Genomic DNA, 71,828 nt, shown 5'->3' with positions numbered 1-71,828 from the left:
TTCCTGAGGCATTATTGTGAACTGTTATGACACAAAGAAGGTTATAAGACACTAGAAAGAAGGTTTAAAGAAATTGTGGACGTTTTGAACTGGAAATCTTCAAAAATCCCCCAGATACACATTAACCTCAATTGAGAGGAAAAAGCAAAAAACAAACCCACTGCCACCGAGTTGATTCCAACTCATAGTGACCCTATAGGACAGAGTGGAACTACCCCATAGTGTTTCCAAGGCTATAATCTTCACGGAAGCCGATTGCCACATCTTGCTTCCTTGGAGAGGCTGGTAGGTTCAAACCACTGACCTTTCGGTTAGCAGCCTAATACTTTAACCACTGCACCACCAAAACCATTACTGTCCAGTCCATTCCAACTCATAGTGAGCCTATAGGACAGAGGAGAACTGCCCCATAGGGTTTCCAAAGAGTGGCTGGTGGATTCGAACTGCTGACCTTTCGGTTTGTAATCTAGCTCTTAACTATTGTGCCCTAGGGCTCTTTAATTGAAAGAGATGTGTGTAAACCCTGAAAGACCTTTAGAATCCAAGAATTTGATTCAGAGAAAGGAAATATCTTTGCCTCTGACACAAAAACTTCACATTTACCAGCTAAGCAACATAACTGGTCACCTGAAGGACCCATTATTATTGGCATTTATTTCATCCACTTTAAACCTTTGATGTTTTTTATCTCTCTTAGGAATAATAACAAATATTATACACGTTAAATTTAAGATGACTATCAGACAACCGCAGAGCCCTGGTGGTGCAGTGGTTAGGGGCTTGTCTGCTAACCAAAAGATCAGCAGTTCGAATCCACCACTATTCCTTGGAAACCCTATGGGGCAGTTCTACTCTGTCCTATAGGGTCGCTATGAGTCGGAATTGACTCAATGCAGTGGGTTATCAATCAAGAGCCTGGTGGTGCAGTGGATAAGTCCTTGGCTGCTAACTGAAAAATCATTGGTTCAAACCCATGAGCTGCTCCACAGGAGAAAGATGTGGCAGTCTGCTTCCATAGAGCTTACAGCCTTGGAAATCCTATGGGGCAGTTCTACTCTGTCCTATAGGGTCACTGTGAGTCAGAGCGGACTCAACAGCAGTGGGTTTGGTTTTTTTTTTATGGAAGTAGATTGCTAAGCCTTTCTTCCACAGTACTGCTGGGTGAGTTTGAACTGCCAACCTTTAGATTTACAGCTGAGCACAAACGATTTGCACCATACATACACACGTGGATACATCTTATTTTTGAAGTCAAAGTAATTTCCTTTTGTGTCAAATTGAAATAGCAGGAGATACGATGTTTAATGACTATCTGTTATGTATTATAGAAGCTGACACTACTCAGAGTGGGAGGAAAAAATGAGACGGCTTGTTTATCAATAGGCATAAAAATAAAGAAGTGGGAAGGTTTGTCCTGTTTCCTCCTGTGACTGCTAAAAAGCAGGAGGATCATCTGAGGTCTTCCTGACAATTAAGGAGAATGGCATCCTGCCTTCATTTCTTCTACTAAATTTCATCCCTGGACTCAGACCTTTTCTGCTTTGGGAGAGCGAGAGCTGTTAAAGTGGACATGCTTCCTGGTGATGTTGCTCCCGGCTTGCCCAGAGGAACCTTGTAAAATTGCTGTGTGCAGTGGTTGCCAGAGCCTCCAGTGCTGTCAGGTGCCTGGTCGTGGGTGGAGGAGGTGGGAGGGCATAGCGAACACTGTTACCAATTTTAGTTGCATCTAAAGGAGCATTACATCTTCAACCTTGTAGCAGAAGCAATTTGAGAAAGTGAACTTAGGCAAAGGGCCCGCAAGTTGAGTGTTCTGCTATAGGTCTTTTTCTTTTCTCCATCTCCTCTTCTGCTCTCTTGCCTCCCCTTTCCACAAAGGACAATTATTTATTTCCCAAAGGAGCACATTACAGGCGTGCTCTAGCTTCAGAGATTTTTCAGGTTTTACTCTGCAAAGCCTCATAGCCTTCTCCAGGTGGAGCCCATGAAGAAAAAAACAGGGAAATCATTTAGTAGGCAGCTATAACAGAAAGACTGACAGACTGGCTGTGACATGAGAATGGAAAAGATTAGAAATATCGGAGGAAGACATTGCAGAGGGATTCACTGATGAGCTGATATAGTCACTGAGACTCTGAAGTATCGGTGGATATTATCTCCCAGTATCTGCAGAGACCATTATGGGAACAGCGATGATTGTTTCTTTGAAATAATAATTGGTGAAACCCCTGGTTTGGGTCTTGCACAGGCCCTCTTGACCTCACAGGGCTCAGGGCTTCTCTCCACTGGCATCTGGCTGCGCCCCTCTTCTGCCACCAACACCATCCAGAAGAAAAGAGGATTCCTTTAAAACCAGGCTGCTCAAAGGAGAATGAAGAAAACCAAAGACACAAGGAAAATATTAGTCCAAAGGACTAATGGGCCACATGAACCACAGCCTCCAACAGCCTAGGCCCAGGAGAACAAGACGGTGCTTGGCTATGACCACCAACCACTCTGACAGGGATCAAAATAGAAGATCCTGGACAGCTCAGCAGAAAAATGTAGAACAAAATTCAAATTCACAAAAAAGGATCAGACTTACTGGTCTGGCAGAGACTGGAGGAACCCCTGAGACTATGGCCCCCGGACACCCTGCTAACTCAGAACTGAAGCCAGTGCCGAAGTTCACCTTTCAGCCAAAGATTAGACAGGCCTATAAAACAAGCAATAACACAGATGAGGAACGTGCTTCCTAGATCAATCAAGTGTACGAGACCAAATGGGCAACACCTGCCCAAAAGCAAAGATGAGAAGGCAGGAAGGCACAGGAAAATTGGACGAACTGACGCGGGAAACCTGGGGTGAAAAGAGGGAGAATACTGACACATTGTCGGGATTTGCAACCAATGCCACGAAACAATTTGTATGTAAATTTTTGAATGAGAAATGAATTTGCTCTGTAAACTTTCATTTAAAGGACAAAAAACAAACAAACACAAAACCAGGCTACTCCCTGCAAAGGGTTCCTGAATCCTGGCCCTCCGTGTAACATAAACGCAAACATCTGTCCAGCGAACAGCAGCTTTTATGACAGCCCTGTAGCTTTACTGATAAGAAATGGATGACTATTCAGTCTGCTGCTGCACCTGCTGCTCTTTTCATTTCTTTCATGAAGGTGTAGATTAAGCTCTGCGGAGCTGAGTCGGTTCTCCCTTCATTACAACTTTGAAGCAGGGTTTCCAAGTGGTTCGTTCCGGTTCATTCGCTACTGAGAATGTGCATTTCCGCCCGAGATATACTGAATCAAAATCTACAGTTTAACAGGATCCCCAGGTGATTGTTACGTATAATACATCTTGAGAGCCACTGCTCTACTAGTGGGAACTCTAGTGTTATAGTAGTTAAGTGCTACGGCTGCTAACCATAAGGGTCATCAGTTCAAATCCACCAGGCGCTCCTTGGAAACCATATGGGGCAGCTCTACTCTGCGCTATAGGGTTGCTATGAGTTGGAATCAACTCGGCGGCAATGGGTTTGGTTTGGTTTTTTGGTTTGCTCTAGTAGTGGTTCTCAGAATTAGCCCCTAACCAGCCGCATTAGCATCGCCTGGGAACTGGTTAGAAATGCAAATTCTCTGCAGGGATTCTGTGACCATTAAGGTTGTGTGTCAACTTGGCTGGGCCATGATTCTCAGTGGTCTGGCAGTTATGGTGTAGTTTGGCAGTCGCAGGATGATGCAATCACTTCTGTGATGAGATTTGATATAATGTGATCACCTCCATGATAGATCTACTGAGACTAGCCAATCAGTTGAAAGAAAATTTCCTGGAGGTGTCGCCTGCATAAATATAGGTGAATTTTCTGGCAAGGCTTGTTGGCTTTTGCTGGCTCTGGATCCTGTAGCTGGCTCCTGTTCATCTGACTTCTGGTTCTTGGGACTTGAGCTAGCAATCTACCTGTGACCTTGCCTACCGACCAATCTTGGGATTTGTTGGTCTTTGCGCCCTGTGAGCTAGGGCATTTCTGTCTGACCTACTGATCTTGGGTTCGCCAACCTCTGTGGCTACGTGAGAAGCCTCCTGCCTGGCCTACGCACTGAGGACATTCCAGCCTCTATAACCGCGTGAGCCATTTCCTTTATATAAATCTCTCTATATAGATATTTATATGCTTTATTGGTTTTGCTTCTCTAGAGAATCCAGCCTAAGACAGGTTCAAACTGGTTCAAAGACCTGCTTTGAAGCCGCTGTGGCAGCTTTCAAAGCATCTTGTCAATCTTATCCTTGAGAGGACTGTCAGTTCTCTTCCCTGGATGGAAAAGCCAAAGCTGAACTTGGGAGTTCTCAGTGGTGTTTTCATTAGGGCTTCCCCCGGGAGGTCTCATCATTTCTGGTAGAGGAAAGAAACTTGGAGAAAGAGTTTAGATTTAAGTAATTACCTCTGGGCGCTCTTTCTCTCCTACCTCACTCCCTTCTAAAAACAGTGGGGTAATGTAATTTTTCATCACTAAAAAAATGGCAACAATAGTGGGAGGTGGAGACAGGGTTTCTGGAAATTTTGCAGCTGAAAAACCCAATGTCGTTGAGACAACCCTGTGAGTGTCAGAATAGAACAGTGCTCCATAGGGTTTTCAATGGCTGATTTTTTGGAAGTGGATCGCCAGGACGTTCTTCTGGGGTGCCTCTGGGCAGAATCAAACCTCCAACCACTTGGTTAGCAACCAAGCACTGTTAATCTTTTGCAACACCCAAGGACTCCTGCAACTGCACAGGAGAGCCCCCGCAAAAAACCCAGCCAAACAAAAAAGACCAAGCCCATCGCTAACTCCACACCCAGCTTTTTGACCCTCAGGCCCACTCTTTTTTTTTTTAATTGTGTTTTAGGTGAAAGTTCACAACACAAATTAGTTTCTCATTAAAAATTTTATGCACAAGTTGTTGTGTGGCATTGGTTGCAATCCCCGCAATGTGTCAGCACTCGCAGGCCCACTCTTGACTTCTCCCAGGCAGTTTTCTGAGCCAACATGGTTAAGTGCAGTAAATTCCCAACCTGCAGCGAGCAACAGCATCACCTGCAGGGCTTGTTAAAACCCAGATTGCTGGTGCCCGGCTACAGCCCATGGCTGCCCTGACAGGGAACACAGCAGAGAACCCCTGAGGGAGCAGGAGAACAGTGGGATGCAGACCCCAAATTCTCATAAAAAGACCAGACTTAATAGTCTGACTGAGACTAGAAGGACCCCAGAGGTCATGGTCCCCAGACCTTCTGTTAGTCCAAGACAGGAACCATTCCCAAAGCCAACTCTTCAGACAAGGATTGGACTGGACAATGGAATAGAAAATGATACTGGTGAAGAGTGAGCTTCTTGGATCAAGTAGACACATGAGACTATGTTGGCAGCTCCTGTCTGGAGGGGAGATGAGAGGGCAGAGGGGGTCAGAAGCTGGCCGAATGGACACGAATACAGAGAGTAGAGGGAAGGAGTATGCTGTCTCATTCGGGGGAGAGCAGTTAGGAGTATATGGCAAGGTGTACATAAATTATTGTATGAGAGACTGATGTGATTTGTAAACTTTCACTTAAAAGCACAATAAAAATTAAAAAAAAAAAAAAAGCAGATTGCTGGGCCCCACCCCAGAGGTGCTGATTTTAGTGGGCCGGTGAAGGAACCTAAGAATGTGCATTTCTAGTAAGTTCCCAGGTTCTGCCAGTCCTCAACCACACTTTAAGAACCACTATTTTAAGCTTAATGGAAAGGACAAGAGCTTTGAAGAAAGGCAGATTTGGGTTTGAGTGCTATACCTGCAGTTACTTTCTAGCTGTGTGACTTTGGGGCATGTGACTGAACCTCTCTGAACTGGTTTCTTCATTCTTAAGATGTGGTGAATAATATTTACCTCACAAAATTCATTGATTCTACAAATATTTTTTGTGTGACTATTGTCGTACTAGGCTCTAAGTTAATCAATGGAGATATGAAAATGGATAAGCTTTTGCTGTCAAGGATCCATAGATGGTTGTGAAGATTTATGAGATAAAATTTGCAAAATTGGAGGACCAAGAGAGGTGCCGAAAAACATTAGTTTCCTTTCCCCCACAGGAATTAACATGATACTGCTTTTACATTTTTGTTGTTGTTGTTGTCCAAAAGGCCATTCTCAAATTTCACAGCCAGAGAACCAAGAGTTATGATTCTCTTCTCACTAGTTAGAAAATTTGAGGCATGGGCACTATGAGATGAGGTATAACAACAACAAAAACCAAACTATTGTCGAGTCGACTGCAACTCATGACTACCCTGTGTGTGCAGGGTACAACTGCTCCAGAGGGTTTTCAAGGGTGTGACCTTTTGGAAGCAGATTATCAGGCTTGCCTTCTGAGGTGCCTCTGAGTGGGTTCAAACCACCAACCTTTTGGCTAGTAGTCAAGTGATTAACCATTTGCATGACCCAGGGACTCCTATGTGGTATGTTGTCATTAGTTGCCGTTGAGTTGATTCTGACTCCATGTGTGCAGAGTAGTACTGCTCCACAGAGTCTTCAAGGCTGTGACGTTTCAGAAGCAGATCCCAAGGCCTGCCTTCTGAGATACCTCTGGGTGGATTTGAACCAACCAACCTTTCAGCTAGTCGTTTAGCACTTAACAATTTTTGCCTCCCAGGGATTCCTACTATGAGGTATAACATCACATTGCTAACGTGATGCATTGAGGAAAGGTGAAGGGGGGCTTTTACTTTTTATCCCATCCATCTCTTTATTGTTTGAATTTTTTTATAAACATGTTTGTAATTTAAACATTTGAAGTATAGGTATAATTACTGATAAATTCCCTGAAAAGAATGAACTCCTCTGCCTCTAAACCAAAAAAAAAAAAAAAAAAACCCACTGCCATCAAGTCGATTCTGACTCATAGCGACCCTATAGGACAGAGTAGAACTGCCCCGTAGAGTTTCCAAGGAGCACCTGGCAGATTCAAACTGTCAACCTTTTGGTTAAGAGCCATAGCACTTAACCACTACGCCACCAGGGTTTCCATCTACCTCTAGATATTTTTAATCTCTTAGCTAACCAACAGCTCTAACCATCTGTCAGGTCTATCAGAGAAGTCCACACCAGGTTGGAGTTTGGACTAGAAGAACTCACTCCAATTCTAAAACAATATGAGATTCTCCAAAATGTCTGTGGCGTGTCTGTTGCAGGCAAAGCACAGACAGAGGGTGTCACACAGAGATATGAGTCAGAGAATTGGCCATCTAACTGGGACCAAGAGAACTGAGAAATAACTAACAAAGCAAGGCAGTGTATGATCATTGCGCAATGAGTGCTGTGGAGGAGGGCACGCTCACCTTCCACTCAAAGGATTGGGACTATTTTGTGAAGGGCTGGGAAAGTGCACATCAGCTGGAACAGGTAGGATGTGAGGGGTGAAGAGGATTAGGTCGGTATTATGGATTGTATCGTGTCCACAAAAAATGCTTGTCATTTTGACTAGGCCATGATTCCCAGTACTGTATGGTTGTCCACCATTTTGTGATCTGATATGATTATCCTATGTGTTGTGAATCTTAACCTCTATGATGTTAATGAGACAGGATTAGAGGCAGTTATGTTAACAAGGCAAAACTCAATCTACAGGATTAGGTTGTATTTTGAGACAATCTCTTTTGAGATATAAAAGAGAGAATTGAGCAGAGAGGACAGAGACCTCATATCACCAAGAAAAAGGCACCAGGAGTGGAGCACGTCCTTTGGACTGGGGGTCCCTGCACTGAGAGGCTCCTAGACCAAAGTTTTTGATGGCAAAAACTTTCCCCCAGAACCAACATAGAGAGAAAGCCTTCTGGAGCCAGAAACCTGAATTCAGACTTGTAGCCTCCCAGACTGTGAGAGAACAGATTTCTTTTTGTTAAAGCCATCCACTTGTGGTATTTCTGTTGTAGCAGCACTAGATAACTAAGACAGTGGGCATTCTGTGGAGTGAGGAGAGAGAGGGTACAAATGGTCTTTTCTGACATTTTTCCTTAATTGTAAATCCACACCACTCCGGCAGGGGTAATTGAAAAAAATAGGGCAGACAAAAGAAAGATTTTCATTCTTCTCTTTTTCACAAGGGTACAGAGTTTTCTGATTTCTTAGCTATTTCTAGAACAAAGGCCAAACTAGTTGTGGCCCAGAAAGTCTAGATTCCAGCTTTATGGCACAGTGACTGGACTCTGCTGGCTCAGAAACTTTGTCACTTGCTGGGAGTCTTTTCGGAAAGCACCTGCCCGAGTACATATCCACCTAACTCTGTCTTCAGACCTTGACCCCAGGCTGCAGCAGAGATGGTTGATCAGGTTAACAGAGGAGGCCTGGCCTTCTGGGAATGATTCCTGCTCACCCAATGTTCTGGAGTTAGATAGTGGTGATGGATGCACAACCTTGTGAATATACTAAAAACCACTGAATTGTACACTTTAAAAGAGTGAATTTTACAGTATGTGAGTTACATTTCAATTTTTTAAATAAGTGAAGTTCCACATGCTATCGGTATGAACTTAATCTTATGGGTATTTGGGATCTAATATCTTTGAGAGAGGAGGTAAGCTAAATAAAGCAATGTTTTAAGAATTGATTGTGGGTTGAAGACTCTGAAACCTAAACTTTGATTTAGTGCTCTCATTTCTGAACACTTTTTTGGGGGGAATAGAATTCTAGGGCTGACCTTTTCTCTCAGTGCTTTGAAGATATTTTCCATTGTCTTCTGGTTGCTATTGTATTGTGGAAAAGCTTACTGTCAGTCTAATTTAGTATTTTTATAGGTAATTTGTTTTCTCTCTGGCTTCTTTGTTTCCAACTTCTGGAAACAAACACCTAAAAATGTGTGTGTGTGTGTGTGTGTGTGTGTGTGTGTGAGATCATTGAAATTTACACCTCAGTGGTTACATTAACTTGCAGATTTGACGGAGATGAAGAAGGGATTAATGAAACAGAAAAAATCTGAAGAAATTTCTTGGAATGCAACACAGAGAGACAGAGATAGAAAATATGAAGGAGAAGTTAAGAGACCCAGGAAAATAGAATGAGATGGGTTAATTTACATCTAATATTTCCAGAGAGAGGGAATAGCAAAAGCTGGAAAAAGGCAATATTCAAAGAGAAAATGTCTAAGAAATTTTCAGAATTGAGGACAAACATGAATCATTAGATTCAAAAATTAAGAATCTCAGGCAGCCAGGAAGAATAGGGGAAAAAAAATCCACGCTTAGATACATTGCTGTGTGGAAGCTGTGTGGCCCTCTATGACCTAGCCTTGGAAGTCACAGTGTCACTTCCACCATATCCATTGGTATAAGTAGTCACATTTCTGCCCAGATTCAATATGGGGGGCAGATATAGACTTCCCACCTGAAAGGAAAGAATGTGAAAGAATTTGCAGCCACATTAAGTGAGGCATTAATTATTAACACAAATACAAAAAGCCCTGTAATCCTTGGCTGTTCTTGAGGAAAGGTGGTCAACAAAGTGAACTCAAATATGTATGAACTACTTTTTTTGGATTAACATCAAAATTAAAACAAAATTTAAAGAGTATCCTGTAAGAACTTGAGGGTTCTTGAGAACACATATAGGAACTCTCAGGGGTCCAGGGACCCAATTTTAGAAACAGGGTTCTAGAGGATCATGGTGTGGCAGCCATTTATACATACTTGCTCCAGTGGAGTTATAGAAGCCCTGTCTGTTGACATGGTTCTACAGGCTAGAAGTCCATCCGCATATTCAATCCTCCATCATAAACAGTTAACATATCCAGCCATAATCATTTAACACATGTCCTTGAGGAGTTTTACATAGGCCAGGACCTAGTTGTCTTGGTTCTGATACGTATGATTAAAAGGTCAGGTTAAAAAAAAAAATTAATGGAACATTTTGATCTCATTAAAAATCAAAAGAAGCACTTCTTCGAAATATAATCTCATCAAGCCTTGCCTTATGGGCAGATGTGTGTACCTATCACCTATCAGAAACGGATTGAAAGGACATTTTGTTTCCTGGCAACAAAGCCATTTTAATCCTAAGGATATTTACAACCAATAATGAAAAAACCCTCTGTACCTGATGGGCTGGCCACAGTTATTGAGTGTCATAAATATCAATGACCAGCCTTCCTCTTGGAGAGATTAGCACTGGAGGAGAAAAAGTGGAAAAAAGGACAGGTGTTGTTCCATATATATGAGAATACTGGGATCAAAGAAGAGGGTGAGTCAGGACAGGCAGTAAACATCAAGGGGGAAATTGAGGATGATCTAACACTGTAGTTGTTGCTACAAGGCCGGAAATGTTACCCATTGAAACCCATTGCCATCGGGTCAATTCTGACTCCTAGCCACCCTATAAGACAGCATAGAACTGCCCCACAGAGTTTCCAAGGAGCGCTTGGTAGATTCAAACTGCTGACCTGCCGACCTTTAGGTTAGCAGCCGTAGCTCTTAACAGTCACCAGGGATCCTTTATTTTAGCCCTGTTTCCAGAAAGTGGAGGGAATGCCTGGGTGTCCTTTCCCTCACCAATCTCCTAGACCCTTTTTTAGCACTTAATAGTTTACAAAGAACTTTCCTGAACATAATTCCTAATCATCCTGAGAGGTTGGTATTACTTGATTTTGGGGGAACATCTATTTAACATCTTGGCAGGGCGTAATCATCCCTGTTCTATAGACAAGAGAACCAAGGCACACACAGTTTTTTTTTTTCTTTCATAATTGGTATTTTATTGGTTGTTTTGAGGATCAGCACAGAGACATCATGAACAACGTGTACACAATTCTTAATGTACGTCCCAAAAATCTAAAAAGCCATATGTAGTTAGAACTCTTTTCTAAATTCCAGCTTTAAACCTGGAGGCAAATTTTCCTTAAGAGGATATCAAACACCAATTATCTTCAGTTGCTGATAAGCTGTTACATCATAAAAAAAAAAACATAGCTTCCACTAATTCACAATTTAATTTCACACACTCTACACACTCAAACGTTCAACCTTTCACAGCACGTAACAAAGCTATTCGGAAAACTGGACCACCATGAGCAAAGATGTTACAGAAAGTACAGTGCTGACAGTGAGAGCCATAAGGAGGGAGCCATTTTCTTTAAGAAATAATTCTACTAAAAAACAACACAGAAATAGACATAATTTTAAAAGTTCATGACATATAAATGTATGACCACGACCCCAAATTGCCATTAAGTATGCTTTGTATTATAGGGTATAAAAACTGCCCCCCGATCTATGGGATGTCATGTTGACACCCAAGATAATTAGAGCCTCCCGCAACTCAACATCCCACTATTTTCTGGTTGTATCAAAAAATAAACAACCAGCAAATGACTTCACCTCTTAAAAAAAAAGCATTTATACTTAAAAAAAAGGGGGATAAGTGGGATTTCCTTCTTCTTAAAAATGTTTCTACAGCTACTAAAAAACCTGCATTTATAAAATAGCTGGTAAAAATATTCCTCTGGATTATACAAGAAGAGAGATGCAGGGACCACAGTAAAAAACAAACATTAATCAGACTTGGCTTCTTTTTCTCCTGCTTCATCAGAGGCTGGGCTGTCCTGGGTTTTAGTTTCTCCATTTTCTGCAGGTAAATCTTTCGTTTCTTGGTTAGCCACTTCAGCGTGTTTTCCTTTTGCTCCCATTTTCTATTCTGTTTGCACTTTTTTGTCTGAAGATTTATCCTTTCCTGCTGCTTTTTTTTTTTTTTTGGCTTCGTTTCCACTTTTGCAGGAGCAGGTTTAGCTGACAACCTTGCAGATCTGCTCTTGGCCTCCTCTTCACAGCCCCTTCAGCGGAGCTGACCTTCCTCTTGGGCTTCTTAGTGGTGGGGAGAGCGCATGCCTGGGGGCCACAGCACACCCAGAGGCTTCACGAAGCTAGGCTGCTTGGCCACTGCCACTCTACCCACCACCTTAGCTGCTGGGACCGGAGCTGGGGGCCATGGGAAAACCTGCACATAGAGATTTAATAACTGGTCTGTGATCATGTAGCTCAAGGGTGGCAGGATAAGATTTGAGTCTAGATCTTCGGCTGCAATCCAGAGCACCTTGCACAGCTCCAGAGCTGCTCTATAGTCATGTCCTTTTCCTACCATTCCTTCATTGAACAAATATTTATCGACACCTACTTTTGGCAATTCAATGTATTTGCAATGAAGAAGTCATTGGTCTTGCAAAATTCTATCATTCGATCTCCAGCATTGTTTCTATCACCAAGGCCATATTTTCCAACTACTGATCCTTCTTCTTTGTTTCCAACTTTTGCATTCCAATCGCCAGTAGTTATCAATGCATCTTGATTGCATGTTCCATCAATTTCAGACTGTAGCAGCTGATAAAAATCTTGTATTTCTTCATCTTTGGCCCTCGTGGCTGGTGCATAAATTGGAATAATAGTCATATTAACTGGTCTTCCTTGTAGGCGTATGGATATTATCCTATCACTGACAGTGTTGTACTTCAGGATAGATCTTGAAACGTTCTTTTTGACAATGAATGCAACACCATTCCTCTTCGAGTTGTCATTCCCAACATAGTAGACTATATGATTGTCTGATTCAAAATGGCCAATACCAGTCCATTTCAGCTCACTAATGCCTAGGCTATAGATGTTTATGTGTTCCATTTCGTTTTTGATGTTTCCAATTTTCCTAGATTCATACTTCGTACATTCCAGGTTCCGATTATTAATGGATATTTCCAGCTGTTTCTTCTCATTTTGAGTCCGTGCCACATCAGCAAAAGAAGGTCCCGAAAGCTTTACTCCATCCACGTCATTAAGGTGCAAAGGACCTCTTCAAAGTGTTGAAGAGCAAAGATGTCACCCTGAAGACTAAGGTGCGCCTGACCCAAGCCATGGTATTTTCAAGCACATCATATGCATGTGAAAGCTGGACAATGAATAAGGAAGACCGAAGAAGAATTGACGACTTTGAATTGTAGTGTTGGTGAAGAATGTTGAATATACCATGGACTGCCAGAAGAATGAACAAATCTGTCTTGGAAGAAGTGCAGCCAGAATGCTCCTTAGAGGCAAGGATGATGAGACTACGTCTTACATACTTTGGACATGTTGTCAGGAGGGATCAGTCCCTGGAGAAGGACATCATGATTGGCAGAGTACAGGATCAGCGGAAAAGAGGAAGACCCTCAACAAGGTGGATTGACACAGTGGCTACAACAATGAGCTCAAGCATAATAACGATTGTAAGGATGGCGCAGGACCAGGCAGTGTTTCGTTCTTTTGTGCATAGGGTTGCTATGAGTCAGAGCCAACTCGACGGCACCTAACAACAACAACTGATGGCAAGACTTGTCTTATGTCCTTTGGACATGTTATCGAGAGAGACCAGTCCCTGGAGAAGGACATCATGCTTAGTAAGTCAGAGGGTCAGCAAAAAAGAGAAAGACCCTCAACGAGATGGATTGACACACTGCCTGCAACAATGGGCTCAAACGTAACAATGGTGAGGGTGGTGCAGGACCGGGCAGTGTTTTGTTCTGTTGTACATAGGGTCACTGCCAGTTGGAACTGACTTGATGACAGCTGGTAACAACGACAACAACATTGTGTGTCAGACACTGCTCTGGGCTCTTGGAATACACCAATAAATAAAAATAAAGCTTATTAGATGTAAACTGTGGAGCTTACATCCAAACGAATGCAGGCAGGGGCAGAAATAGACTATAAGCAATGAATAAGTAAGTTCTAAAGTGTGTTTGAAGGCGGTAAGTGCTATGGGAAAAAAGAAAAATTGATTAGGATTCAGGGGATCAATAAATAGTTCAGGGGTGGAGGGGATCAAATTACGACTGTAACCAGGGAGGTGAAGGTAATAATATCAAGTAATGCTTCAGGAGGATTCTGTGAGGGCTAAAGGAGAAGATGCTTGTGAAGTGCCCAGCCCAGAGCCTAGCACACAGGTGCTCACAGGGGCTCACTTAAGGTAGCTGTTACTACCACACCAGTCCCAGCTCCCCATTAGGCTGGCCAGTGTCTCCCAGCAGCCCCCAGGCCAAGGCTCTGCCCCAAAAGGACAGGCAGCTTGAGTTATAGACAGATTGGACAGCAGGGTCAGGGTCCTGCCTGACCCAGAGCATAGTGGCACAAACTGCCCCAGCTGGGCAAGGGGACCCAGTGTCTGTTTTGTGTGGTGTGCCCATGGCCAAACCAGTAGGGCAGGCTCCTGCTGGGATGACCAGGTACTAAAAGCCCTGCTGTTTTGATGAAAATGCAAGCTGGAAGCCCCGAGTGGAATAGAAAAATACTGAAAGAGGTGCAATGGTGAGGCCAGGGTTCCCCACACACCTTCAGACGGGGAGCCCCAGCTCTTCTGGCACCGTGTTGCTAGGCAACAGCACACACCTTGAGGACTGCCATCAGGGGCCAGTCCGCTTGGGTTCTGTTTGCTTTGGCTGCTGGGTCTGGTGCCTGCTCTGGCAGAGAGTGGGTAGAGGAGATGCTTAACAATACGGGTGATAAAAGGAAGGCTAAAACGGCATCCTTGACCCCCTGAGTCTGCCTCAGTGCCTGCAATTCCACCTTTAGAGATCTATTCTTTCAAGTAAAGTCTGTGACTCGCAAACTTTGTGTGTGTGAAGCTGTTGGTTCAAACAAAATCTTAACTTAGAGTCATAAACATGTAAAAAAGTTTAAAAAAACAATGTTGCTCTGTTAAAAGCAGAGTCCCCACTCTCCCTTCTAAGGTGACTGGCTTTCTAAACCCATAGGCTCTGGAGGATAATTTGAAAATCACTGGTTAAAGTGTTTCAGCCCCCTGTTAAAAAGTGGGCATCATTGGTTTGGTAAATATTAAGCTATTTTTAAATTGTTGTTAAGTGCCCTCAAGTTGGTTTCAACTCATAGTGACCCTGTGTACAACAGAACAAAACACTGCCCAGTCCTGCACCAGCCTCCAGTCGTTGTTATGCTTGAGCCCATTGTTGCAGCCACAGTGTCACTCCATCTCATTGAGGGTCTTCCTCTTTTCACTGACCCTCTACTTTACCAAGCATGATGTCCTTCTCCAGGGACTGATCCCTCCTGATAACATGTCCAAAGTATGTGAGATGTAGTCTCACCATCCTCGCTTCTAAGGAGCATTCTGGTTGCACTTCTTCTAAGATAGATTGGTTTGTTCTTTCTGTAGTCCATGGTATATTCGATATTCTTTGCCAATACCACAATTCAAAGGCATCAGTTCTTCTTCAGTCTTCCTTATTTATTGTCCAACTTTCACATGCATATGAGGCTATTGAAAACACCATGGCTTGGGTCAGGTGCACTTTAGTCTTCAAGGTGACATCTTTGCTTTTTAACACTTTAAAGAGGTCTTTTGCAGCAAATTTGCCCAATGCAATATGTCTTTTGATTTCTTGACTGATGCTTCCCTGTGGGTGTTGATTATGGATCCAAGTAAAATGAAATCTCTGACAACTTCAATCTTTTCTCCATTTATCAAGATGTTGCTTACTGGTCCAGTTGTGAGGACTTTTGTTTTCTTTATGTTGAGGTGTAATTCTTACTGAAGGCTGTGGTCTTGGCTCTTCATCAGTAAGTGCTTCAAGTCTTCTTCACTTTCAGCAAGCAAGGATGTGTCATCTGCATATTGCAAGTAGTTAATGAGTTTTCCTCCAATCCTGATGCCACATGCTTCACATAGTCCAGCTTCTCAGATTATTTGCTCAGCATACAGATTGAATAAACATGGTAAAAAGATAGAACCCTGACATACACCTTTCCTGACTTTAAACCACTAGTATCCCCTTGTTCTGTTCAAACAACAGCCTCTTGGTCTATGTACAGGTTCCTCATGAGCACAATTAAGTGTTCTGGTATTCCCATTCTTAGCAATGTTATCCATCATTTGTTATGATCCACACAGTCGAATGCCTTTGCATAGTCAATAAAACACAGGTAAACATCTTTCTTGTATTCTCTGCTTTCAGCCAGGATCCATCTGACATCAGTAATGATATTTTTTTTTAATGTGCATTATATCAGCTTTTTCTATGTGGAGAGAAAGGGAAACAAAAGACCCCTGAGTTGACAAAAACTGCACATACCTTAAATTCTGCATTGGTTTTATGGGGAGGTGGTCTGTGGACCATTGGTTAATGACCTCTGCCTTGTGAGGGGTTATCTGGTTTATTAAGGAGCCCTGGTGGCGTAACTAATTAAGCACTGGCTGCTATCTGCAAGGTTGGCGATTCGAACCCACAGTGGCTCTCTGGGAGAAAAGACCTGGTGATCTGCTTCTATAAAGATTAAAGCCTGGAAAACCCTATGGGGCAGTTCTGCTCCGTCACATGGGGTTGCTATGAATCGAAATCTCCTCAAAGACACCTAACAACAAGATCAACATCTAGGGTTTTTTTGCAAATGAGATAAATTCTTAACTTGGGGCATGGAAGAGTGAGTTTTGAAAGGCGGAAGGAGAAAAAGATCTATAGGAGAATCAGAACCTCGTGGGTAAAGCCCAGGGATTTGTATTTTTAACACGATCTCCAGGTAGTTTGGGTATTATTATTATTGTAAAAATGTGCATAACACAACATTTGCCAGTTCAACATTTTTCAGGAGTACAATTCGGTGACATCAATCACATTAAACATTTTATGCTACCATCACCCATAATCGTTGCCAAATTTCCCATCACCGTAAACAAACACTCGCTGTTTCCTAAATCCAGGCAGTTTTGATCATCATACAGAGGTAGGCACCAAAGGTCTAGAACTGGTACATCCAGGCCCTAGGACCCAGGAGGCAGCTGTGAGGTCCTAGCCCTGTGAGGGTAGAAGAAGGGAGGCACCCTGCTGACCACCCCGCCTCCCCAGAACAATAGGAAAGGTCCTGTCCCCTCCCCTCCACCCTTCACAATGGGACCAGGTCACTATGCCCCTGAGTCTCAACCATCATCCACCCAAAAACCTCTGTGGGGACACCCAAAGCAAAAAGGACAAGGAGTTGGGGGAACCATCCAGCTAGGGCTGAGCCTTAAAGCAAGTCTCACTGGGGGCTGATATTTCAAATTCTGACATTTCTCCCTGATTTTTCATGTTCTTTTCTAAGTGGAAAGAGCCCGTGGCGCAGTGGTTAGAGTAATCAACTGCTAACTGAAAGGTTGGCAGTTTGAAACCACCCACGGCTCCACAGGAGAAAAGATGTGGCAGTCTGCTTCCGTAAAGATTTACAGCCTCGGAACCCTATGGGGGCACTATGAGTCGGAATCGACTCCAGGGCAGTGGATTTGGTTTGAGTCTAAGTGGATCCTGTCCTTACTTCTCTTCGAAAGGCTAGTCTCTCCCTCCTATCCAGGAACTTTCGGAGGAGGCCAGAGGTCACAAGGGCTTCCACTAATTGGGCTTGACTAATGGGATTTCTCCTGTCTAGGTAGTGTGCTTTCCAAGCAGAGAAGTATTTGCAACTAAGTCAACAAATACCTACTGACCCCATTGTACCAGGCTCAGGGGTGTTTGCCCGGCCTGCACTGCCCCCATTTCGACATTCTCCCAAAAAGACCTGTTTTGCAGGGACTGTGAGAAGGGAGGGGGGTGAGCCAGCAGGCCACGCAAGAGCAGGAGGCGTCTCCTCCAGACCCCGAGGCCTCTAGTCAAAGTCCGGGTTTACTTAAGAACCTGTTTCTTGACACAGGCCCTGTCCCAGCCAAGACAAACCCAAGACATGCCGGATCCCTGACTTCCTTGGGTGGTTGTGACTTCATGCAGCAGTGGCTCGATGATTTTAGGACTCAGAATTGAGGCATCTGTTTGGCTCTGTGTTCTCTCTGCGGGATGGTGTTGGCCGGGGGGCTGCCCCCCAACAGTCTGTGGACAGTAATTGTTATCCCTGTTAATGTTTTACTCAGTGTACCCATTTGTCAAAATTGTACAGTTAAGATTTGTGCATTTCAATGTATATAAATTTTACCTAAAGCTGTAAAGAACTATAAAATATAACAATAGCCTACAGTGGGAAGAGGGATGGAGATAGATGAAACGAGAATGGCAGAAGTTGATAAACATTGAAGCTGGGGGTTCACTATGCAACTCTGTTTTAAATATGTATGCATATATTTGAAATTTCCCATAATAAAATTTTAAATAAAAGGCTTAGGGGGCGTCTGTTGTTTTCTCTTAAGGAGTCCTTTTTGCGCAGTGGTTAAGCACTCAACTGGCTTCCGTGAAGATTTCCAGCCTTGGAAACCCTATGGGACAGTTCTACTCTGTCCTATAGGGTTGCTATGTGTCGGAATCCACCACAGCAATGGGTTTTGGTTGTTTTCTCTTAGAAATCTTCCTTCCTGATCAAGAATCTTTGAAAAAAATTTCATACTCTTTAACCTAGTAATTCCACTTCTTGGAATTTATCCAAAGGAAATAATCAGAGGTACACAGAAAGCTTCACTGCAGTGCTATTTAAAATAAGGGAAAATCGGACAAAACTCCATGTCCAGCAATAGGAGAATGGTTAAAGAAACAATGTACAACCATTAAAAACAAACAAACAAGCCAACCCATTGCTGTCAAGTCAATTCTGACTCATGGCAACTCTATAGGACACCGTAGAAGTGCCCCAGTGGGTTTCCAATGAGTGGCTGGTGGATTTGAACCACCGACCTTTTGGTTAGCAGCCAAGTTCTCAGCCACTGTGCCACCAGGGTTCCACAACCACTAAAGACATAAGGAAATGCTTGTGACCTAAAATTATATGAAGAAAAAAAAATCAGAATACAAAACTGTATATACCATATAGTCTTCATTTTGTCTTTGAGAATGCATATCCATGTGTAGGAGAAGAACCCGGAAACGATAGAGCAGAAGGTTGAAAGCAGTTATCTCTGCTTCGTGGGCTTACATCAGATTTTAATTTTCTTCCTTGTTCTAGTCTGTATTTCCATCTTTTCTACAATTAACATGTACTATTTTGGCAATGGTTTAAAAAAAAAAAAACTAAGCCATGCTATTTTGAAAAAAAGAGGGGGAGGGGGTAGACAGAATGACAGATTTCCATCCATGTTCCAGTCACAAAAAAATGGAACTGGAAGGAATCTTAGAAATTAGAAGTTGCCTGAGTCCAACTCTCATCTTACAGATGAGAAGACTGAGGTCCAGAGAAGTTGAATGGCCCCCTACACCAGAAATTCTTTCCCCTCCTCCCACTGTCTCCCAGGCTGCTCATTTTAGTGCCCCCTGAGCCCTCACTACCTCCAAGGACCTTTGGAGCCCTGGGAGTGCCCGTGTTAACCCCAGAGATGCACTTGGGGAGCAGATCTTTGACTCTCTGGGTAGTCCGAGCCCGTTGTCAGCATCCTTGGCTAGCTGGGCTAGAGAAAGGACAAGGCCAGTGGGACAGTACCAGGCTCTGCCACCTGATCGCTCAGTGCTTTTCCTGGAACGGTTCTGGCCGACCATCTCTGTCTTCTCAGCTCTGCTATTGCAGAGATTACTTCTAAACAACTAGGCTAAATGTTTGCAAGCGCTGGTTTTTCATGGCTTTCAAACCACCAGACCTGTTCCGACTCATAGCAACCCTATAGAACAGAGTAGAACTGCTCCATAGGGTTTCCAAGGAGCAACTGGTGGATTCGAACTGCTGACCTCTTGGTTAGCAGCTGAGCTCAAAACCACTTGGCCACCAGGGCTCCAATTCTTAAACCACCATCATTTGTAAAAGAAACAGCGCAGTTCTCTTGAGCATTGTGCTCTTTTAAGAACTATTTATATGGGATCAGACTGACAACAGTAACTCCAAAGATTAAATATGAAATTTAGGAGGCAGTGGGTTTATGTTAATGGAGGGAGGAACAATCAGAAAAAGAGGGTGAGAAGGGGTGCACAACTCAAAGAATGTAATCAGTGTCACTGAATTGCACGCGTAGAAATTGTTGAACTGGTCTATGTTCTGCTGTGTATATTCTCCACAACAACAACAAATAAAATAAACAGTGTAGTTCAATGGTTACTGTCAGGTTACAGTCAGAGGTGTAAAACTGTGTGAGTCCTTAGACATCAAGAACCTTCTCTGGAGAAAGTGGGGGTGAGCAAGAGCTTACAATGACAAGAGAACAGCAGAAGACGAGAAAATAGCTTGTTCATTTGTGATGTGTTTAAGGTCTGTCTCTTCCCTACAGCTGCTGCGTTTTGCAAATGGTTAAGCACTTGGCTGCTAACAAAAATGTTGGTGGTTCAAGTCCACCAGAAGGTACCTTGGAAGAGAGGCCTGGTGGTCTACTTCCAAAAAAACTGAAAACCCTGTGGAGCACAGCTCTACTCTGACACACATGGGGGGTGGCCATGAGTTGAACCAACTCAAAGATTACTGGTATTTTTTTTTTTCCTCTGTACCCTATCCTTCTCCCTTCCCCAAGCACCGCCCCCCCACCTCCACCCCACATACACATACTATAAGCTCCTTAAAGGCTGGGACTTTGTCTCAAACACCTCTGCTTCACCAGAACCTAGCCCATAATAAACCAAAAAACCAAATCCATTGTCGTCCGAGTTGATTGTAGCTCATAGCGACCCCCATGCATTACAGAGTAGAACTGAACTCCATAGGGTTTTCTTGGCTGTAGTCTTCATGGAAGCAGATAATGGGCCCTCAATAAATACTTGTTGAAGGAATGAAGATTATTTACCTAGAATGTGGAAGACCTGACTTGTTCTAAATTAACAATGTTTCCAGAGTTTTAACTCTCTAATTCCAAAAGTACAGGATATTTGAAAAAATATTTTTTGGCCCTTAATATTTATTTGTACAACTGCAATTCAGTGCTTCAAACAGTTGTTAATAACAAAGACACAAGCATCTGGTTACCACGTTCCCAGTGAGACTGCCATGATGTTCCTCCCTGACTGCTGCCTTCTACCCCTCCCTCTTGGGAGTCTCTTGAACTTGGCCAAAAAGCCAACTGGGTGATAGTTTAAAAACATATACCAGTATTTTTATGCAAATAATGAGCTTGTTCTACTTTTTTTTTTTTTTGCCAAACTGAGTCTCCCCCCCCCACCAGGTATCTTCATCATCGCACTATGCTAATTTTTTCTTGTCGATTAAAAAAAAATTAGCATATCATGCTTACAAAAATATCTGGGGGAAGAGGAGGGTGAGGTTGGCAAACAAACAAACAAATATAGAATGTGTACATTACTTGTATAAAAATATGGTATATACTTAGGGAAAAGAAATCAATTTTGGAGATTTTTTTTCCTTAATTTTACACTCCCAGATCAGCAGACTTCTACTCTCTGAGGCACTTAATAGGATAACTCTGAGATTGAGCATGCTCTCCAGCGCCTGTGGCATAACCTACTATTTTTGTTGTGGTGGTGTGGTAAAAATATACACAACAAAACCTTCACACATTCAACAATTTATACATATATAATTCATTGACCTTGATTCATTGATTACATTCTTTGTGTTGTACAATCATTATTGCTATCCTTTTCCAAATTATTCTACCACCATTAATATAAACTCAATGCCCCCTAAGGAAAAACTCTCCCTTACCCTCTCTCTCCCACTTCTGGTAACCACTAATAATCTTTGGTTTCTACATATTTGCTTATTTTGTATAAGTGATATCATTAAGTATTTGTCCTTTGGTGGATTGCTGGGTCATATGGTAGTTCTGTGTTCTCCTTTTTGTGGAACCTCCAAGCTGTTTTCCACAGAGGCTGTACATTTCACATTCCCACCAGCAGTGGATGAGAGTTTCAGTTTCTTCACAACCTCACCAATGCCTGTTGTTGTCTGTTGTTTGTTTTGTGTTTTATCATTGCCATTCTGCCAGGAGTGAGGTGGTATCTCATTGTGGTTTTGATTTGCATCTCCCTAATGGCTAATGTCGACGGCACTGGGTTTAATGGCTAATGACTTTGAGCATCATTTCATGTGCTCGCTGGCCATTTGAACATCTTCTTTGGAGAAATGTCTGTTCAAGTCCTTTGCCCATTTTTTGATTGAGTTGTTTGTCTTCTTGTTGTTAAGTAATAACCTTCATTTTTATTACAACAGTGGATTTTGGTTGAGGTGGGGACAGGTAGGTAGAGCTAGGAAGTAAGGAGAAGGTTATTTCCCAGCTGCTTCACTTTCCTGCCCCACCCCTCCCTAATCCCTAAGTGCCCTTATCTCCCCGCCATTCCACCTCCTACTTATCCAGGGAGAGCAACAGATTGGCCTAGCACAGGTCACATATCCATTCCTTGGCAAAGGAGGATTTGCCACCTCATTTGACAATCCCACCAAGACCATGTATAGTAAGGAGGGAGTATATCCTCCCAAAGAGGCACTGTTACCAAAAGAGGGGGACGGAATGGACCTGGGGAGGCAAAAACAACAGGTGTCCACTATAGGGGAGGTCCTCAAAGTAGGTTCAAGTTGCCTTCCAGATTTCCTTATCCAAACAGCTTTGGGTATGAGACTTTTTTTTTTTAATTACCTTCTTATCCTTGTTTTGTGTGTGTGTGTGTTTTAGGTGAAAGTTTACAGTGCAAATGAGTTTCTCATTCAAAAACTTACACACAAATTGTTTTGTGATGTTGGTTGCAATCCCTGCAATGTGTCAGCACCTGGATTCCCCTTGTTCATTCTTCCAGGTTTCCTGTCCCTTCCTGCCTTCTCATCTTTGATTTTGGGCAGATATTCCCCATTTGATCTCCTATACTTGATTGAACTAAGAAGTGCTGTTGTTTGTTTTGTAAGCCTATCTAATCTTTGACAAAAAGGTAGACTAGAGTCTTTTCTCCTTGGGCCTCGTTGGCAAAGTTTTTAATACTCTTGGCTTTCCTCGCAAAGTTTTCAGCTGTTTGGGAGCCAGTGCGCATCTCCAGACACACTTTGTGAACGTGATAGGAACCTACACAGGCTGCTTTGAAATTGCAGCAACCTTGAGCACAGACTCAGGACTCAGAGAGCCTGATTCCATTGTGGCTTGTTAATCTCCCAGCTGTGGGGCCTTGAGCAAGTGACTATACCTCTCAGCACCTCGGTGTTCTCATCTGTAAAGTCATAAACAATAGTACGTGTCTCATTGGGTTGTTTCAAAGATTACAAAACCTACTGTGCTAAGTATTTGACCTACATCATCTTATTTATACTCACAACCAGCCTATGTGTACACTGGAAAAAAGCACCCTTTTTGGGGGGTGGATGCAGCCCCACAATCGGGCACACCCCCTAGTATGCAGAGCTCAAGCTAGACTTCAACTTCCACTCACGCCTTAAGCTAGGTACCTTTGTGAATAGCCTGCACAACTGTTCACAGCAGCCCTGCCTACCGGGCAGGTATTTGAATATCCCCGTTTTTACAATGAGGAAACCATGACTTGGAAAAGTTGAGCACGGTGTAGCAATGGGGTGGTGGATTCACTTCTAACTTGCCTGTTTCCTTACAGTACCCCAGTCCTCATGGACCTCCTTACCACCTGTGTTGTGACCACATCCCTTTCACCAGCTCATCAGCGCACTTCTATATCTTTCATAGGGGATGGCAACCAAATACATCTCTAGCGATTAACCCATAGATTACCACCAATCTCTGTGAAGTCATCCTGTCTTGGCAATTTCAGGAGTCCAAAATATTGTGAGTCTGAGTGAATCCTTCTTCATCCTCTAGAACTGAGAGATCAGTCTTACCAACAGATAGCACAATATGAGGCAAAGCAGATTCCAGTTTCAGGATTTTTTTTCTTTCGAATATGCCTAGAAGCATTACGTGGCTGAGAGATATTAGGGGAGGGTTTTCTCCCATTGCCATAGAGTCAGTTCTGACTCATATAGGACAGAGCAGAACTGCCCATAGGATTTCCTAGGCTGAAATCTTTACAGGAGCAGACCGCCACATCTCTTTCCCTTGGAGAGGATGGTGGGTTAGAACAGCCAAGGGCTTAATCACTGCACCACCAGGGCTCCTTAGAGGAGGGTGAGTTAACTAAACCCCTTCTTCCTCCATTTTTAAACACTCTGTGATCCTCACATCTCGCAGCATGTTTTCTCCTTTTCAAAATGGGCAATTGAGAGCTAAGGCCACAATGATACTCTAAGTAACCTATAAGTTTTCTTTACCTGTACCAGCTGTACTGGTCTCTTTCCAAAGGGTTGCAGGGCCTTCTCGGCTCTTGTGGCCTTGGACTCCCTCCTCTTCTTTGTTCCCTTGGGGAATGGCCTTCAGCCTGCAGGACAGCAGCTGGGGGAGCTGCCTGGTGCTTTGGGTCTACAACTTTCTTTTTTTTTTTTTTTTATTGTACTTTAGATGAATGTTTACAGAACTAGTTTCTCATTAAACGGTATGCATTGTTTTATGACATAGGTTGACAACCTCACAACATGTCAACACTCTCCTTTTTCAACCTTGGATTCCCTTTCCTTCCTGTCTTCTAGTCCTTGCCCCTGGGCTTGTGTGCCCTTTTAGTCTTGTTTTGTTTTATTGGTCTGTCTAATCTTTGGCTAAAGAGTGGACTCAGGAGTGACTTCATTACTGAGCTAAAAGGGTATCTGGGAGCCATACTCTTGGGGTTTCTCCAGTCTCTGTCAAACTGGTAATCCTGGTCTTTTCTTGTGAGTCAGAATTTTGTTCTATATTTTCCTCCAGCTCTATCTGGGACCATCTATTGTGATCCCTGTAAGAGTAGTCAGTGGTGGTAGCCGGGCACCATCTAGTTGTACTAGACTCAGTCTGGTGGAGGCCTTGGTAGATATGGTCTATTAGTCCTTTGGGCTAATCTTTCCCCTGTAGCTTTAGTTTTCTTCATTCTTCCTTGCTCCCGAAGAGGGGAGACCAGTGTTGTGTCTTAGATGGCTGCTCACAGGCTTTTAAGACCCCAGATGCTACTCACCAAAGTAGAATGTAGAACATTTGCTTTATAAAATATGATGTGCCAATTGAGCCAGATATTCCTCGAGACCATGGTCTCCACAGCCCTCAGCCCAGCAATTAGTTCCTTCAGGGGGTTTGGATGTGTCTCTGGAATTTCCATGACTTTGCCTTGTACAGGTTGTGCTGGCTTCCCCAGTATTGTGTTCTGTCTTACCCTTCACCAAAGTTACCACTTATCTATTGTCTATTTAGTGTTTTTCCATTGCTTCTCTTGCAACCATCAAAGATTGTTTCTTTTTGTGTGTAAACCTTTTCATGAGTTTTTACAATACTGGTCTCATACAATATTTGTCTTTTTGTGATTGACTTATTTCACTCAACATAATGACTTCCAGATTCATCCATGTTATGAGATGCTTCACAGATTCATCATTGTTCTTTATCATGCAACTTTCTTTCTTGCTCCTTATCTCAGTCGGAGTGAACTTGACAGGCTAGTTCCACTAGCTGAGAGATTTTTAGGTAATTTTCTTTTTTTGCCTGTTACAAACATAAAAATCAAAGTCCAGATGTCTGGCACGCGTATCTTTAGTTTAATAAAGAGTTTTCTTACAGTTGTTTTGTGATGTATGCTTATCTATCTGTGGGGTATGTGCTTGAAGACATATAATCCTTGTAAAAATTATATATAAGTTCTGATGTAGAAATTGCTTTTCAGGACTCCATAAACACAGCCCGCATTGCTGTCAGACTTTCCATTGGTGTCACCTCCTAAAAGACTTTCTCTCTCTTTCTGACTTGGAATACATTGCATTGGCTTGATTGCTCCAGGGTGTGGACCCCAATTGGGTAACACCTTCCCCTTCTTTCCTTGATGGGTTTGCATTGACAATTGCGATTTGGGTGTTGTCTTATTCATCTAGTGCTGCTATAACAGAAAGTCCACGAGTGGATCCCTTCATCAAACAGAAGTTTATTCTCTCACAGTCTAGTAGGCTAGAAGTCCAAATTCAAGGCTTCAGCTCCAGGGGGAAGCTTACTCTGTCGGCTCTGGAAGAAAGTCCTTGTCATCTATCTTCCCCTGGAGTAGGAGCCGCTCCACACAGGAACTCCAGGTCCAAAGGATGCGCTCTGCTCCCAGCTCTACTTTCTTGGTGGTATGAAGTCCCCAACTCTCTGCTTGCTTCCCTTTCCTTTTACCTCTTATAAGACAAAAGGCCACACCCCAGGGAAATTCCTTTTATGGATCAGGGACATGACTTTAGTAAGGGTGTTACAATCCCACTCTAATCCACTTTAACATAAAATTACAATTGTGTAATGGAAGACAACCACACAATACTAGGAATCATGGCCTAGCCAAGTTGACACATATTTTGGGGGGCACAATTCAATCCATGACAGATGTGTATCATATAATTGTGCATAGGGGAGGAAGGAATTGTGTGCCAGACAAAGATACTGAATGTTGTTGTGTGTCACCTTTGTGAATCTGTATATCATGCAGACTACACACTTTCAAAGACAGATCACTCCTTTAAATCAAGGTACTGCTGGAAAATTGCTTTATCCCCAGAGCACTGAATATAATTCAGTAGTCCTGCCAGTTATATCCCTGATTTAACTGTCTCTCTAAACTTAGGTCTTGAATGGTGAGATCTCAAAGGATAGCTGCAACAGAGCCAGCCACCTTGGATGGTGTCAATATCCCCAAATGGCGTGGAGTACATTAGCACATATTTAAAGGGAAAGGCCTGGAAACCCTGGCAGCGTAGTAGTTAGGAGCTACAGCTGCTAACTGAAATGTTGGCAGTTCGAATCCACCAGGCACTCCTTGGAAACTCTGTGGGACAGTTCTACTCTGTCCTATAGGGTCACTATGAGTCAGAATCAACTCGACAGCAATAGGTTTGATTTGGTTTTCTAAGGCTTGCAACCACCATTTTCCCAACAGACTTCCCACTCGAGTGGGACCCAGGGGCAACAAATGAAAGAAGATGAAAAGAAATGGACTTGGCCCATGTGCCTCCAAAAGGCCAAATATAGTCAGAATGAACTGAAATCATCTGATCGGACAGATTAGATGTTTTAACACCAATTCTGAAACCTCAGAAGTGAGCCTGGCTACTGGCAAACAGCCAACACTGTCATATTTAATTTTTAGATTTTGGCTGTTAGATCTGGCCCAGTTTTGTGTTTGATCAGATGTATGGGAGTGGAGAAGGGTCCTAGCTCAGTGACTTACCAGCTGTGTGACCTTGGACAGGCCATTCACCCAGTTGAGAGTCAATTTTCTCATCTGTACAATGAAAGAAACAATTCCTGCTCTGCTTGCCTTGTGGGGTGTTGTGAAGGCCAAATGAGATGATGTTTGGGAACTGGAAAAACACTATGCAAATGACTGGCATAATTAGGCTCACAGGCAGAACATTAAATCCTTTTTGCCTTGTTCACTCAGTTCTCCACTTAATTTACATGCTGTGGATTTTTACCCTTCATTCTTGCAACAAAACCCTTTTGGGAGTATCATTTTCAGACCAAGAATTTTTGTGAGATACATGTCGCTGCCTTATTTATCCTCAGAGTCCTCTGGGATAAAGAAAAGACTGGGATTATGAGGAAAAACAAACCCAGAGAGATGGTAGCCCAAGGGCACAAAGAATCCCATCCTGACCTTTCTTTCCGAGATGGCCAGAGCAGTCACCTTCGAGTAGATTCTGATGCATGGCCCCATGTGTGTCAGAGTAGAACTGTGCTCCATACGGTTCTCAGTAGCTGATTTTTTTCAAAAGCAGACCACCAGGCCTTTCTTCCAAGGTGCCTCTGGGTGGATTTGAACCTCCAACCTTTCAGTTAGCAGCCGAGCACATTAACAGTTTGCACTACCCAAGACTTCATTATTAGATTATCAACTCCAAATCTGTCTCCTTTTTCATCTCAGCTCCTTGCACTTATACGTGTTAGGCAATCATGCATTCATGTGGGCTGAAAGGGAACATTAATTTTATTTTCCTTATGGATTCAGTAATACAAAGTACCTCTGGGCCTGGATGTAGTTTTAGGTTCAGTGCAGATTCTAAAATACTTGTCAGAGCCAAAATCATTAATTCCATGCTCTGTCGTTTATTACAAGATTTAAAAGAGTAAGAAATGTTAAAGGGCATTTGGCATGTCTGTTGTGTTTTCTTTCTCCCAAGTAGTGCTTTTTTTGTTATTTTCTTGCTGTTATGGATTTAGTGTTTGATTTGGCTGCTTCATTGTTGCTATTCAGTTTCTCCGTAGTTCAAGTTGTTGTTGTGTGCCATCAAGTAGATTATGACTCATAGTGACCCTATAGGACAGACTGCAGCCGCCTCATAGGGTTTCCTAGGGTGTAATCTTTACGGAAGCAGACTGCCACACCTTTCTTAAGAAGAGTGGCTGGTGGGTTCAAACCACCTACCTTTCAGTTGGCAGCCAAGCACTTAACCGGTATGCCACCAGGGCTCCTTTTAATTCAGGTAAAGCAACTGAGCTGTGAGTTTCCCACTGTGCAGGGAAATTAGGCATAGACAGGCTCACATGTTGAGAGTACATCACCTTCCTGGGCTAAAGATCACACTTTCATCAAACACAAGGAGGAATTGTAGTCTTTCTTGGCAGAAGGGAGCACAAGGAACACAGGGAACCAGAAGTACAGCTTCCATGCAATCCTTTGTAGATTTTTCATGGACTAGTTCTTTTTTTTCTAGTTCTTACTTTTTTGTTGTTGTTTGTTTAGTTCTTACATTTAGGATCTCCTTGCTCATCGACTCTACCGTTTGGGGCAAGAAACACCACCTGTTCTACCCTGCTCTTTAGTTACCTTCCTGTATCCCTCTGGTCCATCAGGACTTTATTTGTACACAACAGCAAAGAAAGCCACACAAGAAATGGATTTCTAGGGACTAGGTCAAGTCCCCAGGTGGTGCAAATGGTTTGCACTCGACAACTAACCTCAAGGGTGGTCGTTCAAATCCACTTGGTGATGCCACAGAATAAAGGCCTGGTTTTTTTTTTTAATCTTCTTCCATAAAGGTGACAGCCAAGAAAACCCTATGGAGTAGTTCCACTCTGTAACACATGGGGTTACCTTGAGTTGGAATCCACTCAAAGGCAGCAGGTTTAGGGACTAAATTATCGCCGGATGGGGAGGAGTGGTCCAAATTACTATGGTCACTGTACATGCCTCCCAAAAACCACTTTGGCCGCAGGATGCCTTGCTCTCCCCTAGGGATCCAAGAGCCCACTACTGTGATGACTGGTGTCGGAACTATCATGCTGGGCAGGCAGAGGTGGGAAGGCGTTAATGGTTGACCACTACTAATGTACATTCTGCCCACTGTTCTCTCCTTGCAGTCTGAGTACCACTATGAGTACACGGCGTGTGACAGCACGGGTTCCAGGTGGAGGGTCGCCGTGCCGCACACCCCAGGCCTGTGCACCAGCCTCCCGGACCCCGTCAAGGGCACCGAGTGCTGTAAGCAGCCGTCACTCTCCAGGGCAGCCCTGCCCCTCAGCCTTGGCTCCCACCCCAAGCCAGCCCCTTCCTGACTGTGCAGCTGCCTTAGGGAGCCAAATCCTTCCTCCAGGTAGCCTCTACCCTCAACCCTTTCGAAATTTGGTGAAGAAATTTAATTTCATGGTTGCGCAATTCCAGCTGTGTGCCACTCAGACATTTTTTCTGCTTATGCCTATTTTCTTTTTCGTCTGTGTGTTTCTTTCCAATCTACACTCACGGGCTACAATCAGTCATTAGGGAAGATTACGTTTCATTTTCATTCTTGAAAAGAAAGCCAGAGAAGATGAATTTCCACAGCTACAGCCCTTTAAAAGGCACTGGGTGTCAGTTCAGGGAAGAAGAATTTTCCCTGACTGATGGATCTGGCTGTGCAATTAGAAAGGCAGTGGCTCTGTGACTCTGTAGTCGCAACCTCTGCAATTGAGAGCTGTTTCCCCTGCACTGTTCTCTTAGGAATGCAAAGGGAACAAGAATAAAAATTGGGGACCAGCACTAAGGAATATCTGAAGATCTGGAAAGGGGCCTGAGGGCATTTAAACTCTAAAATGAGCTTAGCACAGTGCCTGGTTCAGTAGTGAGCAAATTAATGCCTGTTAAATTATTGAATAGGTGTTGCTGAGATCTGAGATGTGACTAATGGGAGCAAAGGATCCAACTTCTGTGAGCGCGTCTGACTTTACTGAGCTCCTACTCTGTGCAAACACTCTGTGTGCATGTGCTATGCGACCCATGAAGATGAACCAGGCACAGTCTCTGCCTCCAGAAGCTGATGGAGGGAGCTGGCATTCGTTCATCCATTCATTTTTTTCAGCAAACCTTCATGGAGCTCCCGCTGTGTCTGTCTGTGCCAGTCATGGAGCCAGCCATCAATACAATGTGATAATACGATGTGACAAAGAATGGGGCTGATGGGTGCTTAGGATCAGGAACCGCTGGGAGAACCACTTGAACAAAAGTTTGAAGGTGGAAGCACAATGGACACATTCAGGGAAGAGCATGTGGTCTGGGCGGGGGCAACACAAGGAAGGTGATGGATGCGGTTGGGGTGGAGAAAGGCCTGTAGTAGGAGACTGAGCTGGAAATTTAGGTTGGGGGCAAATCCTGGAAGACAATTAGAGTTGAAATCGACTGGACGGCAACGGGTTTTGGGGGGGATGCCGGGTTGAGAACTTAACTCTATAGCCAAAGGGGAGTGCCTGATTATTTTTTAAGTAAGGGAAAAAAAGCACCAGATCAGTGTTTTAGTGCACGCGAAAGCCGGACAATTAATAAGGCAGACTGAAGAAGAATTGATGCCTTTAAATTGTGGTGTTGGCGAAGAATTTTGACTATGCCATGGACTGCCAAAAGAATGAACAAATCTGTCTTGGAAGAAGTACAACCAGAGTGCTCCTTAAAAGCAAGGATGGCGAGACTATGTCTCACATACTTTGGACGTGTTAATCAGGAGGGAATCAGCCCCTGGAGAAGGGCACCACTTGGTAACATAGAGGGTCAGTGAAAGAGAAAAGACCCTCAACAAGGTGGATTGACACAGTGGCTGAAACGATGGACTCAAGCATAGCAACAATTGTGAGAATGGCACAGGACCAGGCAGTATTTCGTTCTGTTGTGCATCGGGTTGCTATGAGTAGGAACTGACTTGATGGCACCTAACAACAACACAACAACAGTGTTTTAGAAAGATACCTCTCACCACAGAAAAAACAAGAAACAAGGAACTAGTTAGGAGGACATTACAATGGTTGGGTTAACGGGTCATGAGAACCTCAACTAGCATGGTGGCAATGGAACCAGAAAAGAGGAGACAGGCCAGAGACACAAGGGGGAGATTTAAGGCTGAAGGGCCATGTGCTGTTCAGAGGGGTCAGCACCAGTGACCCTGGCATCTTCTCCATTGGAGAGCTCTCAGAATGGGTGAGATACTTTGTCCTAGGAAACAGGACCATCAGGGACAAACCAAAGTCCTGGAGCAAGGCAGAATTTCCATGCCTTAAAATTTTTTTAACTGCTTTACTGAGATATAATACACATACAGTAAAATGCATCCTTTTAATGTGTGCAATTCAATATTTTACAATGTTTTTAGTAATTTACGCAATTATGCAACCTTCACCACTATCTAATTTCAGAACATTTTCACCATCCCAAAAAGAAACCTTGACCAGTCAGCAGTCTTTCCCCGTGTCTCCCTCCTGCCAGCCACTAGCATCCTGGAATCTATTTTCCCTCTCTGTGGATTTGCGTATTCTGGACATTTCATGTAAATGGAATCATGCAATATGTGCCACAACTCTAAATCTTCACGGGCCAAACTAAATCCCAGTCCTGTGCTTCTCCCCTTAGGATGCCCACAACCCATCCACTTCTCCTGGGGTGACAGTGGTCTCACCACCCCTCCCCTCGTCCCCGCTCTGTTTTCCAGCCTTCTCTTGCAACGCTGGGGAGTTTCTGGATATGAAGGACCAGTCGTGTAAGCCATGCGCTGAGGGCCGCTACTCCCTAGGCACCGGCATCCGGTTCGATGAGTGGGATGAGCTGCCGCACGGCTTTGCCAATCTCGCAACCAACATGGAGATGGAAGATGGCGTCACTGAGTCCACGGAGAACTGCACTTCGTGAGTTCTCCCTCCGTCCGGGAGGAGGGGCTGCAGGGAGCACTGGGCAGGAGGATGGTGGGGAGAGGGACCCAAGCTGCCAGGGTGGGGCTAGGACAGGTTCTCCGGATGCTAGCTCCGACTTCCACCGCCCTCCACCGTTACTGACTGGAGTTTACCAGGGACTGACAGACATTTTTGAAGCGTGAGAAATGGGAGTAGAGGTGGATAAGGCGGACTAAGGACTAAATGGCTCAGTCTGTTTAAAACTAAACCCAAGTAGGGTTACTCTATAGACTTTTACATCAGCCAGTAAACTTCCTCTCTTCCATTGTGCAAAGGGTTGCATAATTTGCAGGCTTTGGAGCTAACTTCTAAAACTCTTCTGCCACACCTGAGTTCATGGGTTTGGAAGGGAATGAGTAGGACAAGAGCTTTGGTCAGTGGTAGCTAAGATCTACCATAGCCTTGAGACCCTAATGACTAGAAATTTTTCTGCCTCAGAAGATCTCTGCCGGTAATTGAAAAGCTCAGGCCAGGGTGCTTGGAGAACTTGTAGGCTCTCCCTATCAGATCTTTGCATGTTTAAGTCCAGGGATAGGATTAAATGATATACTTTCTGTGTGCCAGGGGAGTCCCTGGTGGTGCAAACAGTTAACATTCTTGACTGCTAACTGAAAGATTGGAGGTTCAAGTCTACCTACAGGTGCCTTGGGAGAAAGGTCTGATAATCTACTTCCAAAAAATCATCCATTGAAAACCCTGTGGAGCACAGTTCTGCTCTAACACACATGGGGTCGCCATGAGTCAAAATCAACTCAATGGCAACTTGTTTTTAGTGGGTCAGGTACCATGCTGGATGTCTTATACAGACAATCTTGCATAATCCCACAAGAACTCTATGAAACAGGTATTGCTGTTCCCATTACATAGATGAGGAGCTGGAGGCTCAGAGGAGTTAAGTGACTTGCCGTTTATTACTCTTGCTTTCGGCTAGTGAGATTGGAATTCAAACCCAGCCCATGCTTTCTACTGCCCCATGATGCCACCTTCAAATAGCTTTTGTTATGTGCAAGGCAATGTTGGGAGCTGGGTAATAAAAGCACCAGGTGCAAAGATGTAAAAGGCAATTGTATATTGCTCTTTGTTAAATATTGGCAATGAATGCAGAAGAAAAGTAAATGAAGGCTCGGCTTATACCCAAGCAATCAAATGAATGGAAAAGACTTCATTGCATTACACGTGGATATCTAAAACTGATGGTGACGTCCCCCATTCCTGTGCTCAAGTCTGCTAGAAGTACCATTGTCTCAGCCAAGCAACAGGCATTTAACAGTCCAATTTTAGAGTTCAATTTTATGTGTCAAAGTCATTAGCGTGACAAGGCCAGCCTTGATCTTGGAGGAGGAGATAAAGCTGGAGAGGATTAGAGCTGGAGGGAGAGGGAATGTGTAGCTTAAGACAGGCAACCCCCACTTAAGCCCTAATAGCGAACGTGGTTGACCTCCGATGAGCTGTGGGGCTGGCTCACTCCAGCCTGTGCAAAGAAAGCGTTTCTCATTTCCCTGGGGTCCTCACTGAGAGTCCAGAAGTCATTATCTCTCAGCCAGGCAGGATGTGGGCCCATTAATAGCACATCTCAGGCAGGCAGATGTGCTTCCACAGCACACACTTTGAGGGTCTGGATCTCAAGGCATCCACAACATCCCTGGGAGGGAGGGAAAGGATGTTTCTCCTCTGCAGAAATGCACAGGGAACGGCCATCTGGAGAGGTTTTGTGATTTCCCCACCGTCCCTCAGAAAGGCAACAGCTGAGCTGGTGCCAAAAACCCAAGCGTCTGGCTTTCCTGTTCAACTGTGTATTTACCTAAATCCAACCCCAATGCCTCCAACCTGACCCAAGCCAATATCACCTGCTACCTGTTCTGCCACAAGAGCCTTGCAAATTGTCTCTGCCTTCACTCCCAGACTCCTCCAGGCCACTGCCCCCTCAGCAGGAGACTGATCTTAAAGCATAGATCCAATCACAGTGCTTTCCTGCTCAAAACCCTGGATTCTGTGGATTCCTATAGCTTTTGAGATAAAATCCAGTGCCTTCCAATGGACTGCAGGACTCTTCCCAGACTGGCCTCTGTCCTCTGCCCATTTCTCTAGTTTCTTTCAAGTATGTTCCTTCTTGCTTATTATGTTCCAGCCACACTGGCCACCATGTTCCCTCCTCCTCAGGGCCTTTGAACACACTCTTCTCTAGCTGCTCTCCTAGCTCGCTCCCACTTATCCCTCAGTTCTCAGCCTAAATGTCACTAGCTCAAAGAAGCTGTCCCTAACCCTACAGACTCTTATTATATACTCTTGTATCATCGTATGTTTCCCTTTATGTCCCTTATTACAGTTATTATGAGATGGTTAATTGTGTAATTAGTTGTTAAGCTTCTGTGTCCTCCACTGGAAATATAATGCAAGCTCCAAGAGGGAAGGGATGGGGTCAGCCTTGTTCACTGCCATGTCTCCAGGCTCTAACACAGTGTCCAACATAGAGTAAGAAACAGATAAATAATTGGGAACAAAGCAGACCAACTGAGCCTTCAGGGGATCAGCGCTGTTTCCTAGGTAGAGGTCTCAGGGCTAAGGTGCTGGCAACAGCCTGAGATCAGAGTCTGGGATAAAAAAGAGGGAATCCGAGTAAAGAGTATTGTAGAAAGGATGTTGTATATTACCAAAAAAAAACCATACCTACTGCTGTTGAGCCCATACTGACTCATAGCAACCCTGTAGGACAGAATAGAAATGCCCCATAGGGTTTCCAAGGACCTCCTGGTGGATTCAAACTCCCGACCTTTTGGTTAGCAGCCATAGCTCTTAATCACTATGCCACCAGGGTTTCCTGTTGTGTATTAGTAAAGAAGAAAGAGCAGACGCCCAAATACTGTGAAGGTGAAAAACGAAAATGAAAGATGTAAACATTAAAGAGATCTCAAATAAGCAAATGCATATTATTGTTGTTGTTAATTGAGTTGGCACGAAGCCGGCTCCAACTCACGGCGACCTTAAGTATAACAGAACAAAATGTTGCCCGGTCCTACGGCAACTTCGTGATCAAGTCCATTGTTCTGGCTATTGTGTCAATCTATCTCATTGAAGGTGCCCCTCATTTTTGCATGATGTCCTTTTCTAGTGATTGATCTTTCCTGATGACCATATAGACCAAAGTTCATTAGCAGTTACTAGGGTAGGTGAGCCCTGGTGGTGCAGTGGTTAATCACTTGGCTGCTAACCAAAAGATTGGCAGTTTGAACCCACCAGCAGCTCCGAGGGAGAAATGTGTGGCAGTTGGCTTCCATAAAGATTACAGCCTTGGAAACCCGATGGGCAGTTCCACTCTGTCCTATAGGGTTGCTGAGAGTCAGAATCAAATTGATGGGAATGAGTTTGGTTTTTTGGTTTGCATAGGGTGGGTGGGAGGGGGAAATGGGGAGTTATTGCTTAAGGAGTACTGAGGTTCTGTGAAGGGGATGAAAAAACTTAGAAACAGTGGTGATGATTATACAGCCTGGTGCACGTAATTAATGTGACTGAATTGTACATTTAAAAACGATTGGATTGGTAAATGTTTTGTTATGTATATTTCACCACGATTAAATGAAAAAAAGAGAGAGAGATCTCAGACACCGGAATCTTGTAGATTTGCCTGTACACTTTCTTCTTTTTTTCATGAACTTATAACACAGTATCCTACAGTGAGCTACGCTAGAGTCACAGTGCCTGGAGGGCTGGCTGTGAAAGAAGCCCCCCGTGAAAATCTCTGTTTCCCCAGGGCCATGGTGAAATGAAGTATGTATAAGCATATCACAGCTGAATGACCTTGAGCAAGTTTCCCAACCACCTCTGTGCCTCAGTTTCCTCATCCTAGAAAAGAGGATACAAAGGATACCCTCATGTAGATTGAAATGAGGCAATTATTGTTGTTAGTTGCTGTTGAGTCAATTCTGACTCATGGTGACCCCATGTCTGTCAGAGTAGAACTGTGTCCATCGAGTTTTCAATGGCTGATTTTTTGGAGGTAGATCACCAGGCCCTTCTTCCAAGACAGCTCTGTGTGGACTTGAACCACCAACCTTTTGGCTAGTAGTCGCATGCTTACCATTTGTGTCACCCAAGGACATAAATGAGGAGATACCTGTAAAGAATTTAGAACAATATCTGGACCTAGAAATCAATGAAAACATGTTTTTATTACTGAGCATAAGATTATCTTCACCAGGGGGGACACCTCTGACAAAAATCAGAAATGTGATGCATTTAGCAAATGTAACCCACTTATGGCATCCTTGTAATAATTCATCAAACTTAGAGAGTTATTTATAGCTGATCTTGTGTAGCACATCAGCATTAAGTGTCAACTGTTTCAACAAGGAGAAATCCGTGCCATTTAGGCTAGCTGGGGTATTTTGGATGAGTTCAGCTTAGGTGTTTTGGATATGCTTCCATTTTGGGAATAACACTACTGAACAGCTGAAGGTACCATGTTATTCTGGCAAACACAGGCAGAAACCTGTGGACTAATTTTGGGTTCCCTTAGGTGGTCATCATTAAGCAACTGGAGACCAGGGTTGGTCTCAGGCAAAACAGTGAAATAATGGGATTGTATTTGATTCCCATTGCTCACACTCGTCTGTATAATCCCTTGAGCCCTTCCTATGTGCCAGGCCCAGTGTTTGGTCCTGGGGATGCAATCTCTCTGCCAAACTTTCACTCCCTGGGGCTCCCCACATGAAGTTCCCTCTTCCTGGAACACATTTCCTTCTCCCTCCCTCTGTTTAATTCCTACTCATGTCTTAGGATAAATGTCACCTCCTCTAGGAAATCCTCCCTGACTCCTTTATCTGGCTGGCTCTACTATCTGTGCCCATAAAGCTAAACAACCAAACCTGTTGTTGTCAAATTGATTCCATCTCATAGCGACCCGTATAGGACAGAGTAGAACTGCCCCATAGGGTTTCCAAGGAGCAGCTGGCTGGCAAATTCAAACATCTGACCTTTTGGTTAGCAGCCTGAGTTCTTAACCACTGTGCCACCATGGTGAGCAAGATAAGTGAGCATCTACAGACCAGCCAGGAAGACAGACATTTACATAAGAGTTAAAGTATGTTCAGAAGAAGAAACCCAAATTACAAAGAAACTAAGAAAAGATGCTCAACCTTGGAAGTCATCAGGGAAACGAGATTAAAAGCACAATGAGACACTATCTCATACAACAGCATATTGGCAACAACATTCGAATCTGATGGTTCCCAGTTTGGGGAGAATGTGGAGGAACAGGAACTCCCTGACACTGCTGGTGGGGTGTAAAGTGGTACGACCACTTTGGAGACCAATGTGGCAGGAGCCGATCCAGTTGGAGCTTCACATTCCCTCTGACTGAGCAGTTCCCTCACACATTTGTACAAGGACACCGGGACAAGAGTGTTCGTAGCAGGGTGTGCACACTAGCAAAAAATCAAAATCTGTCTTAATGTCCACCAACAAGGAATGCATAAATAAGTGTGGTAGAGCCATACAAGGGAATATTAGACAGTAGTAAAAATGAAAGGCATAGAGCTGCATGTGTGAAAAGGGGTGGACCTCGCAGTCATTATGTTGAAACTCCTCCAATAAAAAGCATGTTGAAGAATACATGAGTATGACAGCGTTTACGTAAAGTTGAGAAGCATGCAGAACAGCATCATACAGTATGTTGTTTAGAGACACCTATACGATTTTTTTTTTTTATACGATTAGTAAAGGATAGAGCAGCACATGGGAATGATAAACACCAAAATCAGGAAAACAGTTACTTGGCATGGGGAAGGGACTATATGATAGGAAAGGGGGTGGCACAGGCTTTCTTAACAGAGTTTTGGGTAGATGAGCATTCATTGTACTTTTGTATATATCTTAAGTATTTCATAATACATTTTAAAATAGAGTAGGATTATGGCTATGATAAGGGAAACAGAACTATGGGCACACATAGCAGAGGCAGATAAAGGAGTCAAGGAGGACTTCCTAGAGGAAGTGACATTTATCCTAAGACATGGGTGGGAGTTAAACGGGGCGGGGTGGGGGAAGAAAATGAGTTCCAGAAAGAGGGAACAACATGTGAGAAGACCCAGAGGTGAGGGAAAATTCGGCAGAGAAATTGAAAGAAGTTCTATACGACCGGAGCATAGAAAGTGGGAGAAGCATTTGGGTTTTATTCTAAGAGCAACAGGGAGTCACAGGGGTTTTCACAAGTGGAGTGATGTGGTCAGATTTCTGTTCCGGAGGATCACCGTGGCCGCAGTGTGGAGAATGGATTGGAGGGGGCAGGACTGGGTGCAGGGAGATGAGCCAGGAGGCTGTTGCAGAGATGATGGTGAGTTGGGGGCCTGGGGGAATCTTGGGCAGGATAGGTAGATTTGAGAGATTTAGGAGGTAAAATAGACGTGATTAGGTGGATTGTGTCTGTAGTTCTCTGGATTTCTCCCTTCCCACCAAAACCAGTTACCTATAGCATCTTACAGTGGACATTTCCAGGAAAATAGGCTGGACTAGACTGGACCTCTAAGTACCAAAGAACAGCTGTGTCTACTGACTATTTTTGACAGCTTTGGAGTTGGGCAGGACTGGGTTTGAATCCTATCTCTGCCACTTATTGGCTACGTGATATTGGGCAAGGTACTCTCCAGGTTGTGGTTTCATCATCAGTTAGTTGGGAAAAAATAAAGAAATCATGAATATAAAACACCTAGTTCAATACCTGGCAGATAGTAAGCAACCAATAAATGTTATCCACTCCCCCCTACCTCACCTGCTATCTGTTTCTGGGTAGTTCTCCAGAATGTGGGGGAAAACCTGTTTTCCTCCTGTCGACTATACTTCAGGGTTCTTTTTTTTTTTTTTTTTAGATTATTGTACTTTAGATGAAGGTTTACAGAACAAACTAGCTTCTCATTAAATAATTAGTACACATATTGTTTTGTGACATCGGTTACCAACCCCATGACATGTCAACACTCTCCCTTCTAGACCTTGGATTCCCTATTACCAGCTTTCCTGTCTCCTCCTGCCTCCTCGTCCTTGCCCCTGGGCTGGTATGCCCCTTTAGTCTTGTTTTGTTTTATGGGCCTGTCTAAACTTTGGCTGAAGGGTAAACCTCAGGAGTGACTTCATTACTGAGCTAAAACAATGTCCGGGGGCTATACTTTCAGGGTTTCTGCAGTCTCTGTCAGACCAGTAAGTCTGGTCCTTTTTTGTGAGGTTAAAACTTTGTTCTACATTTTTCTCCAGCTCTGTCTGGGACCCTTTATTGTGATCCCTGTCAGAGCAGTCAGTGGTGGTAGCTGGGCACTATCTAGTTGTGCTGGAGTCAATCTGGTGGAGGCTGTGGTAGCTGTGGTCCATTAGTCCTTTGGACTAATCTTTCCCTTGCGTCTTTGGCTTTCTTCATTCTCCCTTGCTCCTAACAGGGTGACACCAGTAGGGTACTCTAGGCTTCTTAATCTGCCTCAAAAAACAAAAAAACAAACCCACTGCTGTCAAGTCGATTCTGACTCCTAGTAACCCTATAGGACAGGGTAGAACTGCCCCATAGGGCTTCCAAGGAAAAGTTAGTGGATCCAAACAGCTGACCTTTTGGTTAGCAGCTGTAGCACTTAACCACTTCTCCACCAGAGCTCCTAACCTGCCTCAGAGCTTTTATCTCTTGTCACTGAGAATTTTCACAAGCTTCAGCATGTGAATCACTCATCTGGAATTCCCCAGAGCCAGGGACCTAGCAGAACTTAACACCTGCACATAGCTCATAGTTGAGCGGGCTGTGCGCCTGCCCATGACCAGGGCTCCCATCTCCTCACAGGTCCAAGTGGGTCCCTCGGGGCGACTACATCGCCTCCAACACGGACGAGTGCACGGCCACGCTGATGTACGCCGTCAACCTGAAGCAGTCGGGCACTGTCAACTTTGAGTATTACTATCCAGACAGCAGCATCATCTTCGAATTTTTCGTAAGCCCCTGGCCAAGGGGGAGGGTGGGATGTTGACACTCTCTGAAGCTCAGACTCATTTGCAGGAGTCGCAAGCATAGGCCTACTGGGGAAATCTGCACAGTGGTCTTCCCTCTGGATGATCTGAGGCTTCAAGAGGCGAGAGAAGAGGCAGATGTCAGAGGACTTTGAGAGGGAAGAGTAGACTCTGGGAGATTTCTAGTGTTTGTCTTGCTCAAACATGAAAATAGCATGTGAACAGCTTCTGGACACAAGTTATTTCTTTGGTGTCAGTGCACAGACATTTTGTGTTTGTGCACCTGGCTCTAGTCTTACTTCAAGGCTCATGGATTCTGAGCTCAGTCCCTAAAGGAAATGGGCACCTAAAGGAAATTCTATAGTCTCTCTTTGAGGTAGTGGAATATGGGCGTACTATTCCCATGACTTAATCCCAAGAACCACCAGAAGGGCCCTCTGGGGGGCTGGAGCAGTGTGGGGTAAGGAACTCATTTTCTTGGTAAGCTGAGACTCTGATCCCAACCTCCTGCTGCCCCAGGTACAGAACGACCAGTGCCAGCCCAATGTGGATGACTCCAGGTGGATCAAAACCACAGAAAAAGGATGGGAAATCCACAGTGTGGGTATTATACCTACCTTCTTCCTGGGGACTCCAGAAAAGGGCCAGGAACTTTCCCCCAAGGAGTGCTTCTCCCTTGTCTAGGCTTCCATTCCCCTGTCCCTAGAGGATGGGACCTCACATGATGAGAATGCTATAGTCTCTCGAGGTGGTGGAATATGGGCATGAGTTGACTTGTTGCTCCTGTAGCTTGACCCCCAAGACCATCAGCTTGCCAGCCCTTAAAGCTGGGGGATAGGTGACTATAACCAGAAAGGAATGAGGAGATATCAGTCACATTATCATCAGCACTCTTAGGCCTCCTTATTGGGCTCACCATAAGAGATGCTCATGGTCTACGTGGCTGAAGGAGCAGTGGGAGGGGGCATGAGAGGGTTGTAAGAGGAGGTTTAAAAGGAGAAAGGAAAAGCTAGATGGGAGGAAAGGCCAAGTTGAGACGTCAAGGGAGAGGATCAGAATAGACACTCTCATGCAGGCTGTAAGAGAAGGGGTCCCAATGGGAGGCCAGTCAGTGATATCTCTCTCTGCTACTGCACTAACTCCTCCTGTTTGTGGTTTTTAGGTGGAGCTAAATCGAGGCAATAATGTCCTGTATTGGAGAACCACAGCCTTCTCAGTGTGGTCCAAAGCACCGAAGCCTGTGCTGGTGAGAAACATCGCCATAACAGGTATGAAGACTGGGGTTTGATCTGGGGCGTGCTGCTAACTTCCAGCCTCTTGACGTTGAGGGGTGGGTGGGAGTCAGTCCCCAGGGGGCTCAACCTCAAGGCTCAATCCTTGCTTCTCTGTGTTGTTCTTCCTCCGTAGGGGTAGCCTACACCTCAGAATGCTTCCCCTGCAAGCCTGGCACGTATGCGGCCAAGCAGGGCTCCTCTTTCTGCAAACTTTGCCCAGCAAATTTTTACTCAAATAAAGGAGAAACTTCTTGCCACCAGTGCGACCCTGACAAATACTCAGGTGATGTTTCTGAAGATGGGAAGGGTTTGGTGGGGGATAGCAACCACAGAGCAAAACCGTGAAGTAGAGGCATCCTTTTGGCCAAGCTGAAGATGATCATTTTTAAACCCTTCCTTCTGAGACCCTGGAAAGTTCTTGCCATTTCATATCTCCACCAATCACTCTAGAAATAAAAAGAAACTCTCAGTAAATATTTATTAAGCACTTGCCATCTGCTGGGTCCTATCCTAGGTGCTTGGAATACATCTGAAACCCATTGCCGTCGAGTCAGTTCCGATTCATAGCGACCCTGTAAGACAGAGAACTGCCCCATAGGGTTTCCAAGGAGCAGCTGGTGGATTTGAACTGCTTATGTTTTGGTTAGCAGCCATAGCTCTTAACCACTATGCCACCAGTGAGCAAAATAGACAAAGATCCCTGTCTTTATGGAGTTTAAATTCCAATGGAGACAGACAATAAACAATAACTATAGTAAAAAGTAGTAAATATCTAATAAGTTATATAACATGCTAGGTGGTAAAAAATACCATGGTGTCATGGAAAAAAGAAAAAGCAGCTCAGAGTTAAAGGGATTAGAAAAGCTAGGGGAGGAGGCTGCAATTTTTTTTTAAACAATGAACTCCTTTTTCTTAAAATGAAACCTTATTATACCTATATTATAAAGTAATAATTATAAATAATAGGTATAGTAGATCAAAGAAGTATAAATGTATATGTTTTAATTTATAACAATTATTACAAAAGTTAATTGATAAGAACCATGAGGCTGTATCGATAAGCAAAAACACTTTGAAAGCAAGGGCTAAAGATAGAAGTTGCAATCTTTTATCAACCTGAATGTCCACGGAATTCAAAGCAGGCATTTTCAGGAAATCCAGGGTTCCTTGGAACACAGTTTGAAAACCACTGCTCTATGGGAAAAGGAAGGGACATCTGGAAGTGGCCTACTTCCACAGGCCCTGGAAAGCTTCCTAAAGCATCCCAATTTGAGAAAGAGGACCTGATCGTTTGAGGGAGTCTTGTAGGGGGCAGCAGGGCTCTGGTGATGGGCTGTGTTCCCAAAGTCCCCTCTGCTCAGGCAGCCCACTGGTTAGCACACAGGGGCCAGTCTCCACGGCAGGTTCTGAAACAAACAGGTGGGAGAGAGAAAGAGTCCCCTCACCTCCCCTGCAAACACGCGTAAAAACCTATTCTATTTTTCCTTTCTTACACAGAACCATACACAAACCCTGCACAAGGCCCTCTCTCAAGCACAGCTCGTATCTCTACACAGACACACCAACGCTCCACACAGGTGTTAAAGTTTGTGTTTGCTCAGCCAAGACATGCCATTGACCTTGTCAACTGTTTATTTCTACACTATTCCTAAAACAAAAGTCTTATTTATCTACATAGATCTTGCTAAGTGAGTGTAGTTTTCAAGAAGAACAGGAATGTTTAGATTTGGGGGGAAGTTTTTTACCTGTAAGTCTAAATTCCTGTTTTTCCTCTTGAATTTCTTATCCTACCCTCCTCTGTTCCCCACCCCCCCACCCCCTGCAACCTCTATCAATAGCATCCTTTGTTAGTCTAAGTCTCTAGCTCTCTTTCCAGCCTAGCAGTTGTGCAAGGGTTTGAATAACAAGGTGGTTCTAAAAAAAAAAAAAAAACTGCCTAGGAGTATTTTGATCCAAAAAAAAAAAAAATTTTTTTTTTATGTAAGCAGTTTTTTATCTAGAAAGCTGTTATGAAAGTGTTAGGTTGGGGGTCTGAATTCTTAGATTCTGTTGTTCTCTATTCTCAATCTGCCCCTTTGACTTCATTGTCATTTTGAAGAACACAGTCAGCTTGTTGACCACCTTTCTGCTTGGGATACAAAGAGAGTCATATTCCTTTTGGGTTTGACTCTTCCAGAATACAGGGTCAATAGGAGACTGGGGAAGACCCAGGGAGAGAGATGAGAGTTTATAAGGGAATGTGCCTGGAGGGGTGACAGAAGACCACTCAGTCATCCATTTAGCAAATACAGTCTGAGTACCAGCCATGTGCCAGGCCCGGGGCTTAGTGATAGGGTTACAGCTGAACCAGCTGTGGGGACTGTCCTACAGTTTATGTCTGAAAGCAGAATGTAGCTGTGTACTCACCTAAGTACACCATGGTGCAGCAGATGCTGGGGTAGCAGCATGCATTGGAGTCAAAAAAGGGAAATGACCAGTCCTCTCTGGAGAGGAAGGAAAGGATTCACCTAATTATGGTCTTGAAAGATAAGTTGAGTTTTAATGAGTTGGTGATTTGATGGCAACAGGACTTTTGGGAGAGGAGAAGTGTGAGCCAAGGCCAGAAGGTTCAGGGAACTGAGAATAACTCAGCATGGCTGGAGCTTAGGTGGAGAAAAGTAGCATCCGAGGCTAAGAGATAGGCAGGGAACACGTTAGGGAGAGACCTTTACATGCCAATGCTAAAAGTTGGGATTTGATCTTATCAGCAGCGGAGGCCATTAAAGAATTTTAAATTGGGGAGTGACATGATCTGGCTTCTGCTTTTGAAAGACCATTCTGTCTGCCATGTGAAGACTGGATGAGGAAGGGACCGGCTAGAGGCAGAGGGCACAGTTGGAAGAGTTTGCAGAATGGTGCCATTGCTGGTATCCAGGGCCTGAACAAAGGTGGATCTAATAGGGATGGGGAGTCTCTGGGTGTTGCAAATGGTTAACATGCTTGCCTGCCAACCGAAAGGCTGGAGGTTCATGTCTACCAGAGGTGCCTTGGAAGAAAGACCATTGAAAACCCTGTGGAGCACAGTTCTACTCTGGCACACATGGGGTCACCATGAGTCAGAGTTGACTCAATGACAACTGGTTTAGTAGAGATGGAGATGGGAGAACTTAACAGAAGAAATATTAAGGACAAAGGGTTGACTAAAAATATCTTTCTCTTCACTGATATCTGAATTCCATCATTAGGATTAGTTCATTTGTATTATGCTTAATGTCGTTGTTGTTAGGTGCCATCAAGTCGACTCTCAAAGCAACCCTATATACAACAGAACAAAACACTGCCAGGTACTATGCCATTCTCCCAATCATTGCTATATTTGAGCCCATTGCTGCAGCCACTGTGTCAGCCCATCTTGTTGAGGGTCCTCCTCTTTTTCGATGACTGTCTACTTTACCAAGCATGAAGTCCTTCTCCAGGGACTGGTTGCTCCTGATAACATGTCTAAAGTGTGTGAGACAAAGCCTCGCCATCCTCACTTCTGAGGAGCATTCTGGCTGTACTTCTTCCAAGACAGATTTGTTCTTTCTTCTGGCAGTCCATGATATATTCGAATATTCTTCACCAACACTGTAATTAGTATTATGCTTAATATTAGAGATTAAATTCCTAATAGAATGGTATGGAGTTTAGCAGCATGGACTCCAGAACTAAGTTTCTAAGGTTTAAATTTCTGCTCCATCACTTACTAACTGTGCTACCTTGGGTAAGTTTCTTGTTTGCATCTCAGTTATGGCTGCTAATCAAAGGGTTGGTAGTTCAAATCCACCAGGCGCTCCTTGGAAACTCTATGGGGGCAGTTCTACTCTGTCCTATAGGGTCACTATGAGTCGGAATCGACTCGACGGCACTGGGTTTTGGGTTGGGTTCCTCATCTATTAAATGGGAATGATAATAATCGTATCTACCACATAGTGTTATTGTGAAGACTGATTGATTAACATAGGTAAAGAATTTAGGACAGTTCCTGGCATGTCATTAGTATAATTCATTCTCATTAAGGCCTGTCCTTACAGTCCTCTTTTAATATGAAAATATTCTTGGTATAAAAAAACCAAACCAAACCCAGCGCCGTCGAGTCAATTCCAAATCATAGCGACCCTATAGGACGGAGTAGAACTGCCCCATAGAGTTTCCAAGGAGCGCCTGGAGGATTCGAACTGCCGCCAGTTTGGTTATCAGCCATAGCACTTAACCACTACGCCACCAGGGTTTCCACTCTTGGTATAAAACTCTTGGTATAAAAAAATAGGTAGTAATAATAAGTCACTCATATTAGTACTTTACAATTTATAAAACGTTATCTCATTTACTACTTACAGCATAGTGCAGGAGTGATTTCCCCACTTACAAATGAATAAAAACAGGAGCCCTGGTGGCGCAGTGGTTAAGTGCTTGGCTGCTAATTTAAAGGTGGCAGTTCAAACCCACCAGCTGCTCCACGGGAGAAAGATGTGGCAGCCAGTTTCTGTAAAGATCACAGCCTAGGAAGCCCTATGGGGAAGTTCTACTCTGTCCTATAGGGTCACTATGAGTTGGAATCAACTCCACGGCAATGGGAAAGACAGGCATGGAGAGGTGAAGGGATTCGCCCACAGCCTGAGCTGGTATCTGAGCTGGGCCCTTGTGTTCATTAGGTATGTAAATCCTCAAGGAAAGTGTTTTCCTTTGATAAAATGGATCAGAATGAGGACCTTGTATTCCTGTAGGCAGGGAGAAGATACTGAAAGGAGGAGGGTGCAGAAAGTGGAATTGGGGCTCCCAATGAAACTTCACCTTCTTTCAGTTTTGCACAGGCCAGCCGTACTTGTCACTCCTTTACCAAACATCCAGGCAGATCTTTCAGACCTGACTAGTACCCAACTTTCACGCCTGGATGAAACCTGAGCTAGGAAACTGAGGTCTGCCCCCGCATTTGAGTTAATCATTTATTAGAACCACCTTAACAGTTGTCACTGTGTAAACAGCTGGACCATTTTTCTGAAACCCGGAGCTAGGATGTCAGGTTGAGTAAATATTTGGTAAGCAGAAAGAGTTCTTTTGTGAAATGCATTTTCTAACACATAACATGAAGTTTGCTAGAACTAATATACAAGGCCCTGGAAATTGGCATATTTTCAACATCTACCCCCAAATTGCACCTGGCCAAGTTGGTGAAAATCAGGAGTTCTGTGCTGAATTAGACCTTCTGCTTGTTAACCAAGTAAATTAGCTGAGAAGACCCCAGCTGTTTCTCAGCTACCAGTTCCCTCTTGCCCAGGCTAATAAGACTGGGATAGAAGGTGTGGAAATGTGCCATTAAGGGGACCCCCCCAGTGCAGGCCAACAGTCTGTAATTAGGAGGTTCTCTAATCTAGGAACTCATTTGGTGTCTTGGGAAGAAGGGATATGTTGAGAAATAAGCTCTTAACTGGTAGGGAAAGAAGGAGGCTTTTAGTCCTTATTAAGTCTCCTGTTGTTGTTGTGTGCTGTTGAGTCAATGCTATTCCATAGCGACCCTATGTGCAGAATAGAACTGGCCCATAGGGTTTCACAGACAGTAATCTTCACAGGAGCAGATAGCCAGTTCTTTTTTCCCTCAGATTGGTTGGTGGGTTCGAACCACTGATCTTTTGCTTAGCAGCTGAGCACTTAACCATTTTGCCACTTGGTCTCCTTAAGTCTCCTGTACCAGTTCCCAGATAAGAATAAGCCCCACAAACCCAGATAATAAAAAAACCAAACCCGTTGCCATGGAGTTGATTCCAACTCATAGCAACCATTTAGGACAGAGTAGAGCTGCCCTATAGGGCTTCCAAGATACAGCTGGTGAATTCAAACTGCCAACCTTTTGGTTAGCAGCCAAGTGCTTAACCACTGCCACCAGGGCCCGAGATAATAATAGTCACCATCATTTAGTGAGTTCTCCTTACAATGTGCCAGGTATGTGCTGGCTCCAGCAAACCCAACCAAAACCTTATTTTAGCTCTTCAGACAAGAGAAGGTCCCTGGGTGGCACAGATGGGTTTGTGCTCTACTACTAACTTAAAGGTTGATGGTTGGAACCCACCCTGAGGCACCATGGAAGAAAGCCCTGGCGATGCGCTTCCATAAAGATTACAGCCAAGAAAACCCTATGGAACAATTCTGCTCTGTTACACATGGGGTCACCATGATTTGGAATTGACCTGATGGCAACAGGTTTGGTTTTTGGTTTGGGTAAACGAGAAAGCCAAGGCTCAGAGTGGTTAAGTATCTTGCCTAAAGTCACACAGCTACTAAATGATGATGTGTAGTTCAGACTCAGATATGTCTGACTTAAAATCTCATTTCAATATGTCATACTGCCTGCCAGGTAGTATATATATATATATATATACATAGAGAAGTTCTCGCCATTATTAAATGCTTATCTGCAGGTAACACAGTAATAATATTAGAAGTAGTGTTGGTAGTAGCAATAGTGTTGTACTGTGTAGCCTATAAAGCAGTGATTTTTATTCTGGAATAAGTAGATTCCCTGGAAATTTTTATTTGCATGAATTGTGTATATTTTTCTGGGTGGAGGAAGCAGCTCTTTCCTCAAATTATTTCAAAAGAGTTTGTAATTCAAAACGGTGAAATCCTTTACTTTAAAAAAGGATGCATTGAAATAGTTCTTGCTATCCAGGGTTTCATAGGTTAATGCAGAACTAATATAAACATGAGGAGAACATCCAGGGTAGAATCAAACTGGTAGTTAATAACATTTTTTTTTTAATTAGGTACAAGTCAAGGGTTAAATACAGTGCTGGGATGCTTGGGTTGGGGAAAGTGGAAGGAGCCTTATGTCTCAAGCGGAGTTCGAGGAAATTATCAGCTTCTTTGTCTAGGATGGTTTCATGGAGAAGGGGAAATTCAAGGTGGAAGGCATTCATTCTAGGCATATATTACAAGAACATTCAGAGAAAAGATTAGAGTAAGAACATGAAGGCAATGCCCCAATACTTCATGAAGAGAAAAGCCACGCCCACAATTAGGAATTCTGAGACACCCGAAAGATGGCAGGTTTCAGGGATCTTGGGCTGGTGGTGGTTAACTTGGAGTCCTGCAAGATGGTCTTTCCAGCTCCATCTTCCTCTTACTTTGAGGCCAGTCCTTTGGCCAATCCACTTCACACCCTGCCCACAGTAAGGGGCCAGTGGTTTCTTATCAGCACCGGGGAGAGGGACAAAGGGGCATCCATCCAGTCAGGCAGGGCTTTAGAGACTGGAAATGGGACTCAAGATGCTACTGAATGGCAAAGGGAAGGGGCAGGGGTGTGCAGGGCTTCTCTTTTCGGCACTATCTATGTGGTGTTTTGTTTACTCCAGGACCTTGGGAGTCTTGGGGTCATGAGCATGTGATCAAGAGCTCTGCTTTCCTAAGTAACTTGAAGTATTTGTCCTTGCTTTTGCAATTTAGAAAAAGGATCTTCCACCTGTAAAGTACGTCCAGCCTGCACAGACAAAGACTATTTCTACACACACACAGCCTGTGATGCCAACGGAGAGGTGGGTAGCAAGGTTTGGGAGCTCCTTTCCTCCTGGACTCTGTCTCCCCCTCCTTGGGCTTTCATGATCAAACCCCTCAGGCCCCCACAGTGACCCCAGGACTAGTGCTAGTTTGTTAGTGCTGCTGTAACAGAAATACCACAAGTAGGTGGCTTCAATGAACGGAAATTTATTTCCCCACAGTTTAGAAAGCTAGAAGTCCAAATTCAGGCACTGGCTCTAGGGGAAACCTCTCTCTGTCTGCTCTGGGAAAAATCCTTGTTTTAGCTTCTCTAGTCAAGTATTCCTCAGTTCCTTGGAGATCCCCATGTGGCATCTATCTTTTCCCCATTTGTGCTTGCTTGTCTCTGTGCCTAATCTTCTCTTTTTATAGCTCGAAAGTGATTAGGTTTAGGACACACCTTACATTGATATGGCCTCATTAACGTGAAAAAGAAAACCCTATTCCCAAATGGGATTACATCCACAGGTATAAAACCCTTTGCCATTGAGTTGATTCGACTCATAGGGTTTCCAAGGAGCGCCCAGTGGCTTCGAACTGCCGACCTTTTAGTTAGCAGCCGTAGCTCTTAACCACTGCACCACCAGGGTTTCCATCCATAGGGACAGGGGTTAGGATTCACAACACATATTTTTGAGGGACACAGTTTAATCCATGACAGTGGGGAAACACAAGAAGATGACCTCATTCATTTTCAGGTTAGAAGCTGCTTTTGCCGCATTTGTTTTATGTATGCTTATTCACATGGTCTCTGTTTCAAAAAAACATTTCTTCCATTTTTCTTTTGCTTGGTTTCTTTCATTTGCTTTGATGCTGGTCAATGCCTGCCTGTTTGTATGACCTTATTTTCTCATGGAGCTCATCAAATGGGTCCCCCAACCCCAACTCCCCCCACCACCACCACCCTCCCCCCCGCCAGTGCTGCTTTTGTGAACTGATCAAGGGAATGAGCCCCACTTCCTGGCTCCCCTGGAGAATGGCCAGGCTTGTTTGGTCTCTGCTGTTTCTCTCTCCCCCCAGGCTTTCTGCCTCAGAAGAAGACTTTCCTTTGTAGTTGGAGTTGCCGTTGAGTCAACACAACAGCTTTTGAATGCCAACTGATGTTTCAGGCATTGTGCTCCATGCTGGGGATTCAGGGATGACTCAGACAGGCTCCTGCCCTCAGGGAGGTCACAGACTTGTGTGGGAGGGCAGAGAGAGGAATAAAATGGGCTACCAACAACCACAAGCTAGACATGGTCAAGGCCATAAGAGAGGGGTATGCAGGGCACTGTGGGAGCCCAAAAGAGGAGCAGCACCCAACCCTGAGTGAGGGGCCAGGGAAGGTCTGTTGGAGGAGGTCGTTTGTTCATTTCATCAGTCAGTTGGCAAATATTTATTGAGCACCTAGTATATGCCAGGCACTGTGCTAGGCAATAGGTATACATTAACAAAACTAAAGGAACCTGTAGCTCTCATAGAGCTTAATTCTTATTCGGGAGAGGATGGAGAGGGAGTCTGTGTTTTGTATGTCCTAGGAAAAGAAACAAATAGGTGTATAATTTATCAAATGGTAGTAAATGTTGTTGTTAGAGGCTGTCCAGTCAGCTCCAGCTCATAGCAACCCTATGTAAGTGGTAGGAAGAAAAAATGAAATAGGGCCAGGGGATTGAGAGGAGTCCCTGGATGGTGTAAACAGTTAAACACTCAGCTACTACCTGAAAGGTTGGTGGTTCAAACCCACCCAGAGGCACCTCTGAAGAAAGGCCTGGTGATCTGCTTCCAAAAGGTCATAGCCACTGAAAACCCTGTGGACCAATTTTACTCTGACACACATAGGGTCGCCATGAGTAGAAATTGACTCGATGGCCACTGGTTTGGATTTTTTAGGGGACAGAGGATGATGGAGGGGAGTGCTATTTTAAATGGCCTCTCCGAGGAGGTGACATTTAGCAGAGACCTGAATGAGATGAAGGAAGAGCCACGGAGCTTTCCAGGGGGTGCACAGCAGATGTAGGGGTGTGCCCGGTGATTTCAAGGAGCAGCAGTAAGTGAGCAGGGAATGGGTTCTAGGGCACAGGTAGAGGGACTGGTCTTAGATTTTACATTATGGATGAACTGTGTTCTTAAGCCAGGCCCTCATCAGGGGATAGAATTAAAAAAAACAAACAAAAAACCATTGTCGTCGAGTCGATTCCTACTCGTAGAGACCCTATAGGACAGAATAGAACTGCCCCATAGGGTTTCCAAGGAGCGCCTGGGGGTTTTGAACTGCCAGCTCTTTGGTTAGCAGCCGTGATTCTTAACCACTATGCCACCGAGGTCTTCAGAGATAGAAATAGGAGTCAGTAAATTTGCATTCAGCTCTAAGCACAGTGCTTGGCTGTTAGGATGCGCACATGTCTGTTGGCTGGCTGAATTCTCCCTTTGCAAACTAAGCATGGAATAAAGCCTGGTCCATAATCGTGATTACTTTTCATAGTCACCTCTACCTCCCTACCTCAGATTTGGAGCATCTCACCCATCCCCAGCAACCAAGAAAGAATGGCTATGTATCTTGTCGGTTGCACCTTAGACTCCATTCTGTAGTGTCTGGTATCCTGTATGACCTTGTAAAAATTATTTTCATTTTCTTGGCCTCCATTGACTCATTAATAAAATGGGGGAAATTAATCCTGTTCCTCTTCTTCCTCCTAGGCAAAGCACATGGCTGAATGTCAGCTGTCTTTGCTTCGTTCTGCCCCACTCTCTCCCCTCCTGGGCTCAGGCCAAGAGCTTCTAGATCTGTAGTATGCTGTACTGTCTGTGAGGCTGACCGCCACTGGGTCTTTCCCACCTGCAGCCCAGCCAAAGCCTGGCCCGGGGGAGGCGAGCTGAAGCCTGTCCATTTAAGGAGTGTTCATGCATATGCATTTACCAGGAGAGCCTTCCAGAGGTCTTGCTTTGCACCTCAGGCCCACACTGGTCCTTGCGCAGTCTTGTGATTTCAGTTTATCGTCTAAACTGTATTTTAAAAATCCAGGAATACTCCTCAAGCCAGCTCCTAGGATTGCGGTTGTCCTCTCATGTGAACTTGACCAATCCATTGGGGCTGCCAAATGTGCTGCTCCAAAAGACAGCCCATATCAGCCTCCCTGCTCCCCAGATCCTCCTCACATGAGACTCACAGGAGAGAGGCTGGGCTCAGGGAGCTCTGGCCCCCAGCGCCTCTTCATAGGGAGAAGCCCTAAGCTGAGCAGGGGGGAGGCGGATCCAGGGCTCACCATCAATGAAGGGAGCTTGAACTGAGGACCACCATTCATTAAGACCTTGTGGTTTCTTATCCTGAATACAATGGACAGATGCATTATTCATCCATCTTTCCACATGGATGGTATGCTGCACAGATACTTCTCATCACCAGCTTAGTGCAATCCATAAGGGTGCCATTTTGTCTCTGGCTTCATTTGAGGGTCACCTAGGAAGCTTGGAGCTGCCCAGCCTCACCCCTGATTTACCAGGGGCCTCCTACAGATCATCTCTTCTTCCACACCCAATGCCTCCATCCCAAGTAGAGATGGCCCTAGTGGTTGGCAGACACATAGCCTTTGTTGTCTGCTGACCTCATGGCAGTCTGTTCCTTAGGCCGTGATGCTCACAGAGAACATGGTGTTCATACTCCCACATGGCTACTTATGCAATTGTTGCCCTTGTTAGATGATGAGCTCCTTGAGGGCGGGGGCACATCTCATTCATCCCTGAGTCCCCAGGTCTGGCACATAGATGTATTAGGCTGTCTGCAAATGTTTACCAAATAAATGAAAGAGCAAAGAATGTAGCACTTGGAAGACATGTTGGAACATCTTAGCTGCCCCTTCTTTCCTGGGATTATGTAAACCACCTCCTCTCCATGCCTTTCTGTGTTCTGGCATTTTCACCAGCTACTTTTTCTGTGATCTTGATAGTAATAAGATTCTACAGTAAACTCAGAGGTTTCTCTGGGGACAACTGATCCCCGATTCCCTCTGTCACAGCAGTCTTCATCAGACAGTCAACCATTCAACCAGTCATCTAGTCAACATTCAACCAACAGACATTTATGGAGCGTGACCGCGTACCAGCCACTAGGATAAGGGCTTGGGATACATCCAAAGAGAAAACAAAGTTCCCTGCCCTAGTGGAGCTTTTATTTTAGCTCAGAATTCACTCCCCTCACCCTATCTTTAAATTAGATCCCTAAAAGATATGCTAAATCCCACACAGGCTGAGCCGTGCTTAATCCATTTCTGCAGACGCAGCTAATGTACAAATGGGCCGAGCCGAAAATCTGCGGTGAGGATCTGGAGGGAGCGGTGAAGCTGCCTGCCTCTGGGGTGAAGACCCTGTGCCCACCTTGCAACCCAGGCTTCTTCAAAACCAACAACAGCACCTGCGAGCCCTGCCCCTATGGCTCTTACTCCAATGGCTCTGGTAACCTCCTTAACCTGCCCTATTCCCTATGTTTGCATCCTTGTCCACATCACCCATGTGGGCAGGCTGTGTGGGCGCTAGATGAACAGACTCTGCCTTTCCAAGGGAGGCAGTAAGGACTAAGTTCAAGAGAGGAGAGGTCAGGGGCTGGCCCAGCCTGTAGGTCAAAGTCAGACCTGAGAACCGTCTGCCTTCCTCCTCTTTCTAACTGTGAATGTGACTCAGGCTTGAAGGTACCCAATCCTCACAACGTAGACTTCCACCATATGGCAGGGATGCTAACTACAAGGCTTAGGGGGCTGGCTTGACCCAATTAGAACCTATAAACCATACTGCAAAAAGGAGATGGGGAGATCTGTGTACCTATTAATGGGAGCGTATTTAACGATAACGTGACAAATAATATGAACTCCATGTATCAAGCTAGTAGATTCATTGAAGTTCTGATATGAAAAGTTTAGTCGGCATGTAGGATGATTGGGGTATTGGAATGAAGGGTCAATGTTTATGTCTTGAGTTTGTTAAACACGTTGTCGAAATGTTTTTTGAGTCCATTCGATATAACTACAACAGTCCTCAGCACCACCCTTGTTTGGCTGACCACTGCTGCTGCCACTTGCCCGTGTGGCAGCAGCTCCAGTCAGAGTGGCTGCAGCCTTCTGGCTAAATATGTGGGTCTTGTACCCACAGATTGTACCCACTGCCCAGCTGGAACTGAACCTGCCCTCGGATTCGAATACAAATGGTGGAACACACTGCCCACGAACATGGAGACCACGGTTCTCAGTGGGGTCAACTTTGAGTACAAGGGCATGACAGGTAATTGCCCCACCCACTCCCAGCCCTCTTTCAGCTTCATATTTCTTCAAAATAGTCATGTCTGAGAAAAATAAGCTGGTCATGTCGCGTAGTCTTATGAAAGTTCTACCCCCCTGAAACCTCAGTTTCAGAGACAGAAGCAAAACTGGAAACAACATGCACGCGTTTCAGAAAGGCTTGCTCTGAGAGCTTCAGCGTCTTCAACCAAAGCAGTGGGATAAGGAACATCGTTTGTGTTCAGCAGTGGTTCTGAACACCTTAGAGGATGGTGCTGTCTCTGCCTTCCAGAGGTGGACGCACATCTGCGTGCACATTTGCCTTGCCCCGGAGAGACACCAGGGCATTAACTCTCTCCTCTCGTTCCCCAGGCTGGGAGGTGGCTGGTGATTACATTTATACTGCTGTCGGAGCCTCAGATAACGACTTCATGATTCTTACCCTGGTCGTGCCAGGATTTAGGTGAGAAATACAAAGCCAAGGGGAAAGCCCAGCTAACTTGGCTACATCCATTCCACATGCCTTGGAATGTTGTGCCCCTGGGTGGCACAAACGGTTTGTGCTCAGCTACTAACCTAAAGGTTGGAGGCTTGAACCCGTCTGGAGGCACCACAGAAGATAGGCCTGGCAACCTGCTTCCATAAAGATAAAAAAATGAGAGCCAAGAAAACCCTATGGAGCACAGTTGTACTCTGTAACACATGGGGTTGCCATGAGTCAGAATTGCCTTGACAGCAACGGGTTTGGGCTTCTGGAGTTGAATTTCATTTCATTTTAAAGCATCAGTTCAGGACAGAGGAGAGCAGAGTAATGGTCTGGCAAAGTTAACCTAAAGGCTAACACAGCCACTTAGCTGCTGCCAATGCTGATTTATCTATTGCTTTGCCATCCTATTTAGCTTCCCCATCAGTTGACCACATGCTACTTGAATTCTTCCTCCTTCCGGCATCAAACAGGATAAAATTTTTTAAAAACAGGGTTACGAGTGCCCACAGATAGTTAGTTACCTCTTTATCTGAGGCAAGAAGACTGGGAGGAATTGTCCTTACTATCATATTTGTCCCCATATCTCAAGAAGATCTAGGACAACAAAGTTTATTTTTATTGTCTTAAAAAAAAATACTATAGGCAGTGTAGTGTGGTGTGGTGGAAAGAGCACTGGACTGGAAGTAAGGGCACTTGAACTTCGCCACTTGCTGGCTTTGTGAACTTGGGAAAGTCACTTCGCCCTCATAGGCTTCAGGTTCCTCACCTGTAAAACTAAAGGGATGGACAGTCTATGATTTAGGATTAACTCAGGTTGAGATGATTTTTCCAACCCACTGGTTAGCCCAACTGTGTAGAGAGGAGCTGGAAACTGGAGGTCCTCAGAGTTCAGGCAAATAGCTAAAGCCAAGAAAAGCCATAAATGAATTTCCAAAGCCAAAGAGAGCTGGTCTGCCTGTGTGTGCTTAAAGGTGAGAGGGACCACTGACTGGGCTTCCCTATTGCCAATTTGACTTCTCCATTCCCTCCTTCAAGCTCTCCCCTTTCTGTCCCTGGTATGGTGCTCTATTCATGGTAGTTAATCAAAAGGCATTACTTTCTCTCCTCTTAACCCACATTACTCAGAGCTGACTAGATATAGATGTTATTGCAAGATGAAAAAACTTCTTAGGCTTTTTTTTTTTTTTTGTAACATTCCAAAAAGTACTTTTCAACCTGGAGATCTGATTACCATAGGAAAGTGCTTCCCCACTCCTCCGACATGGCTCTCTCTTTCCCAAAAGCAGGACCTGCCTGAGAATTTTGCTGGAGAGATTACAGGTTGACATTTCTGTTCATTCAACCCAGGCAAAGCTCCCGCCATCTTGGAGAGTGAGCTGCTACTAAGTTAATGTAGGCAATTGACATCTCACGATACTGGTACTTCTCCAACTTTAATGCGCATACAAACCACCTGGGAATCGTGTTAAAATGCAGGTTCTGGTTCGGGAGGTCTGGGTGGGACCTGAGATTCTGCATTTCTAATACACTCCCAGTGATGATGAGGCTGCTAATCAGAGACCCCACTCTGGGACATGAGGTTTTATAGCATTTTACACTTGCATATGTATTATGCCTTTGGATCTCACCACAGTGATAGAAGAGAGATAAGAAAGATATTGTCATCTCCATTTTAAGGATTGGATAGATTGAGGTCACATGGCTAGGGCAGCAGAACTGGACTTAATCCACACTCTTTCAAATATACTCAGAACCTAATCCTGCCCCCCAGCAGACCCTTTGCTCCCGTTGGGGCTCTTCAGTAAGCATCACCTGGCCTCCAGCACTGACTTTTAACCTCTGCCCCCATAGACCGCCACAGTCTGTGATCGCAGACACAGAGAATAAAGAGGTGGCCAGGATCACATTCGTCTTTGAGACCATCTGTTCTGTGAACTGTGAGCTTTACTTCATGGTGGTACGTTCCTTTTTTCGCTCCCTGAGGGGCTTCCTGGGACTCTTGGGAGGGTTGACGCATGCGCTAACTGGTGTGTCAATATAACTGACGCCCCTGTTTGTAGTGATTTCACAGCAAAAGGGCCCAGATTGACCATCAGGGCATTCACAGTTTGACATGGATCTCTGATGACCCCCGGGGTGGCAGTGGTGTGGGCACGTTCTCCTGCCAGCCATTATGCCTTCCTTCACTTGTCTGTCCTGGGCTCAGGGCATGAATTCCAGGACCAACACTCCCGTGGAGACGTGGAAAGGCTCCAAAGGCAAACAATCGTACACCTACATCATTGAGAAGAACGCAACCATGAGCTTCACCTGGGCTTTCCAGAGGACCACTTTCCACGAGGCAGTACGTTCCACCCCTTGCCTCAGACCCCAACTCCTAGAAGAGACCCTCTGAACCCAAGAGGATTTCTACCATTAGCTTAAGACTGAGTTTGATGTTGAGAGTCCAAGCCTTAGAAGGATCTTAAGACACCAACCAGAGAACTCAGCCCTCTGAGGATCATCTAGTTTTGCCCAAATGACTTCCAGGGACAATGACATTTATCCCTCCATAGCAGCCCCTACCCTGAGAACATCAGTGCCTGACCTGGTTCCCCCGTTGTTGTTTTTAATAATAGTAGTATCTCTGGTTTTATTCTCTTCACTCAAAGGAGTACAGGTTCATTGCAGAAAACTTAAAAAATAGAATAACCAAGAAGAAATGAAATCACTCATAATCCTACCACCCAGAAATAACCCATTGACATGTGAAGTATCTCCTATACAGTCGTTATTTCTCTGCGAATACATTTTTTTCTTTTACAAGAACTGCTTTTTTTCATGTAACAGTATCTGCAGAATATTTCCCACACTTAATTTTCTTATACATCATTTAAAATGGTTCAGTCTTATTTTAAAACGATACAAAATGCACGTAAAGAGTTACAGCTAAGTGAGTAAAAAGAGTAGAATGCTCCTAAGATTTTTCTCTAGTGTCATAGGATGAAAAAGATTAAGAAGTACTTCGCTATTTCTGGAGGACTCAGTCATTGCCACTGCTTCAGGCCTCAACCCTCTCCTCTCTTGTTTCCTCGTTTCTAGGGCAGAAAGTACACCAATGATGTTGCTAAGCTCTACTCCATCAATGTCACCAATGCCATGGATGGGGTGGCCTCCTACTGCCGTCCCTGTGCCCTGGAAGCTTCTAACACGGGCTCCTCCTGCACCTCTTGTCCTGCCGGCTACTACATTGATCGAGACTCAGGAGCCTGCCACTCCTGCCCCTCTAACACAATCCTGAAAGCCCACCAGCCTTATGGCATCCAGGCCTGCACGCCCTGTGGTCCAGGGACCAAGAGCAACAAGGTGCCAGCAGTCTGCCATGCATCCTAATGTTGGCACCTCTGGTTGGATCACTTCTGAGGGTGCTGGGTCCTGCATAGGGTTCTCTAGGGGCTTATAGCCAAGCACTCCCCATAGCATACACCCAGCTCGGTGTCCTGAAGGACACTTATCCAGGCTCTGTGGTTGGAAATTTTTAGCTGCAGGGGTTGACTTCCGGCATCGAGGCCACCAGTCATGGCCAAGTCTCATTTTCAGGAGATGGATAAAGGAGATCTGGGACCGTCTGCTCCAGAGAGTTATTTGGCATGTATCTGCTCAGGGACCTGAAGGGAAGGAACACTGGGGGCTGTGGCTCAAATTCAGCTTAGTCCAATCCAGCTTCTTATCATGGTTAATTGTGCCACTCTTCTTTGGGAAGGTAGCCCAACTTTTGCTGGAGCATACGGTTAACTGATCTTGCTGTCCTCTATCCCAGTGTGTTTCTCAACTTTACAGGTGTAAAGGTCCCTTTCTAAAGTGCAAAAACAGTGCTGTTCCCCTGTGTACTTTCTGCATCAAAGAAAGTACACATGACTAAAAGCTCTTATGTTTAATGCTTTTAAACGAACGTGTATTTTGCTGATCACAACCACATGGACGTACATTTGCGAGCCATTATTCATACAGTCTGCAAACGATGCTTGGCTCAGCTGTGCAATAAATGCAACAATTCTGCAGACCCCTGGGAACCTCTTTTGGGTACCTTGACTTCTGCCACAACCTTTCTTCCCCTGGAGCTCCCTCTGCTGCTAAGGGAGGGAATGACAGCTGAGTAAGGCTGCTGCTGAATGGGGACCCTAAAGCCGAGCAAGGAAAGGGTTTTTGGGAAATCGAGCTGCTTTTGAAGTTCAGCTTCCTACAGAGAACCTGGGAAAGAAGAAGCAGAGTTCAGTGAGTTTCAAATGGGAGGAGGGGCACAGTCCAGAGCTTGTAGTTTCTCTTCTGCTGTTTTCGGCACCCTTTATATCTTAGTACCTTATGGTCTTCAGCTTGAAAGTAAGAAGGGCTACCTTGTATCTCGAGTTGTTGTTTAGTTGCCATTGAGTCTGCTCCAGCTCATAGCAACAACAGGAAAAAAAAATTGCCCCCTTCAGCTCCATCTGCACAATCGGTGTGCTTGAGTCCATTGTTGCAACCACAGTGTATTTTGAAGACAGCTTGTCTTCCAGCGCTATATCTGACACTGAATGTTCTATTGTGATCCGTAGGGTTTCCATTGGTTGATTTTAGGAAGTAGATTGCCCGGCATTTCTCCCTAGTCTGTCTTAGTCTGGAAACTCCATTGAAACCTGTTCACCAAGGGTGGCTCTGCTAGTATTTGAATACCGGTGGCATAACTTCCACCATCATAGCAATACACGAGCCACTAGAGTACGACAAACTGACAGACGGGTGGTGGTGTATCTTGAGAGGGTTTTATAATCTGGGCATAGGAAATTATGTGTGCCTACTGGAAACCCTGCTGGCTTAGTAGTTAAGAGCTACAGCTGCTAACCAAAAGGTTGGCAGTTCGAATCCACCAGGCACTCCTTGAAAACTCTATGGGACAGTTCTACTCTGTTGTATGAGGTCACTGTGAGTCTAAATCAACTCAATGACAACAGGTTTGGTTTTGGTTGTCGGTACTGTCACCAAGGCTATTAAATTTGACTAACTACTGAAAAATAACAGGTTTAGGATTGTACATCACATATGTGCAAATAATTGAATGGCAAGCTGTACAAAAATCCCACTGGCCCCTGATTTACTTCTGTTAATGCCACCCCCAATTCTTAGTTCTTCCTCTTCTACCCTATTTGAGCTGGGCCAGGCTGGGGAAGATAACCGATAGTCTCCACTGCAGCCCGGCCAGCTGGCCTGACCCAAGCCCTCTCCCCTCAGATCCACTCTCTGTGCTACAACGACTGCTCCCTCTCGGTCAGCAGCTCAGCCAGGACTTTCGACTACAACTTCTCCACTTTGGCAAACCCTGTCTCTCTAGCTGGAGGGCCAAGCTTCACTTCCAAAGGATTGAAATATTTCCATCACTTCACCCTCAGTCTCTGTGGAAACCAGGTAAGGTGTGCAAGGGCTGGCAGGGTGAGAACTGAAAGGGGCTGCCAGAGGCCAGACACCACAAAGACAACACAGACAAAAAGCCAATATAGGCAGCGGCAGTTGGGAGGCTGAAACGTTTTATATTTTTTTTTTTTTAATGATTATTATTTTGCCTAAAATGAAATTGTTTGGATTATGAACAGTTAGGGTTTTTAAGATTTGAATAAAGTATTCATTTATTCCTACCTTACCTTTATTCCTTCAAAATAAGTATATAAAAGCTATGCAGGAGAAAGTTGGTTTGTTTGTTTTTTTCCTCTCCCTTAAAAAAGCAGTCTTCGGTAATCACGGCACCTGTCATTTCTTTTCTAGAGGTTAGATGAAATAAACTGTTTTTAGTTCACCTACATGTATCTTTGCTGACAGTACAAAAAAGTCACTTGAAAGGCTGTATTAAGACCAGGAAAGAACGTTACCATCAGTCATTTCCTGCTGCTGTACATATTCTGGATCCCAAATCCAAAGGTAGAAATGTAAAGGGCAGTCACCCCACTACTGCGCTTGACTAAATTGCAAAACAAGCCACGATTAGCAGTTGGAAAGTTAGGTTCATATGTTACCAAATAAGAATGCGAGTCCCTGGGTGATGAAAACAGTTGAGTGCTCAGCTGGGAGCTGAAAGGTTGGAGGTTTGCATCCACCTGGAGGTACCACAGAAGAAAGGCCTGGTTAGCTAAAAAAAAGATAAATCAGCCATTGAAAACCCTATGGAGCACAGTTCTACTCTGACACACCAGGAGTCGAAACAGACTGCGCGGCAACTGGTTTGGTTTTTCGGTTTTTGAGTGTTCGGTACGTGACTCTGGGTGGTGGTAAGTCCTTTACACCACACAGCTTCTACCCGTCTTCTGCGGCATGCAAAGAAACCGATTTGTATACAGAGAATGTGTCAAGAAATAAATTAGTGGCACAGTTGTTAAGAGCCTGGCTGTTAACCAAAAGATTGGCAGTTCAAATCCACCAACTGTTGCTTGGAAACCCTATGGGGCAGTTCTGTTCTATAGGGTCACTATGAGTTGGCATCAACCTGATGGCAACAGGTTTAAGAAAGATTAGACAAAATTGTCTCTATCTTGTTTTTAGAAGTCTTTTAGGAATTTAAAGTGACGCCTCAGAAATGGCAGTTACTGATAACTCAGGAGAGAGACTGATTAAAAAGCAAGCCCCATGTAGCAAAAGTGGAGTTAGGAAAAAGGTGGAGATGAGAAATTTGGAGGCGGTTGTATCTTTTTTTCTTTTCTCCTTTATTCTTTTCAGTTCAAAAACTAAAATAACTCTTTTATTGTAATGTAAAGGTTTCTTTCTGTTCTCATGTTATTTGTCTACTTATAATCTAGGTGGAAAAAAACTTAGACAACTGACTTAACAGCATACGTAGCTCCATTTGTAATAAAAGTTATATCATTGAAAATATTACATGCTAAGTACTTTGTTGTCAAGGATTTCATTTTACCTGAACCTGCAACCAACACCCATGGAATCAGCAGCCAAGAAATCAAAAGACGCATTGCGTTGGGCAAATCTGCCATGAAAGACCTCTTTAAAGTGTTGAAAAGCAAGTATGTCATCTTGAAGACTAAGGTGTGCCTGACCCAAGCCATGGTATTTTCAGTCGCATCATACGTATGCGAAACCTGGACAATTAATAAGGAAGACTGAAGAAGAATTGACGCCTTCGAATTGTGATGTTGACAAAGAATATTGACTATACCATGGACTGCCAGGAGCACAAACATATCTGTCTTGGAAAAAGTATAGCCAGAGTGCTCCTTAGAAGCAAGGATGACGAGACTTTGTCTTACATACTTTGGACATGTTATCAGGAGGGATCAGTCCCTGGAGAAGGACATCATGCTTGGTGAAGTACAGGGTCAGAGAAAAAGAGGAAGCCCCTCAATGAGATGGACTGACACAGTGGCTGCAACAATGGGCTCACGCATAACAATTGTGAGCATGGTGCAGGACCGGGCAGTGTTTCATCCTATGGTACATGGGGTCAATATGAGTCAAAGCTGACTTGACGACACCTGACAATAACAACAAAGTGTTTGTTGTTAGCTGTTACCAAGTCGCCCCCACCCCCCGCCCACTCATGACAACCCCCATTGTGATCCACAGAGTTTTCATTGGCTGGTTTTTCAAAATTAAATCACCAGGCCTTTCTTTGCAAGTTGTCTTTGTCTGCAAGCTCCACTAAAACCTGTTTGGCGTCATAGCCACGTGCAAGTCTCCACTGACACATGGGTAGTGGCTGAGTACGAGAGGCACTGGCCAGGAATTGAACCCAGGTTTCCCTCATCGACTCGATGGCACTGGGGTGGGGTTTTTCCCTCATGGAAGGTGAAAATACTACCACCGAACCACCACTGCCCCCTTCTAAATACTTTTCCTGTCCCGTTGCTGTCGAGTCGATTCCCTACTCGTAGGAACCCATATAGGACAGGGTAGAACTGCCCCATGGGGTTTCCAAGGAGGGCCTGGTGGATTCAAACTGCCAAACTTTTGGTTAGCAGCCATAGCTCTTAACCACTATGCCACCAGGGTTTCCTTCTAAATACTTAGTCAGCTTCAATTTGAAATATTGAACAAATGATTTTTATATTAGCAAACCAAGTTATATACTAATATTCCCTAAATTTAACATTTTTGAAGGAACAATATCTCAATATTTCCTCTATGATAAAAGCTCAGGGAGGAATGGGTCCCGATTGCTCCCTCGTCTTCAGAGTTCAACGCGGTGAGGGCCTTAAACACAGGAGGATAAGCAAACTGCCTTCTGTTGATGAATGTTTTTTTACATTGGAATTGGTCCTAACTGTCCCCAGATGCCCTGACTCAAGGCAGTGAGGGGCTGGCCAGCAGGACTGTTTAAACCTCTGAAGTCTGTCTAAAAAGTATGGGTGGAATCGCAGCACCAAGGGAGGAACACGAACAGGCTATACGTTAAAATAATTTTACTGGTTTCTGGTCTCATTGACATAAGTATTTCAGTACCTGTCTAGCAGATCCATTAGGAGATTAGGATAAGGAAGGGCCTTTAACTAGTGGGCTGGTAGGGGAGATCTCCAAATCAGTTGTCACCATCAGAATTCTGCTCACCTAGGGCTCTCAACAACAAAACAAACCTGTTGCCATCGCATCGATTCCGACTCATAGCGACTCTACAGGACAGAGTAGAACTGCCCCATAGAGTTTTCAAGGAGCACCTGGTAGATTCAAACTGCCAACCTTTTGGTTAGCAGCTGTAGCACTTAACCACTACGCCACCAGGGTTTCCATAGGGCTCCCGGAGGAATCCGAAGAAACAAAAAGACTGGGACCCCTGGGCCAGAGTTCCAGAAACTGGGACACCTAGGCCTTATTTTTAGCTTTTTTTTTTTTAATCTGTTTTGTAATTAGTTCTGGGATGAGTCATTCCACTGCAACCTACCACTGGAAAGCTGAACTTTTAGATGTGAAAAAACTGTTCCCTTTTCCCCTCTGGACGTTCCTCTGTGACCATTTGCTTCTCCCTCCCCACACACCCCCCACCCAGGGGAAGAAAATGTCCGTTTGCACCGACAATGTCACTGACCTCCAGATTCCTGAGGGTGAGTCAGGTTTCTCCAAATCCATCACGGCCTACGTCTGCCAGATGGTCATTATCCCCCCCGAGGTGACAGGCTACAAGGCCGGGGTGTCCTCTCAGCCTGTCAGCCTCGCCGATCGACTCATAGGTGAGTAAACCAGTACCCCAGCCTTGTTTGAGAGACTGTGTCTATGTGTGTGTATGAGAAAGAGAGAGACAGAGACAGAGGCTACTACAAGGCTCAGAGGTAAACGCCCCAAATGAGGGGCCCAATCTTCTGAACTGTTTTCTATTCCACTTGGGGTGCCAAGTGCCCATGGGGCCTCTGACAGACCTTTAGTTCGCTCATGAGCCACCCGGGGGAAGTGAGGAGGTGAAGTGAGGTTGGATGTTAACGGGTATTAAAAGTGGTTGCCAGCTAATGCTACTAGCGAAAACTAATTAGGAGCTCTAATTTGGCAGGGGTGACAACAGATATGACTCTGGATGGAATCACCTCCCCAGCTGAACTTTTCCCGCTGGAGTCCTTGGGAATACCGGATGTGATCTTCTTTTATAGGTGAAGATGAGAGGCTAACCCAAGCAAAACCTAGGGCTCCTCTACAATTTCAGTTGCATCCCTCCCTCTCAAGCCACCTATTTTATCAAGCCAGAACATGTCTGAGGTCTAGCAGATCTGCCCAGCAATGATAGCTAAAGGCTGGGAACTCCCTGACCCCAGCTTCTTGGGTATTACTGGGACAGCTCTGCCCTGGAGGCAGATAGAAATATTGGGTGATCTGTAGCGGACTTCCTCTCTAGCTTAAGGAGGCTCCCGTGCTATGCACATGCTGGTTGTGCCTTTCCTAGACCACTTCGTCTCCCACTTGAATAGACTCCAGGATCCCTACTCTCTCCATGTCTGAACCAAGGCCTGTGCACTCCCTATGTGTCAATCTAGAGCCCAAGTACCGACTTCCCCAGCAAGGGAATTGTCCCTGTTGACTTCACTTGGCGGCCCCTCAGTAGCGTGGCTGAGTGGCTCATTCCCCTCATGAGGGCTGGATTTCTCTGCAGGTCCAACGATGTGACCCAGTCCTGCAGCTCTGGGAGATCAACCACCATCCGAGTCAGATGCAATCCACTGAAACCTGCCACTGGAAGTCTGTTGCTGCCAGTGTAAGCCATAGGAAAGAATTAATGAAGGCCAAAGTCTTCCTTTCTTGGACTCATTCCTTCCCAGGATCCAAAGATTACTGGAAAACAGCAAAAGAGAAAAGTTTGGGATCCATAAATGGGTTCTTGGGGGCATAGTCATGGCCCCAAGCCCTCAATCTTCAGAGGGCAAGATTAAGACAGAAGGAAGAGTCAAAACTACCCTACATTCCCAGACAATTATGGGATCAGCTGGGGGAGGGCTGTTATCCTTGCATTTTACCCTAGAGCCTTCCCTCCAATGCCCTCAGTGAAGGATGCATAGAGGAGGGGCCGTGGGGTTACCAGAAGCCACTCTCTCATCTTCCCTTGTGGTACCTGGGATTGAGGGCCAGACCACTGTGCCCAGATGGCTCAGGGGTACAAGAATTTTACTGAGTACCTCCTTATCCAGCCTCCTCCTTGAATTAAGGATTGAAGCTTGGTATGTTGAAATGAGCTTAGGCTCTGGAATCAGAAAGAACTGGCCTAGAATTCTGGCTTTCCCAACTACTAAACTGGGTGACCCTGGGTTACACAATCTCTCTGAGTCTCGGTTTTCTCATCTGTAAAAGGAGGATTTTTCCTCATAGCACTGAGGTATAGTGTCATGGCTAACAGTTCAGGCTGAGAGCCAGATTTATCAACTACTCTACTTACTAGCTATGTTATCATGGACACATGTCTTACCTTTTCTGAGCCTCTTTTTGCCTTATCTGTAAAAAGAGGATAATAATACATTCCCTTAGGAGGTTATCATGAGGATTAAATGAGGCAAGGAGATGTTGGGGCTTATCACAGTGCCTGGCATGTACTGGCTATGATTAGAGCTAGTAAAAGCTTTAGGGATCCTCAGAGTCTCTCCACAACTAAAAGACTCAATTCTGAGTTTACAAGCTGAGAGCATTAAGTCAGAATTCCCAAACTTCTTTGACCCCAGACTCCTTGCCCACACCTTTTTTTCACAGAGTACCAGATAACAGAGGGGCCCTGGTGGTGCAATGTTAAAGCACTTGGCTGAGAACAGAGAGGTTGGCGATTTGAGCCCACTGACTGCTCCTTGGGAGAAAGATGTGGGAGTCTGTTTCTGTAAAAGATTTATGGCCTTGGAAACCCTATGGGGCAGTACTACTCTGTCCTATAGGGTTGCTATGAGTCAGAATCAAATCAATGGCAGTTAGTTTGGACTTGTTTGGACCAGCTAACACTTGAGGGGTACTAGTGTCCTGAGGAAGACAGTTTGGGAAATGCTGCTCCCCAACAACTGATTTGGGGGAGTAGGAAGCTAAGCAGGACAAAATGTCATGATATTATCACTGTTGTTGTTTTCATCATCACCCATAATGTACATAACAGATATCCATGACCTGAAGTCCATTCCCGAATCTCACCTCAATCCTAAATTCCACCCAAGAAAGCTGCATTAAAGTGGCCATTTCAAAATGTCACATGACCGTGGGGAGAACATGAGGGTTGAATGGGATAGCCATGCTCCAGGGCAGACACCTTGCATTTGTTCTCATATGATGTCAGCAGACAGTAGAGAACCCAGTGGGGGCCAGAAATGCCTCTTACCATCGAGGAAACCAGAGATCAAAACCTGTCTTCAGGACTAGCGGGGAGGACCCTGGTGGGGCTAACCATTTGGTGGGGGAGCAAGTGAGTCAGGCAGGCTATGAGGTAACAGGACCCCAACCAGATCTCCCCCACAGGTGCAGCAAACGAGCACTCAGGTTTCCTTTCTGTCTCACTAGCACATGCTCGGATGGGACCTGTGATGGCTGTAACTTCCACTTCCTGTGGGAGAGCATGGTGGCTTGCCCACTCTGCTCCACCGCTGATTACCACGCCATCATCAGCAGCTGTGTGGCTGGGATCCAGGTAGATGCCTCTCTAATTGGGGCTTGCCCAGGAGCAAAGGGAAGGTAATAACTGAATTGCTTGTTTTTCACCCCAACAGAAGACCACATATGTGTGGAGAGAACCAAAGCTGTGCTGGGGTGGTGTCTCCCTGCCTGAGCAGAGAGTCACCATCTGCAAAACAATCGACTTCTGGCTGAAAGTGGGCATCTCTGCAGGCACCTGTACCGCCATCCTGCTCACCGTCCTGACCTGTTACTTCTGGAAAAAGAATCAAAAGTACGTGTTTGGGTATTGGAGTCTGGAGATGGACTCAGTTAGATCATTGAGCTGGGAGGAGAACCAAACCAAAGACGAAAACTGTTGCTGTTGAGTTCAGTTCCAACTCATAGCAACCCTGTAGGACAGAGTAGAATTGCCCCATAGGGTTACCAAGGCTGTAAGTTTTAGGGGAGCAGACGTCCACATCTTTCTTCTGCAGGAGGAGAACCTGCAGGAGTATACATTTCTGGGTCTTTTCTCTGGAGGTGGCATCGACTCGGACTCTGGCCAGTTATCCAGTGTACATGTTGGTTATGCTGGTTCTGAACAGGGATGGTACTCTGTGGCAGTCTATGAAGAGCTGTTAGCTTCTCAAAAGAAAAGCAAAAAGCATCCTTAATTTGTTGTTATTGTTAACAAAAATGATTTTGTGATTACATTATTTCTATTAAGCTTTGATACAGCCAGCCTTAAGGAATAAAAAGGCCACTGAACAGAAAGCCAAGATTCTTAAGCTCTGTTCCAGCCCCAGTGCCATTTTGCTGTGCTTCAGTTCCTTACGCATGGCATGGGACTGTTTATTCCCCCTTATGCCCACATTCTGGTGTCTTGTCTTTCCCATCCCTCTGTTTCACAGACTAGAGTACAAGTACTCCAAGCTGGTGATGAATGCTACCCTCAAGGATTGTGACCTGCCCGCAGCTGACAGCTGTGCCATCATGGAAGGCGAGGATGTAGAGGATGACCTCATCTTTACCAGCAAGAAGTCACTCTTTGGGAAAATCAAATCATTTACCTCCAAGGTAGGGGGCCTGGCCAGTGCACTAAGGTCAGCCTGGAAGGCTGGAGAAGACACCTGTCATTCCCAGCAGAGTGAACGGCCCTGCACTGTTCAGGGACCACTTTCTTTGTGATTTCCCTACACCCCCATAATCTTCTGGCCCCCTAGCTTGGAAGCCCTGTCTTCTGCCTTCTGCATTTCCATGCTAATACTCTTTCTCCTGGGGCCCAAGACTGCTCTTGACCAGGCTCCTTCTCTCCCAACATGCACTCCAGTTGGTGGACTGTGTGGGCCTTTTAACTTCCAGAAGGAGTATTGAACCAATTCATGTTGTAAGAATCATTTCCCTTTTTTGGGGTGGGTGGGGGGAGGAGGTCTCTAGGATCAACTTCTGATAGAAGCTAGGTTATCTTTTGACCAGTGGAGGGTGCTGTCTCCCAGGTGTCTGGACCAGGTCCTTTGGAGGCAGCTGAGTCATAGCTAAGTCATAGGTGCTCATTGCTGAGCAATTCTGTGCTGAGAGGGTTGCTGTTTGTGGGTGGGTGACTGAGTTTGAAGCTCATAAATGCAATACAGACAACACAGCCACTAGGCATGGGGCCAGCAGAGAGTATCCAAGCAACTCGTCAGGGCTCCAGCCCTCTGCCTCCCCACTCTGCAGGTGCCCATACCTGCTTGCTGCCCTGAACCAATTCATCCAAAAAGGTGTGGGCTAGAAGGGTGTAAGGGAAAGAGAGGACTGGAGGGATGGTGAGGAAAGGAAGGTGGTTAAGTGTTTAGACTACAGAATCTCATTCCCTTCATGCTGACCTGCAGGGTGACTCCCTTGCCTCCTTACTCCTTGATTTTTGACCAATGAGAGAATACTTCACTCCAGGACCCTTGAGTCTGTCTGGGGCTTTTAGAGTTCAGCAGGGATACAAGGCAGGTGATTTTTAATCTTAACGAGATTTTTCTTATTCTCTGATGGACCCTGAAGACAGCAAGAAGAGGAGTAAAGGGTATTTCATTTCGGTGTTTCTACAAAGCCACTGAAAATGGGAATTCCATATGGGTTCCTTCTATCACCTATTTTCCCATTTCTTTCCTTTGTCCCCCAAACTTGCCTGTGCCCAGCAGCCAGCTCCTGTCACCATCTATCTTTCAGAGGACTCCTGATGGGTTTGACTCGGTGCCACTGAAGACATCCTCAGGAGGCCCAGACATGGACCTGTGAGAGGTCCTGCCCTGCCTCACCTGGGCACATCACCTTGCAAGCCTGTCGCGATTTGGGTGCCAGCTTCCTGCAACACCCACTGCTGGAAATCTCTTCATTGTGGCCTTATCAGAAGAAGTTTGAATTTCAGATTTTTTTTTTTTTTTACAGAGTACCCAAACCCTGCTTGCCCCAAACCTGCCAAATATATCCACACATTGTTTGTATATCACTCCCTTGGTTGCATCTTGTTTCCCTATATGGTCCAGCCACTGGAGCTGTGGCTTCATCTGCCCATAATTCTTAGAGCTCTGTAATGAAAGTTTTTCTCTCTTCTTAAGTATAGAAGCCACTTCTTCTGCCCTCTTATGTAAGGGCATAAATAGCAGAAGAGTTTTCCTGATCATAAGCCCCTCAGCTCATGATATCTTTAGGAGAGGGGCTGGATGAGGAGGGTATCAGGGTTCTTATGGAGGCCTGGATTCATTTCTCCTGAAGAACCAGTTCAAAACAGTGTGAAGCATAGGCTTGACGGCGAGGTGAGTAAGGCCTGGGTAAAAAATCTCGATAAGCACAAAGAGAGGTAAAAGGGAAGGGCTTTTTTTTTTTTTTAATTTGTTTTTAAACCAGGTACATCATTCCCTTCTCTTAACTAAGTGATAAATATTCTTGATGGAGCCAAAGGGAAACATTCATTGTGAAAATGACTCAAAGCTCTGGTTGACCTATGCTTCCCACCCTTTTTACTTCCCATCATCTCCCTATGACACACCCCCTAGCCTTATTCTCTGTTGCTTTTATCCACAGTGATGGCAATTCCTTGCCAGTTAGGAAAACTCCCCATCCTGAGTGCCTCAGTCCCAGGGGTTTGGGCTATGTCAGACAATAGGTCTATCTTATTTTGAAAGAACACAAGGAGGCCAAGGTTTTTATGGGGCCATCTTGGGGGAACCATCCCACCATGGGATAGACCTGAGGTAGCGTGATGTCTGCTTTAAGGTTGACTCATCTGCTCAGCCACAGAATAAACAGCTTCTAGAATGGCAAGGAGTCCCTCGGTGGTGCAAACAGTTAATGTGCTTGGCTGCTAACTGAAAGACTGGAGGTTTGAGTCCACCCAGAGGCACCTCAAAAGAAAGGCTTTGTGATCTATTTCCAAAAAATCAGCTATTGAAAACCCTATGGAGCACAGTTCTACTCTGACACGCATGGGGTCGCCATGAGTCAAGTTGACTCAATGGCAACTGGTTTTTTTACCATGACCAAAAAAGGAATCGACTCCCAGGCCCTGTACTCCAGCAGCAGAGCCAAATCAGTCTTCAAGGAGGGAAGACTAGAGTTGTTTAACAAGGTGTTCGCCAAACTGGGATGCTTCTCACTTTGAAGCCCTATCCTTCCCTTTTCCCATTCTCATTTCCTGTGTGTGTGGAAAAAAAAAAAACAAAAACAAATTTAAAGACTTCCGGTCCCAACTCCTGGCAGCACCCCTTTTGAAAGGTGAGTAGAGTGGGTGTTCTCTGTGTGACACCAAGGATCATCAGTGAATTTAAATAACTAGAATGGCAAAGCCAGAGCAAGAGTTTAAATAACCTTTTTCCTTCTACTACTGGCAATTCTTTATCTTCCACTATCAGTCTAGAAAGACCATTCCTTAGTCAGGTGCCCAGTTGCCCATGATTTGTGCCTGTATCCTTTCTCCAGTGGCCATTCGGTAGCCAGGTAATAGGTACAGAGGATGGAGCTGTCATTTCTAAGTGGTTTGTCTTCCACAGAATGGCTTGTTCATGTCATTAGCCTCTGTTGCCCTGGCAATGATCTTATAAAAGAGTCAATGAGAACTGGAGCCCTACCATGATGTCTGGTCATTAACATCACTGCTGATGACAGGCAGTCCCTTTGGTTCAAGAAATCCAGAAACTTTTCCTTGGGTACCCAGATCCATCCTCCTTTTGTGGGAGTTAGGGTCTCAGATCTTGTGGCCATGTTGGAATTTCTCCCAATGGGTACAGATGCCTAGCTCCTGAGCTCCAACCTAAAGTCTCCTGTAGTGTCAGCAATACCCTGGGCATCTGCTTTTTACTGAATAACTTTCTTTTGTGACCAAGGGCACAAAAGGGCCTCAGATTATTCTGGAAGCAGTAAGGAAAAAGTACATCCCCTTTTGACTCCTTTATTCTGATTTTTGAAACTGAGTGTCCCCAGAGCAGCCTCAGACTCCACTGACCTAGTCACAGTACTTTAAGGATGTCTTTAGTGTTCCAACTTCTATGGGTCTTCCCTGTGACCTGCCAGGAGCTCCTGAGTTATATTGTTAGGGTCACATGTTCCCCTAGCAACTTAGACATGTTAGATTTTTTTATAACAGCTTTATTGAGATATACTTCACATTCCATACAATTCATCTAATTAAAATGTACAATTCAATCACTTTAATGTATTCACAGTTGTGCATCCATCACCATGATCAATTTTAGAATAAGCATGTTGGATTTTTTATGGGAAAAGAAAGCCTCTATCCCTTAAACCAGGGCTATAGTGGTTTGCACAAGCTATTGGAGGAGGGAGTGTGGGCTGGGGAAATCAAAATTTTAAATCCCATCTGGTTACCTAGAGTCTTAGAACAAGTAACTGTCATCACATAGGAATCATGTGTATTTGGCCAGGGTACAAATGAGGACGTGGTGTATTCAAGGACCAGGGGCTTTCTTATGCCAACAAAACTTTTTTTTTTTTTGTCTGATTACATTAAAGATAAAACTGACTATATTTATACAACAGAGACTTTGTAATGGATTTTTCAGCTTTGTGAAACCAAATTTTTGTCTTATCAAGACTGAGTGGATTTCCTTTTTACTCTGTATTTCAAGAGTTTGTAGTTTGTTAGGGGATGGGTATTGAATGCCACATTTTTTGTTGAAATAAAAATATACCTTTCAAGTTGTTTTTTCTTGACCGTGGGTTGGGT

General features: G+C 44.6%; 1 protein-coding gene and 1 pseudogene across 1 annotated transcript; one reads left to right on the top strand and one right to left on the bottom strand.

Annotated features, from left to right (window-relative positions):
* Positions 1-9,437: 9,437 nt before the first annotated feature.
* Positions 9,438-12,110, bottom strand: LOC104845855 (non-histone chromosomal protein HMG-14-like; annotated as a pseudogene).
* A 19,717-nt stretch (positions 12,111-31,827) lies between these two features.
* Positions 31,828-67,801, top strand: ELAPOR1 (endosome-lysosome associated apoptosis and autophagy regulator 1). Its single transcript, XM_023547436.2, has 19 exons — positions 31,828-31,994; positions 39,850-39,997; positions 40,533-40,613; positions 41,176-41,281; positions 41,421-41,570; positions 48,746-48,834; positions 53,086-53,263; positions 53,954-54,082; positions 54,451-54,541; positions 56,417-56,522; positions 56,772-56,909; positions 57,647-57,910; positions 59,810-59,983; positions 63,561-63,741; positions 64,056-64,152; positions 64,650-64,751; positions 66,521-66,647; positions 66,727-66,905; positions 67,525-67,801. Exons 1-19 carry the CDS (start codon positions 31,834-31,836, stop codon positions 67,799-67,801), a joined length of 2,778 nt encoding a protein of 925 aa, XP_023403204.2. The 5' UTR covers positions 31,828-31,833.
* Positions 67,802-71,828: the final 4,027 nt, after the last annotated feature.

The sequence above is a fragment of the Loxodonta africana genome, chromosome 3, assembly GCF_030014295.1.
Source record: "Loxodonta africana isolate mLoxAfr1 chromosome 3, mLoxAfr1.hap2, whole genome shotgun sequence".
Taxonomy (NCBI): domain Eukaryota; kingdom Metazoa; phylum Chordata; class Mammalia; order Proboscidea; family Elephantidae; genus Loxodonta; species Loxodonta africana.
The sequence above is the reverse complement of the archived record's forward strand: the minus strand, read 5'-3'. Positions and strand labels throughout refer to the sequence as shown.

What these genes read in the sequence shown, in the direction of transcription:
- ELAPOR1 (XM_023547436.2), top strand. Translation starts at nt 31,834, where the DNA reads ATGAAGGACCAGTCGTGTAAGCCATGCGCTGAGGGCCGCTACTCCCTA. An exon ending in CGACCCTGACAAATACTCAG is followed by an intron (nt 41,571 to 48,745) that starts GTGATGTTTCTG and finishes TTTGCAATTTAG; the next exon opens with AAAAAGGATCTTCCACCTGT. An exon ending in TGAGTACAAGGGCATGACAG is followed by an intron (nt 54,083 to 54,450) that starts GTAATTGCCCCA and finishes CTCGTTCCCCAG; the next exon opens with GCTGGGAGGTGGCTGGTGAT.